The 60381-nt window shown below is 42.4% G+C and overlaps 2 protein-coding genes across 2 annotated transcripts; one reads left to right on the top strand and one right to left on the bottom strand.

Annotated features, from left to right (window-relative positions):
- Positions 1 to 32387: 32387 nt before the first annotated feature.
- nmi (N-myc (and STAT) interactor) lies at positions 32388 to 38383 on the bottom strand. Its single transcript, XM_080785075.1, has 10 exons — positions 38248 to 38383; positions 38061 to 38122; positions 37909 to 37971; positions 37655 to 37813; positions 37189 to 37305; positions 36671 to 36836; positions 35497 to 35603; positions 35182 to 35368; positions 34669 to 34772; positions 32388 to 33124 (listed from the first exon to the last, which is right to left on the bottom strand). The coding sequence occupies exons 2-10, from the start codon at positions 38094 to 38096 to the stop codon at positions 32921 to 32923; spliced, it is 1143 nt and encodes a 380-aa protein (XP_080641201.1). The 5' UTR covers positions 38097 to 38122; positions 38248 to 38383; the 3' UTR covers positions 32388 to 32920.
- On the top strand, positions 38384 to 59389 carry parp14rs3 (poly(ADP-ribose) polymerase family member 14-related sequence 3). The gene is made up of 24 exons (XM_080785074.1): positions 38384 to 38693; positions 39922 to 40112; positions 40205 to 40223; positions 41063 to 41215; positions 41699 to 41932; positions 43108 to 44712; positions 46079 to 46180; positions 46550 to 46612; positions 46740 to 46916; positions 47722 to 47906; positions 48039 to 48087; positions 48200 to 48304; positions 48419 to 48481; positions 49041 to 49217; positions 50930 to 51102; positions 51917 to 52205; positions 52475 to 52537; positions 52923 to 53099; positions 54023 to 54205; positions 55007 to 55305; positions 56043 to 56409; positions 56808 to 56971; positions 57838 to 58012; positions 58526 to 59389. The coding sequence occupies exons 1-24, from the start codon at positions 38516 to 38518 to the stop codon at positions 58819 to 58821; spliced, it is 5487 nt and encodes a 1828-aa protein (XP_080641200.1). The 5' UTR covers positions 38384 to 38515; the 3' UTR covers positions 58822 to 59389.
- The last annotated feature ends 992 nt before the right edge of the window (positions 59390 to 60381 follow it).

Raw genomic sequence — 60381 nt, forward strand, 5'->3', positions numbered from 1 at the left:
ACGAATCAAACATATGAACAAAAAACTCCTTAGATGCCTCACACCACCTACCACTAGGGGCGGCATAAGTGCCCAGTGCCAGATAAATTTACGATAATGGACAGATCTTGAGCACTTGTTGTCTGTGTCCATTTTGTGCTGTGCCACTGGTTGTGTTGTGTGGCTCTGATTGTTGTTATTGTCTGTGCGACCTTGAATTAATGTTTTATAAAGCTCCGAATCACTGAATACTCCTTTAAATAAAATTTGGCTAAACGTCTGTGGTGTCCAACCTGAATAAATAATAACAACTTTGGATCCTGCAGTGGAAAGCGGGTTCTTTTTTTCCAATTTCCTGAAAAGGTTTTGGACATACATCAAGAACAAGTAGATGCACTGTAGCATCCTGCGGTGTTGAACGTTTGCAAAGTACCTGAGCAGCAGATGGTACAGCATGGAGACTCAGCAGTGGTTGGAGTTCATCGCTAGCGGCCTAAATGTCCTGACAACAAGACTTTAACAGATAGCAATCACCTCTGTCAGTCACTGGGTAGGATGCAAGTAATGAGAGTGTTTATCTTTAGAGTTTTGCTCTCTTTAAGCTGAGCCGGCTCGTTAAAAGGTAATTATCTGTTAGCGTCGCTGCATAATTTACAACAATTACACATGCATGTGTGTCAGAAATGGTTGACCACAGTGTACACGCTTCCCACTCTGTGGTGATTCTCCACAAACCGAGTCGCTGTTACTGTAAACTACAAAGACCTTTCTGGTGTGTGGTGTCAAGTCATCTTTATATATAGCACATTTAAAAACAACAGGAAAGTGCTTTCCCAACCGAGGATGATAAAAAAAAAAAAAAACACATAACCATAATAAATCATAATCCACAAAGGAACATAAGTGTAAAATACACTAAACGCAATAAAACGATATACTTTTCTGTTTAAGACCTGAAGCCGATTCTACAAATGTTTTCTACATCAGTAGTTCTCTACCTTTTTTGTGCCAAGGACCCCCCCCCCCCCCCTAATTCGCCCGCCGACCCCCATTTGAAGAGATATGCCAGGACCCCCATAAGAGAAGATTTTTACGGCTCTAGCAGTGATTCTCAACTATTTAAATTTCAAGGGCCGCCAGTATGACATGCATTAGGCTACGGATCCCCAAAAAATCAATGTTAAGTTAACTCTGTATGTATACACGCTCAGAGTTACAGACCAATAAGGATGCATTTGGTTCCTAAGTATCATTTAGTTGGGGACCACCCTGGAACTCCCTCAAGGACCCCTGGGGGTCCCCGGACCCCACTTTGGGAACCACTGCTCTAATGGGTTCAAATTGAACATTCTCATACCTACCACTGTACATAATCTTTGGGATCATGTGGCTAATGAGCAACACAGCTCACAACATCGTGTTGATTGTGTGAAATTCACATCCAGCTGAAAAAGCGAGCCTGGGAGACGTTGGCGTTGATATGCATATTCAATCACACGCGGTTTGACAGGCATCAAGGCCGACTGGTCGAGGGGAGGCCGACACATTAACATGTCCGCTGGAACACTCACCGTCACCCATGGCAACGGGAAGTCAAACATAAATCAAGCTGTCAAGTCATAATTAAGGCATGCATGCGGCCGTCAACTGGGACCTCACGCACATGGAATAACATATGACCTCAACTCTGCCAACGTCCACCACCCTCGCGACTCCAGCCCCCCTGCGTGCGTATGATTGATAGCTCCCCCTCCACTCAGTGTATCCATACAGGGGCCACGGAGTGAAGAATCATGTTTGTCCTCTGACCTGGTGTGGAAAGCAGGGTATGTTTGGTTGAGGTTGGCGGAGACAGGAAGAGATGAAGATGTAAATCAGGGGCAGGGAACCATATAGCACGGTGCCTATATGGTGTTTTTTTTTATCTTCATATTTTCACCTACAATCATGCCAAACGTAAAGTGCTCAATCGCCATTGTATACCTTTATTCAAATGTTGTCTAATGGAGTTGAAGTGATGTCAACGGGTCAAATATGCCTAGGCTTGAATTGCCAGAGGAGACCAGCAGCAAATCTCATTCTCAACTTAGGCTAATTCAACAAGGCAATTTATTTTAAATGTATCCCTCCGGGGATGGCCTTCAATGTCCACTAACACTCAACCGGATTACCATAGAAGATCGTTACCCAATCTCTTGCATTCAGAGATAAGACAGCAGCAGTAGCCTCAAGGCAAAAAAGGCAAGTGATCGCCTTTTGATAAGAGAAACCCAGAATGTGGCTGTTGTTCAAAGCTCACAACTCATCAGGCGCAGAATGTGACCTGTGAGCTTCCACACACTGACAGCGACCCAGCAAGTCCCTTAAGACAGAACCACCCACGAATGAATCTATTTTTAACCCAAAATCTCAATTTAACGATGGCACATCAGCAATGAGACAACAAGGTTTCGGCAGGTACTGTATAATGTCCTCAGCTGAAGCTTGAATCCCTCGTGCCCTGCTGAAACCACCTCGTGACGAGTGATGTGAATCTTAAATAGCGCGCAAAACATCAACCCGCTTTAAAGATTGATGAAGCCGATATCATAGTTATAGGTTGTGACACATGCATGTTGACCATGCCGCTACGGGGTGGATTTGAAGTTGAGTAATGAGTATGATATGGTATGTGCGTAGTGTTCTCGTCCATATCATAAATCATAGAACAAAGGTATGCTTGTTAGATGTCTATATGGCCAGTAACAGGGGCTGTAATGAGAACCAACTGTGTTATTTATGTAAGACCCTTTTGCTTCAGTCACACATGCAGACTATAACAGAAACATGGAACTTAAGCTCACCTGACCCTTGTTATTCTAGTGCAGGACAGCTGATTCAACAGCAAGTCAAGAAACACATATCATCCACAATTTTCTTGGGCTGAAGGCAAAGCCATTTATTAATACTTTTGACAAAGAAAACAAAAGAAAAACTAAACAAGCCACAAACGAGTCACAGTTAAATATCGTCTCTGACTGTCAGGTGGAAAGGAAACCTCATTATGTCCAAAACTGTTACTTTTCAGGATTCAAAGTAGAAGATCTACAAGGTCAAAACTTGTAGATGTGCTACTTGTGATGCTTTTGTGTGAAGCTGCATGTACTATGATCAAGTAGGGGCCAGGGCGTTCATTTACGGGGCGAAAAACCCACAAAAAGTTATAATATGGAGATGAGAGGTTTCTGCTCGCTCCACACTAAATGTCTTGAAGAAAATAGTATGGTAAACAGTGTGGACTAGCCACAATGAATGCATCTGACGGATTCTCCGGACAGACACTTCCGGCTTATATTTTGACCAGGCTTTTCTCTTCGATGAGTAAAGCTGGGACCAAGGCTACCACAGTGCCAACCCCCACACCTTGAGTTCTGCAGCAGCAGCGCTGTTAGCACCGCAAACACAAAATCTAAAAAGGCATTCATTAACGGAGAAGAATTGTTTATGTACGAGTACGACATAGTCAAAGCTATAACAATGACATGTGACATATGTGACCCCCTTTATAGTCCTGGCAATTGTTTTCCACTATATCGTACGAGAAGTGATGTAGGGCTTAAGCGGTTAAATCAGCCCAGTGTGTTGCTTTGTAACTCCAAAGTGCATCGGGGTGTGACGAAATGAAGCTCCTCTCCAAAAAACAGGATATTGCTTCATGCAGTTTGAGCTCTTTTCCAGAAAACCCTGGCTTTGGCATCGATTCCCTCAAAGCTACTACAATCAACAAGACAACGTTCTGGCTGCAGCCCAGATGTCCTCTGCTCTGCTTTACCCATGCAGGGAAGAGTGCTGACGTGTTTGCTCAAGGTCACCCTTTCAGATTACTAATTTGTTTGCACCTAGAACAGCTAGAAATGTAGTTTTTAGAGAGAGTAAATTATCGAATCATTTTGGAGATAACGGTCATTGAATTAATCGTTATGTCTGTGCCAATAAACAGTTACCATCGCTATAAATGATGATGTGTAGTGAGGAAAAACTGTGAGTGTGAGAAATGTACTGTTTTTCGTCTTTCGAGTCTTGGGAAATTCCACTTGCTGGCAGTGCATACGCTGTATGTATTCCAAGTAACAGTAACTAACTGCTACCAGATGATCAGCTTGTTCCAAGCTACACAGGTCCTGTCTGACTTGAGTCTGTGGTATGCGTGCGTGCGTACGTACTCGTGCATGTGCGTTTGTCTGCGTGTGTGTATGTGTGAGATACTATTGTGTATAATGTACTGTATCCGTATAAAGTATACGTATATGCATGCACCTATGCCTGTTTTCCTACAATTTGCCTCTGTATACTGTGTGTGTGTGTGTGTGTGTGTGTGTGTGTGTGTGTGTGTGTGTGTGCGTGTGCGTAGAAGTCCTTATTGTCCTTGTTCTAACCAGTGGAGCAGATGATAACATCAATGCACCAGATGTGGTCATTGTACAGCAAACAAGCTGAATGGGTGAACGGAGGAACTAACCCAGCACATGGCCTATAGGAGACAAAGTCATGGCTGTTCATTTCTGAGGGGAATACAATGGCATGCCGGTGGCAAGGTTTTACTGTGGCCTGGATGAGTTAGTTCTTTCTTATTTTTTTCGTGCTTATTTACCCAGGGTATGTACATATGCTGAGCAGTACACTTGCTCTTTTTGGTACAGTGCTCTTTTTCAGCAACGGCCCCTGCTTCGCACGCACGCGCGTGCACACGCACACACACACACACACACACACACACACACACACACACACACACACACACACACACACACACACACACACACACACACACACACACACACACACACACACACACACAGGTACACATAGTAGGAAAACAGACACACATGCACATAATAAAGGCATAGGCGCATGCGACCAGGACACAGTCATGTACCGTTAATGTTGGCCACTGAGCAGCTCCACTGTAGTATGGGGTTCAGTGCCTTGCACAAGGGCACTTCAGTGTTTATATAGCGCCTTTATCAAAGGCACTTTACAGAGATTGTGCATTACATTCACCCATTCACACACGCATTCACACACCGATTCCGGAGGAAACCATGCAAGGCACCAAACTGCACATCGTGAGCAATTAGGGGTTCAGAGTCTTGCTCAAGGACACTTCGACACTAACTCTGGGGGAGCCCGGGTTTGAACTGGGAACCTTGCGGTTCCCATCCGGTCACTTTACCCCTGCCAATAAACCCCACCCTTAAAGGTATATTCAGTGATTTCACTTAATTCAAATATCACTTATTTTTTGTTTTGTTGTGATAATTCTCCCTACTATAGAGTGTGCTGACCATATAAGGAGTTCCTCCCTGTACCCAGTTAACCCCTGGGGGTCAAAAAATCGTAGGTTTCGTTTTTGTCTAGGTGGCCCAGCCTTCATCCAATCACGATAGAGAGGGGCCTTCCACCAATCATGATAGAGCGGGGGTGGGCCTTGTGTGCTGTTGGCCTGCCGACTGTCCTGTGTCCATGTCAGGGGGGCAGTCAGACGGATATTTTGTGAAGCCACTAAGGAAATGAAAGTTCATATAATGGCCTGTTGTGGCGCTCTCATTGGGCTCAAAAAAACCCATAGCCCCATAGAAGTCCATGTATTTGGGCCCAACTTCACCTAGACTGTATTACCTTAATAAACATGGTCATGAATACTTTTTGCTTCCAGTCACTAGTTTAAAGTCTCATTTCTAATGTCATAATATTCTTTTTGGAAAATTATGGTCCCATTTATTAGAAAAATGACCATAAAGTCGCGCATGTTCTGAGGGGCGTGGCTACCGTTACAGTCTATGAACGGGATCCCCCACCCACTCGAGTCAAAATAAAAACCAACGAAGAAGAAGGGGGAAGTCCCGCCTCGTTGTCTGGGCCAGCCAATGGGCCAGCTGGCCTGAACTGGGCCAAAACGGATCTAGAAAGATGGCGACTTCCATTGCAAGGACTGACAGGCTTCATTTTACGTTCACGTTAGACCCGCGGGACGCTTTGTCCATATTTTTTACAGTCTATGGTCCATGTGCACATCTTGTTACCGGGCGGATCGGGGGTTTTTCCCAATCACCCAAATCACTGAATGCTCCTTTAATTAGAAACAAGGAGCACCTGGCTGATACTGCCTTATAGTTCACCTCGTTATTTAAAGGGAAATTCCACTCATTTTCAACATTTTACTATGTTATTAATATAACTTAGAGCTGTTGTGTGGAAATAATAAAAAAAGTCCCCCCATTCCGTGTTTCCTAGAACTGGAGGTCATTAACATTTGTGAAGTACATCTTGATGATGTCATCAAGATGGTAAGGTATTCCCCTTTGAGAAGAAAAGGGTCCCGCACACTGTCTTTCACTTATAGAGCAGTAGTTTTATTAGATGACAATGTTTTGGTCTAAACGACCTTCATCAGGTATCTGATGAAGGTCGTTTATACCCTATTATGGGGGCAAACGTTGGTGAAAAGGTTTGGTGTATAGGGGGAAAGGAGTTGGCCAAGTGTTGAGCCCTGTGGGACCCGGTCAACTAAATTGAAGTGGTTTTAAGATGGTCGAGGCCAGGGTACGAATATTACTGTTCTTGGCGTATATAGGTTTGTTTTTGTAGTCTCACCAGCTATGCAGAGCTTACAGGGTGTTTCGGTCAGGGTGGAGGGTGGAAGGAGGTGGGGTACGGGGGTGGGGGGGTGGAGCGTGTTGGTTTAGAAGGGACGTATGAGAGAGCAAAAGCATCTCCACTCCTGTCCTCTCTCAGCTCTCTCTGCACACACGGCCTCCCATAAAGAGGAGCTGTGATGGCTGTGGTGCAGATGCTGACGTGCTACTGTAATAACCTAGGGAATGTCTTTGATCCCACACTTGTTAACGGAAAGGTACAGACGAAGTGGGACTTTAGTGCTGACGTTTTACCAAAGCCACACAAACAATGTGAGAGCCGACAGCTGCGGGCTGCTGGGCCTCATACAATAGGTGTCACAGTCCACCTCTGGTGTCTACAGTATAAACTTAACGGTAAGGTAAGTGATTTTCTTTGGTTACAATAACTTGTGATAGTACTCATACTCGTTGCGATAGAGTGTTTGTTCAGTAACGACAATGAAGTTATCCCACAATATCTTATCAAAATAATCAGCAAAGTAGCTGATCTGTATTTGGAGGTTTAAAACCAATCATCAGTATCAGTGTTAATAAGTTTGTAATGAAGAGTAAAATGGTAAAACTGTTTGTAGAAGAAGGGATACAGACCTGCCACAAAAGTGCTGTGCTTTATACTAGGGTGTGGTGATGATTGCTGATTCCACTCACTGAGTGAGTGAGTGAGTGATCGGTGTGATGAGCTGTGAACTGGTACCGTGACCATACAAATGCATGCGTACTGATGCAGATGGTACCGTGACCATACAAATACAGATATACAATTACAGATATACAATTATAAACCTGGGTTACAGAGGGGTGCTCTTATAATCATACATCATCATACATCACATTCCGTGCTCAACCAATCAAATTATTACATTCCGTGCTATAGGGCTAGCACCCCTCAAAAACACAACAAGTTTAAATATGGAGATAAGAGGTTTCTGCCTAACATCAACGATATAAGATTACAGGGGTTTATCGTCATGACCCTCAGACACAGGTACCTTAAAACCTTTTTAAAAAATCACATATTGCATCGCTTCCGAAAGCCCCTACTTTTCCATAATTTGTGCCTGACAGGAGGGATAAAGGCCATAATAGCTCCTGCTGCGTCATGCGGCTGAACCTGCCTATCCGTTGTACTTTCCCTTCTTACAACTATATCTGTGAGAGATTAATGTCAGCAGATACGTCCTGGAACCCAGTGGTAATAACCTGCCTGTCAGCCACGATGACTCAGCACATGTTCACAACACACGGTCAGTCAAGGTTAGACTAGCACCACGTTGGGGTGTGTGGGGGGGGTCAGGACCACTAAAAAGCACACACAGGAATCCAGGCACAGCTGGAGATCATTCCCACTTCAGTATAGGATGACTCATAAACAAAGGCACGTGTGTGTGTGTGTGTGTGTGTGTGTGTGTGTGTGTAGAGGGGGTAGAGTCAGTGGTAGAGTCACCTTCCGGGTTGAACCCGGGCTCCCCCAGAGTTATAGTGTTGAAGTGTCCTTGAGCAAGACACTGAACTGAACCCCTAATTACTCGATTTTACATGGTTTCCTCTGGTATTGGTGTGTGAATGGGTGAATGTTATGCATAATCTCTGTAAAGCTCCTTGGATACAGGTGCTATATAAATGCACCATTTACCATTTTACAATAGTGTGATATCTGCTACAAGGACAAAGCTGAATCATAACCATAACAGACCATAGATATAATAACTGCTACAGTTTGTACAATTTGTAGAATGGGCCTCAGGTCTTGCTGGGTCAAGCCTCAGCATTGTGCTGTGGTGCATCATCATTCCTGACAGCCACCGAGACAACCTTGGAGGTTACAATGGGGAGCCAGACATCGTGCTGTTGTTCCAATGCACTTATCTAAAGCTTCTTGACTTTTAGCCAACTGTGCATTGACCGAGCGTGTGTGTGTGTGTGTGTGTGCGCCATATTGAGCAATTAGAAGAGGGGGAGGGGCTAAGTTCACCAATGAATGACCATGACTAGTCTGGACCAAGTCCAATGACACAAGTCTGTATGACAATCTGTAGGAAAGTTATAGCAAAAGATAGAAACTATGACACCACCCACAAGCCTGTACGACACACCGTTCAATACTTCAAGCACAAACTATTGTAGGGTGGGCCCGGTGGGCGCTATTGAGCCATTAGTCCACACCCTTTTTTGAGATGATTGAAATACGTAATCTTTCGCCACTTGTGATGTGTGTGCAAAGTTTCACAACTTTTCAAGCATGGTTAGGGTCTGAAAAAATCGGGGGAATAATCATCATTGCTATTTCAATAGGGCTTAGTTCGCACTACAGTCAGTGCTCGGGCAGTCAGAGCTCGGGCCCTAATTAACCGCTTAATACCTACCGTATACATATTTCGTCCATTTGAAAATAGCAGATCTACAAGCTCACAATGTTTTGAACTTGTGAAATGGGATATTGCCCAAAGTACCTCTGGCCTGGATCTTATCAGACGTAGACGAGGCGATCAAGCTTTGCTCAAATGGACGAGACCTGGCTGTGCTGCACGTTCTCTGCTCTGCTAGGAGGGAAACACGGCTCGTTTAATCAGTCAGGAGGCATTCATTACACCATGCAGAGCTGGAAAATGTCCTGTGTTCACCAAAGCAACCATCAACGCAGCAGCCATCTCTGTGTGAATGGCATGCCTCTGCATTTGCCTGAGTGTGTGTGTGTGTGTGTGTGTGTGTGTGTGCATTCATGCGTGTGTGTGTGTGTGTGTGTGTGCGTGCATGCGTGCACGTGCATGCCTGTGTGTGTGTGTGTGTGTGCGTGCATGTGCGTGCGTGCGCGTCTCTGTCTTGTGTATATGGAGAGTATCCATAGCAATAACGGCTTTCTGAGGGATTTTAGACCTGATGAGTGACTTTTTACCGGCAGGCTTTGCTCGGTTTGCCCTGGCAGAGCGCAGCTCCGCAGCCAGAGAAGCCAGACTTGACGTGAGTGCTTATTATTAAGGCCGATCACTAGCACGCTGCGCCTGCTCTAATGTGGCGCAGAGAGAGTCCCTCTTCTTTCCACAATAAATCCCTGAGAAGGAACTTAACCACTAGCATGGGCCAGCGGGCCCCAGGCTCAGGCAGACACTCCACAGGCCAGGCGGTGTCCCGGGGGAAATATGCCGGAATGTGGAAGAGACAGGTTTGTAGTTAAGGGGGGAACCTCCAACCACCACCCCCCGCCCTGGCTGTGTTGTTTCTGTTGGCTGGGAGCTCAGCTGAAGTACAATATTGCGTCAAGGGGATTTCTGCTAAACCTTCGGCCCGTTGGAATCTCCAACGGCATGCTTGTTTTTCCAAGTCTCCCTTTACAGCTCATTTTTAGGGATTAGTCACTTAACTTTGTGGAGCCGTGCTGTAAAATGCTGGGGCGTTAATTTAACTCAGAGAGGGCACAAAATGGAACCAAAACGGACCCTGTAAAAACTGTATACAATCATGCAGAACTAGCATAGAGGCAGATCATTTGCTGTATTAAAGTGAGAAACTGTACAAATGGAGCCTCATACCATATAAAACATTAACATATTATATATTTGTCAGGTTATTAAGATATATTCACCAGACCTCCCTCGCTCACAGCACGCACACACACACACACACACACACACACACACACACCTTGCTGTGTGTGCCTGTACAGGGGCAGAGCAGAAGGCGCCTTCATGCACATGGCCCCCCTCATCACCCTGTCCGTCATGGGCCATTTTCCTCAGCCCAACTGTTTACAGCTCAGGCGCAACTATTTTAGCACGCTGCCATTCATCAAACTGGAATTCATCTCCAGAGACTGTCAGTTACTATTTATAGCTGTTCTGCCACGATCCCCAAGATATTCAGCCGTGCTCCCTAAATTTCACGCCCAGATGAGGGACGGGGTTCTGGAGGTGTTGTTTTCTTTAGTCAGGCACCTTATGTCCACAGACTTATTGCACACTTCTAACTTTGTGTTGTCTCTCATGAAATGTTTCTATTTAAATTGCATTACATTTACCTCGTTTTTGCGTTCCCCTCCTTCTAAGTTCTAACAGGTGTCGTTCAATGCAAGTCACATAAGTGATTGAAATTTAGAAGAAGAAAAGGTAACAATTATGTTATCACAATATTACAATATCCAAAATATCCCAGACGATATTCAGACTCGTATCACAGTATCGATATAATATTGATATATTGCCCAGCCCTACATTGTGTTGAACGGGTGTGAATGTTTGACAAGTCGCATAACATCCTGATTGGACAATAAAGCAACACAAGTTATTAATTCACAGCAGATGTTTCACTTGTTGTTCATTTTGTTTCTAGTATTAGAATGTGTCAAAGTTAATTACACAGTTATCTCATGGCACAAATATTTTTTTGTGTGTACAGATTTAACTCTCGAGGATGGGAGGTCTCACTTGACTTGTCAAATGGTGCACTATAGCCGACTCGGATCCCTCCAAAAAGTGCTGCAATAGCATTCGGTGTGGAAATGAAACTATGGTTAAACTGTGCGGTTATGTAAAATACATTTTAGAGGGAGGCAGTGGGAGAGCTGTCCGATTTTATGGTTGTAAAGGCCATGGAAATGGATGTGAAGAATTCCTGTTCCTTCAGAACATCCAGTACAAATATGACGGAGGAACCACACCAAACTACATCAAGTATAGAAACACTGAGAAAATACTGTCCACTGGCATTACTATGTTGTATCTCTGTCTGGTAAACTCGTCTTTAGCAGAGTCCTTCTCTGAAGTATTGTTGTGCAGACAAACAAGGCCTCTGTCAATATGGAAATCATTACAAGACAACAATGAGGTTATTAGGAAGGAATGTGGAGCTCAAGTTGCAAGGAAAAGAAAAAAAAAAGTCATTTTTGTGAGCCTGGCAGCACAACTCGCTGCAGTGGATGAGTGATAACTATCTGCACATCCTGGGGACCAACAGGAGGATGACGGCATTGATTAGACGCACACACACCCCAGACAACCGAGGTTGATGACCTTACCTGGAGCCTCATCTGCAACCAATCTGAACACCTCGCCCGTTTAAAAAATAAATAAAAGGTCACTCCCTTAGTTAGACCTAAATGGGTTCTGAAGAAATCACAAGCCCCCCACCCCCCCACTCCTGCCATTGCTATTTCAGATATGAGGAGGGGATGTCAGGGCCTTGCTGATAACATCAGAGACATTTCTCTGCACATACATATCATATTGGCCCAATACTCTCCAGTGACCATATCATGGCAGGTTTGGGGAATTTGTCCCTGTACTATCTAGCTCACAACAAACACAAACAAAGCAGATATAATACATACACAGTTCAGTGTAATACGTTTCTATAAAAGCATGTCAGACAGTGATAATACATCCTGTCTATTCTGAGATAGAGAATCTTGTCGGAAAACTGCAGTGCTAAGCTGGCTAGCATGCACCGGCTCCAAAACCCCCAACCTCAGCCTCAGAGATCTTACAGGGAATGCAGCCTGATATTTCTGCTGCTTGTAAAGTCCAGGGTTTTTGGATTTACAGTGCAGAGGTCCTGCTTAAATGGACCCTGAATTATATCTCCCTCTGCTCCGCCACTGAAGGAAAGTCTAAACAGATGCTTGAACTCTGCCCAGTATTCTTCCTTCTCTCTCTCTCTCTCTCTCTCTCCCTCTCTCTCTGTATCTAACCCCGTCCGCCCGTCCGTCCGTCTAGGCTGAGTTTAAAAATGGAACGTGAAAGATTAGGTCTGCCAAAGAGCAATAGACATCAGTTACTCAGTGACAGTATACAGTGACCATAAGCCTTGCCTCCTCAAGGAAGTATCCATTTCACTTGACAAGCTGTATTCGCTAGATGTCAGACAGCCATAGCTGGACAGCTATAAGCAGGCTTATTGGAATGACAGCTTGTTGCATCTGTTCCCATATGAACGAGGCATATATAGTAATTGGTTTTGAACTTGGCCTGACTTTAGAAATGAGAAACCTATGGAGCTTTATTCCGCTTGTACAATTCCTCTGAGTGAATGCAAACAGATGGAGGGCTAAAGGTGCACATTATGCTGAAATTAAAGCTCTAGATTGGGTTTGATGAGTGAGATACAGTGTACTGTATACATTTCCCCCTCCTCCACCCGCCCACAAAGTCATGCTCTCTCCATGAGTGTTTAACATGCAAACTGCTGCATAATATTCAAGGTACTTATGTACTTGATGCTAGAGCAAGCTAGGAGCTGCATGCCGTAATTCATTGCAGTAAAGGAGAATAGCTGGCTAATGAGACAGTTCAATTCATGCAGTTTTATACAGCTTTCCATGTATTAGATTAGTGTTTGTTTTTGGTTTGATCATAATGTGAATCATGGCCTTGTGTCAAATAAAGAACATTTTATTTTATTAGGAATCTGGTAAAGGCAGACGCAGGGTTAACAAGTTTCTTTACATCCAAGAAAGCTGAACGCTTATTAAGCTAGCTAAATACATGACCCACTTTCTGGACAGGCCAATGGCAAAGTAGGTTAACCACTTAAACTCCATTTCATTGAACAGGGTCCCCCAAGGGCCTATATTTGGTCACCTGCTTCTTGCTTCCCTCTAGTCTACAGCAAATATATTCCTCACCTCACCTATATGCAACATGTAGTAATGTTTTTGATGAATGTTGCCAATGATGACATGCCCAAGATAGTGACACCTGGTTCATGTGGCTGATAAAGAGCAAGCTATAGCTTATCAGCGGTGTGGACGTCTTTCTTATCCACATTTCCACTGGTTGGCACAACATTCAGTATAATTTACATTAAATACACCACTGTTCTATAGGGGCATGAATGAGTTAGTTTAATAATTAAAGAAGATATAATCGATGAGATGAGAAACAAGAGATGATTGTCTGTTTAATTTCTGCTCAGAACCCCTTTCAAGATGAAAGAAGTTTGCCTCTTTCTTATATTTTTGACAATTTAGCCAGATTACTTCTAATGCAGTAATGGTCTCATTTATGTTCTTTGTTTTTTGAGGTTTGAGGTCTTACAAGTCCTTAAATGATCACTTCACTGTCATCTGGGAGGGACCCCCTCAATAATCATTTGGGGATGCGCCTGAGGTCTCCACCCACAGGTTGAGAACCACTGACATTGTTAATGCTTGAGCCCCAGTCAAAAGATTCAGGACACACCACACGATGTAGAGACGCACAGCAACAGTGTGACTTCATCACAGAATCATGAATAGATCTGGATGAGAACACAATTGACACGTGCAACTCTAGGCCTGAGGCATGCGTGCGTGCAGACATTTCCACAGAATTGGCTGAATTCAGGAATGCTGCATAATGGACGTTTGGTGACTTGTTGTCCTTTTTAAAATCCTGGCGTTGGATGTCTGAGGTGCAGCTGGCCACGGTCCGAGAGTGAAGTTATGCTTCCTGACGGCCAGCATAGTTTATCCTCAGAATACACATCTCCATGGTGCTGTCCTTTGTATTCATGTAAACATGGATGTTGCTGAATGAAAGCTAGAAAACACTGCAAAACAGTCAGGTGTACTGCCCAACAAAGCCAGCAACACTAACTACAAAAGAAAAACATCACTGATAAACGGGTTTAAAAGTGATTTAACTGGTCAGCCAAATGAGATAGTCATATAAGTGACATTATACTAATTGCATAGGCAATCTGTGCTTGAGGTAATTGTTTACCCCCCAAAATCACAAAGGCTAATTAAAAGAAAAAGAAAACACAAATGTTATGATATGACTGTGCTGTTGTGTGCTATTGTATGATAATATGTGTCTTATCATAAAATGCGTCACATTTTTCAAGATTCAAATTATGGGATAGCACAAATTACTTTACAATGTGCGTACTGGACTATCTGACTTTCAGCAAGAATAGACCATCAACAAGGTCAGTGTTTATTTGTCTCATTGCAAAGACAAATGTACATTGAGAGTTCACCAACATAACACTGGTCTACACTAGATGAAACACTTTAATAACACTTTCTATGAAACCCTAATACCTGCTATGGCCTTCGCCAGCACTACAACTCAACCCAATTGAACACCTATACTATACAGTATGGGAGCTTTTGGACGGGGTCTCACCTCCACCTCGAGCACCAAATGAGGAAATATCTTTTGTTAGAAATGTGTTCTATTCCTCCAGTAGTGTTCAAGAAACCTGTACAATGTATAATAAGGTGCATCATAGGCAGCTAGCTGTTCTGGTGGCACACCACCCAATCTGAGAATCCCATCGTCAAATATTCGGGAAAACAGCGCCTCCGCTGTTGTTCCTCGAAATTAGACTCTGGGGGCAAGCTCTGTTTAGAATTTCGATCAACCGGAAAAGGCCCTTGCTTTTCCGCCGAGTTCCACTACTACCGCTGTGCCGCACTGTTTTCATTCCTACTTTCAACCATTCCTTTGCGGAACAAAACATGGATGTAACGGAGGAGGACATTTTTGCTAGTGTGCTAAGGAGAGTTGCTGTTCTACACAATGTTGAACATATCAAACCGCTTCAGCACATTTGTTTGAAATATTTAATCGATCGACGAGATGTTTTATTATGTTTACCTACTGGTTTTGGAAAAAGCCTCGTATATCAAGTAGGGATGTCAGTAACGGATAGTTTCCCAACCGGTTAGCCGAAAGGATTAACCGGGTCATTAACGGATAGTGGTTGATTTTTTTCTTTTTTTTAATAGGCTACCCCAAATGTAATATGCATGTATAGGCTACATAATTAAAGTTGGTAGACGAATGGTATACATTTATTTATGCTCCTTTTTTAAAAGACAAACAAAAAAGCAACATTTAACAATATAAATAAATTGTTGTAGGCTTAATCATCAATAAACATCGCATCTGCGCGTCTACAGTAGTCCTACAGAGGTCCGCCGGTTCTAGTCCAAAACATAAATAAATCCAGTCCAGATCTGAGCAACTTATACCTATAAAGCCACTGGACGCATGGGCTAAGCCTTTTTTATTATTAAGGAAGATCAGCAAGCATGTCACCGTGTTCCGTTTGTTGACTTTTCGCTGACGAGAAAACCCTCAAACATCGATAGCACATGGCTAACTTGATAGCCGTAAGCCGTGCCAGTGTGGGGAGACGGATAAGAGGAGGAAGCGGCAGCGGCTGTAAACGTTCTCCCTCCAGGCCAAATGGCCAATAATGGAATTAATAATGCCAAGTAGGTCTCTGCATTTATACGGTTGACATGTGTTCATCTCGTCTCGCTGTCACTCGCTTACATTTCGACTACCGCAAGTCCGCAAAGCTACCCTTGTAGCCAACTAGCCAGAAGTACAACAGAGAACTTTGGGACATTGAGGGGGCAGAAAACCGAGCCAGAGCGCTGTTCATGCAGCCTGGAGTGTGACAAGCTGGGCGGCGCAAATAAGAACAATTTTAGGCATGTGTGCAACATGACAACTGTTTTAAAGTATTGTACAGTGACAAGTACAGTCTCTGTAATGTTTATGTTGTACTATTACTAAAAACGATCTAAAATAAAGGGATTTAAGATCAGAACACGTATTTATTATTATGCAAATTAATCGTTAAAGCTGATAAAAATATCCGGATGTTTTTTAACGGTCGGCTAACCGGTTAGCCGGTTGTTTGGTGTTGTTTGTTGACCAGAGGAAGCCATGTTCAATAATAAGAAGCGTGTATAGGTTTGCTTCCAGTGGGACGAAATGTCCTAGCCGCACACACATGTAAATCCCGCCCACTAAATGTGATTGGGTGATTGCGCGGCTGACTTCCTGAACTACAGCGTCCATACTTGTAGGCCAGTGATACGTTTCTTTCTACTGCTTGCCGACAGACTACACACCACCATACTAAGATACTTCGGGTGCTTTATATCCGAAGTTCTGAACGCAGCCTTTATGCTGTTTTTTCCTTTAATTTGACACCTGTCTGTTCATCTACTACGGTAAGCAGCTAATTCTGCTTAACGCATCTTTTTTCCCCTGTTATCACCCATTGTCTGCTGTGCTACCACCCATCAAGCATTCCATGGCTCTGCAGTCCTCGATCTGCCCTCTCACCTCAGCCCCCCCCCCCCCCTATACCCCCCTGGCCCAGGCAAACACTGCCAGCCACCCAGGAGTTTGTTTACACTCAGTGAGTGCCCAGACAGCCAAGGCTGCTGGGAGCTCTGGCCACAGGCAGACCACACGACTGAGTGAATTAACAGAGACGAAAGAGAGAGAGAGAGAGAGAGAGTGTTTGTTGTGTGTGTGTGTGTGTGTGTGTGTGTGTGTGTGTGTGTGTGTGTGTGTGTGTGTGTGTCTGCGTGCGCGCATGCCAATGCCGCACCAGTGACAAACCCTCAACTGGGCTAATTCCGCCGTCTTTCCCACTGTCTGAACACAGCTGGCTAGCCACCAGCACCACTTATTTAGCCGTTGTGGGCACAGTAATTTATTCAAACTGCATTCTTAAACAGACAGATCAGAGTGGAGGAAAGTCGGTGGTCTGTTACTTACCACAAACGCAGAGCTGAGGACCACTGTGTGATTTAACCACTTAAACCTTCTACACTTTTAGTAAACTTTTTTCTTTCTTTTTTTAAAGATTAGTTTATTGACAATGTACACATTATCACATCACTTTCTCAATCTCTCTTTTGACATGCTAAAAAAAAAGAAAAAACAAGCAAAAAGAAAAACAAACTAGAAAAGGTTAGAGATACTGTGTATTAGTGTGTAACGATGTGCGGGAATTTTGGACAGAATCTGGAGGAGTAATATCAAACAATGTGTTTTTTTCCCCTGGTGGCGCTATAAAAGTAATGCAGGTCAAAGGTTTTTCCTTGGCCTCTAGGGAGTGGGCACTGTGCATGCAACGTTTCACACAGATCGGTGCAGCTTATGGGTAAAATCGTGAAAATCTGCCTCATGGTGGCGCTATCAGGTCATTCTGGAGAATTTGGGGCAGAGGTTTGTGGTTGGCATCTAGGGAGTGTGCAAAGTTTGGCATCGACCGGGTTAAAGGTGCCAGAGACGGACGGACGGAGTGCAAAACATGCAAAACGTCTCCCCATGCCGGCTGGTGGAGAAAAAAAACAGGAAAAAATACATCAGCACAATGTGAATTGGGTGCTTGATATTAAACTACTGTGTGCTGACTTGCATCCGTTAGCTCATTTTTCAACCTGACAAATGAGGGGAAAACAGTTCTCTGACATCCTCAGACTTCATTATGGAGCTGCAATGGTGGACAATTTGGACAAAGTACTCAACCCCAGGACTTGAGTCAAAGTACACATAGGTCATATATTACTCAACTACACTTGCTTAAAATGCTCAGGGGTAGTTGTTGTGCTAAAAGGAAAGCACAAAAATGTCCAAGGGGACTCGTTTCCATTGTGGCCTTTGTATTCAATATGGCAAAAAATAACACAAAATATTTCGTCAGAAATATGAAACATTATGTACAACGTAGAAAAAGGAAAATGTTGGCAGAGAATGATACCACCTTTCTATGGGTGTGCCAGTCACGTACAGTCTAACTCTATACAGTGACCAGTCAGTCTCTTCCTTCTCTCCCTGACCTTATCCGTGACCTGCGGGAACCCCCCGTAGAGAGGTCCATGTTTCAGTGTACATCTTTGTGCAGTAGATGCCATAGGGATTGTCAGAGTACAATATTTGTATTTTACATGATAATCAATGATATACTTCGTTACTGTCAAGTGTGTGTGGCTAACACTGTTTGTGACGACAGCATCCTAAAGGAAAGCTACTAGGTAATGCACCGTTCATTTACATATAAATCTGCACATTAAATATTCATGCAAAGATGATAGGAGCATTGGCAAGACAAGAGGAGACAATTGTGCAGCCGCGGCACAGGCAGATTAATGAATGCAGCCCTGCCCTTTACCTCCCTACAGCAAGATGAAATATTCATTAGATATCTCGTCATTAAACTGTCCTCCTCTAGTGTACTGCTGACTTCATTGGAGGGCTCCACACCACATGGGTTCTCAGCGGCGTTGCCATGTCTACTTATAAGAAGCAACTTTGGGCTTGTCATAAAGTCACTTCATCGCTTGTAAATATTGGTAGTTGCGGGTTGTGGTTTTCTGGGCTTGTTTCTAAAGTGCAGTTGCTCACTGAACCCCCAGCCCCCTATGTGACAATATGTTCTGCCAGGGACCCCTGTAGCCCGTACCAGAATTGTGTTGTTAAAATGTTTCAAACAATGATCAAAAAATGTCCAGATCTACAGTACAAGCATATCTTCAAGCTCACAGGGAATCATGAAGATGGAACGCGTTGTGAGCTTGTAGATCGGTGCATATACGTTAGGTTAAAAGTGCTCATGTCTCTTTTCTTTTCTGCATCTGTGTGTCACGTCACAGAGAGAGAGCAGCATTTAACACAAACACTTGTCCTCCCCCGAATAAAACTCATTGTTTTGGTCTGAGAGTTGAAATGATAGGCTCTCCAATGAAAATCACAGTAATTCAAAGATGTGTCTGACTCGCCACAAGAATGTGATGGAATTCATTCCATGCAGTCGTGATGTGGTTTAGGATAACTCAGATACAGTATGTATTCTTAGCCCTTGTGATGGTCATACAGTAGGGAGCATGTGTCCTCACTAAATGGTGTGTTTGTGTGTGTGTGTGTGTGTGTGTGTGTGTGTGTGTGTGTGTGTGTGTGTGTGTGTGTGTGTGTGTACACACACACACACACACAATATACTAGGCATTACATGGCGTGATCGGGTGCCTCATTCTGACATACTCGCAAAGTCCAATTGGAGGAGTATTGAGGCCACGATCACCCAGCACCAGCTACGATGGCTGGGCCATGTAATAAGGATGCCCTATGGTCAACTACACCATGGTCGGTGCTCTGCTGGAGGACCCAAGAAGCGGTACAAAGACCAGATGAAGACTGCATTAAGGAAGTGCAAGATCAGACCTGAGGCCCTGGAGGATGTGGCTACTGATCGTAACACCTGGCGTCAGCTGTGCCGAGATGACACCAACATGCTGGAAGAGGTAGGCTCACAACACATCCAAATACCTATAAATAAATACTCCAAAAAAGGAAAATAAATAAAAGTAAGCCTACTACTTATAGTTACTTCAACTACTGAGTCTAGCTAGGCCTCCATCTCAGCCTCACAAATCAAACAGAGCTCAAAATAATTCAATACAACATAATATTAACTCCATATCACATCACACAAAACAGCAACGCTTCATCCTGACTATAACTTGTGTTTCAGCCTTCTTTAAAGCATAGTGAAATCAGTGAAATCACACTTAGTTTAATCAATTCCTGTCATGCAAAGCAGCTAATTAGCTAAGCTAACACCTCACCTGAGTTTGATGGTCGGATGGAAGGAAGGATGGATGCCTCGATCTGTTTGCACACAAACTTTGTTTAGAAGGATGGAAGCTTCTTTTCACCGTCCTAGTATGTCCAAGACGTGTTGACTCTTTTTACTATAACAAAACAGCTGAGCTTGTAACAAAAACAAACACACACAGTTTGTAACAAACAAACACACACCGCTTGTAACGGTGCTCCATGTCTGTTTGGGGTGTGTCAGTGTAAATAAAGGGGGCGGGGCAACAAATCAAGTACTTAAATAGAGAGAGAGAGAGAGAGAGAGAGAGAGAGAGAGAGAGCGAGAGAGAGAGAGAGAGAGAGAGAGAGAGAACTTTTCTGTTTTACACATCATTATATTTTATAATGAACTTGTTTGATCATAAGACCCAACAAGTCTGTAGGTTTTCTTCAGTTATGAATTACACTGATTTACTAGCCTACCTATATATATATATATATATATATATATATATATATATATATATATATACATATATATATATATAGGCTATGTGTGTGTGTTTACCATTATAATAAAAGTATCAATACTGCAACTGTAAAAGTCAAAAATTCTAAATGCACTTGAGTAAAAGTACAAAAGGTATTGATTGGCATCAAAATGTATTTAAACTAGCCATATACTTTAGCCGTATACCAGCCGTATAGCCGTATACCAAAAGTACTCATTGAGCAGAATGTTCTATTTCAAGGTTTCAAGTGTATGAAAATGTATGCAAATTACTTGAAAATAGCAGATCTACAAGCTCACAATGCAGCTATGAAATGGCTGAAATGCATATAGGGCTGAAGAGGTCAGTGTATGTTTTGTAATAATAAAATCTACAAAGTAATCATAGTGACTATAACTAAAAAGTAACACAAACCAGAGTAACCAAAAAAAGTGAAGGATGGCAAATGGGCTGGTGTTCATCACAGGTTTTTAATAATTACTGACTGATTAGGAGATGAGGCCCAGAACTATTACTCTTTGAATCACTCATTGTTTCCTTGATTTGTAATTCTTCATGATTGGTTATTGCAGATTCCCGGGTGCAGATGGAGGGTCTCTCTCTCTCTCTCTCTCTCTCTCTCTCTCTCCCCCCCCCCCCCCCCCCCCCCCCCCCCCCTGCAGCACAGCACTATGTCAGAGCCTGCATGCTGTTCAAAGTTTCTTCCCATCAAAGCAGAGTTTATCTTGACACTGTCACTAAATGTTTGCTCATGGGGGAAATGTCAGGTCCCTGCTCTATATATGACTTGAGATTGTGTTGTGTTTTTCTTGAGTGAGTAGGCCTAAGTGTAATGAAAAGTTTTTGCCTCACGTACTTTGTTTCACAACAACCTTGGACATTTTTATGAGCAGCAGTTGAAAGGCTGTATTATCTTACTGTGGCTTTAGGATATAACCCCCAACATTTTATATACTGATGCAAATGATTTATGGAAATGTTTACTTTGGGTACAGGAAGGCAAAACTCAACCTCAATGAAGGCTAACATTAATTCCTTCATTAATTAATTTATCTGATTCTTCTAATCAGTACAATTCTAAATTGTAGATGAGTCCATATTCCACCGTGGGCTAATCATCTCTTAGTGAGAGACAAAACACTGTCTGGAATAGAACAGAAATTCAAGCTTGTTATCATGTGCTGTATCATCGGGCCTGATTCATACTACAGATCCGTTAACAACGCATTGCAGTGTGACACATTGTGAGCTTATAGATCGGCTATTTTCACAGCGTGGCACGCACGCACGCACGCACGCACGCACGCACGCACACACACACACACACACACACACACACACACAACCAAGTATAACTTTACTCTGTGTGGTCCTCAGCCTGTGTTTGTTGTTGCTGGTGATTGGCCTCACCCAGAGCGGACAGGAAACACGTAACATCAGGTGACACCGCCCCTCTTGCTGTGACACCCAACAAATGTGTCAGTCAATAACAGTGACGCCTCACACACTCTGACAGCGATGTGAGTGACTAGTCTGAATGTATATACGTCCAGACCACAGGACTGGTTAGACAAGACTCAGTAGAGGAAACTATAGGAGACACTAAACTACAAAATAAAAAGCTGTAGCAGAGGGCTGCTGTAGCAGCGGGGCAAATTGTGTCCAAGCCTTTAGGTAGGATACTGTACCTGTAACAGCATTTCTCTATAGCACCAATCCCAGCCACATAGGCTGACACATTAACGAGGAGCAGTGGAGACATTATCCCCCCACAACTCCTGACGTCTACCATCTCAGGGTAACACGAGCTGCGCTCATGTTCGTGATAAAGCATCTTGTCACAAGTCGGCCGGCGCTGGCTTGGACTGACGCTGGCCGGTCTCCCCCCCCCCCCCACACAACCCCACCTGTCCTGTTCCTGCTCTGCGTCCTGCTTTCCGGCAGGCTGGGCGGGCGGGGGGGCTCATCCATCAAGAGCAGTCTGCTCCGAGCTGCAGGCAAACGAGACCCCCAGGACCCCCCTGGCCTGGCCTGCGTCTCCCAACCCCTCCTCTGCAGGGACCATGGATGGACCAGGCCGGTGCATGAGGTCCTGTCTGGCTTGTTGCAGCGGATATACGGCTGCAGTGGTGGAAGAAGTACCATATAGGCCTCACATTTTGTCACTGAAGTGAATATCAATACCACAATGTAGAAATACTCCTGTGTTCAAGTTTTACTTGAGTAAAATAACAAAAACATTGGCAATCAAAATGTACCAAAAGTAAAAGTACTCGATATGCAGGTTGTTCCATTTCGAAAGTTTAAAAAATCTATTAAAATCTTTTGAAAATAGCAGATCTACAAGCTCATAACGCGTCGCATTGTGAGCTTGTAGATCGGATATTGTTAAATAGCACAAAGTAGGGCCATAGTGGTTAATGCATGTTTTGTAATCTAAAACGAATAATTCATATTTCCAAATTATTGGAGTGTCGTAAAACGTACAGTATTTGCCTCTGAGATTGGAATTAGAAGTACAATAGTAAAGTAAAAAATTGTACACTGCCCTTACTACAAAGCCAAAGTACAGTAACTACGTTTTTGTACACCTCATTTGTGCATCCCATAAGTCAAATTAGCCTTCGTGATTTTTGGGATAAATAATTACCTCAAGAACAGATATGAAATTAGTTAATTAGTTTAATTTCAGTAAATGTTTTGTTTGTAATTTTACTGCACGTTGGCTTCGTAGGGCAGTACAGTACTTGAGTAAATGTAGCCTACTTAGTGAGTTTCCACCACTGCAGGCCAGGTCACCTATAAAGCCAGCGGGTGGAACAGCGAGCAGGCCATCTGTCATTCAGAAAGCAGACAGCCTGAGCCGGGGGAAGGCCCACGGCCTCCATCCTGCTGCAGAGGCAGCGCTGCCAAGGTCACGCCGCCGTGACCTCTGACTTCCTTTCAGCTATGTTCACGGATGACCTGCAATTTCCTCGCGGCAAATTAAGCGTTGCTGATTACAGGCCTGCAAATGCTGCATTAATTTCCCCTCGGAACGTGCACGTGCCTAAAGCGCCTCTGATTGCGGCGAACACCATGGAGCATCTGCAAACAATGTGGGTGTCCAGCTGTACTCACAGCTCCATGTTGTTTGCTTGTGGTCACTGTTTCTTATAGTTGGTGTTTTACATTTCAGTTGTGTTCCATACTTCCTTTATTATTGAAGTAATATACCCTCCTTGTTTCTTAGTTTTATTAACTAAAAAAAGAAAAAAACAGAGATGATTTTGAATAGAATATTTAGGAAAAGTCATGGAAGGGGAGAGCTTCATGGGCAACAATTTCTAGAACCTATTGCTCCTTGTTCCCTCTTGTGGGTTTTATAATTAAAACATTGCATTGTACTGCTCTGCGTCCGCTTGTCTGTCCTGCATTTGGGTCCTACACCTTCCTGTCTCAAACCGTGACACTGCATGACTGCTTTGCGTTGTTAGCTTGTCGATCGGCTATTTTCAGCTTGTATGTGCATGCATAAAGTGAGTGGCAAATCGAGTGGAAAAGTGAGTTTAACATTGTTTAATGCAATCAGATAAGACTTGTCTGTTTGGATGTATGGGCTGTCATGTCAAGGCCATACAGTATAGCTACTCAGTAGGCCTTCCGGGTATGATGATGATGTCACACGCATACCCTCTATAACAGAAAACAGAAGATACATTAGAGTCCTGAGCGAGGGACTCCTGCTCAACCATATGGGGAAGTGGTTAACCCCTTAATACATGTATTCCCTATACACCAAATCCTTTTCCATGAGCTGTACCTATTTTGGCAGAATGTTGCCTGACAAGCCCAGAATATAGACTCTAGTGTTCACATGCATGGTTAACTGCTGAAAGGCCCTATTGCAAATCCAAACACAGAATTATCTAAATGCCTACAAAGTCACACTCTCATGGGTTCATCTATATTTATGTTCTCAGAGTTAAATTAATGATTTTTGACTGTTTATGCTCCTTTCCATGCCTGTCATTTAAGCCAAAAAAATATGAATGGCTGATGGCTTGGCATGCTATGAAAGTTTAAGCTATGGCCAACTAGCCAGTTTTCCAGCATGCAGAGAAAGACCCCTGGCATAATCAGTCATCTCTCAGGGGCACCATTTGGTAGCCATTATGCTAGTGGGGAGGAAAAATATGGAGAGGGGAGGAAAGCATTGTGGGGATGGTTGGACTATGCTGCCAGCTTTTGCAAGGGCAATAAGCTACCAGGTCTAAGAAAACAACCCCAAATGGAACGACTAACACGTGAGCACTTAAAAGCCGATCTACGAGGGAGAATGTAGATCTTCTATTTAAACCATTGGTTTAAGCAACATTAGGAAACAATCCCAAATAAGCAACTACACTTTAGAAACAAGCACAGAAAATGCAACCTAGCAATATTTACAAGCAACTTCACAGAAGAACAAGCCTAACGTCACTTATAATAAGCAGACATGGCAACCCTGGTTGTACCGATGCAGCAGCATGACAGGAAACAATACAGGAGACGACATCCATATGCTAGACATTAAATGACCCTGCCTCTTATCAGGCCGGTCCCAGCATCATAACCCAGGAGTGAAATACTGCCATTTATGCTGGCTTCTGAGAGTTCACTTTTGAAGCCCTGTTGCTTTTTAACTGGACAAGTATAAGCACTCGGGATGGACAGGTATTTATTCATCAACTTGGGTGCTGTACTTGACCCTCATGGCTGAGTGCAGGCCAGGGGGTTACATGGGCAGACAGATCTGCAGTGCAAGCATCATTAGGCCAACAGCTGTATGTGCCAGGTGGTCGTCTCTACAGTTTGAAATGGTGTCAGGTGTTGGAGAACTAGAGTGTATGTATAATATATAGGCCTATATGGATGTTATGTAGAGATACTGGAACAGTATATATTATGCTAAGCTCACCATTCCTAAGATATCTGATATCATGGTTTAAAATCCATAGTACACGGGTACTGGATGATGCTTGTATGTTATTTTCGTGTGAATAATTCATGGATGTTTCATGGATGTAAACAGTATATAATGGTATTCTGTCTGTGAGAATGCAGCACATTTGCGAAAAGTCGTGACTCGTGGCCGTGTTGAGTTTCATAATCTCCAGTGTCTCTGCATGGTGTACCGTATGTAACCACCAACACTGAGCTCTTCGAGGGACTTTGAAATGCCCAATTAGCACAGGAGGCACCGGTAGACAGTGGCGGAAAAAGTACTCACATGTTTTACTTAAGTAAAAGTATGAATACTGCAATATAGAAATACTCTCTATTACAAAGTATACAAGTCCGGAATTCACTTGAGTAGGATTAGGCCTCACTCACACCTTTCGATCTAGCATACAACATTGATGCGTGCTAGATGTAAGCAAGATGTAAGTGTCATGGCCGCCTCAATGCATTTCCAATGGAAGTCACATGGTTTGATACAACATTTTGGACTACAAGCTGTTGTATGGCTTTTCGGCTGTGTTTCGACTGCCCCCCGCCCCCCCTCATACAACACAAATGTTGTGTCAAACCATGTGACTCCCATTGGAAATGCATTGGGGCAAGATGTATCACACCCTTTGTATACAACAAGCATACATCAGTCTTTTGCGAAGGTGTGAGTGAGGCCCTACAAGTATACCAAAGTATTCAAAATGTACTTAAAGTGCCAGAAGTAAAAGTAGGTCATTATGCAGAAAGTTTTCAAATGTATAAAAATCTTTTGAACATGCGTCACGTCGCAATGCATTGTGAGCTTGTAGATCTGCTATTTTCAAATGACCAAAATATAGGGTTGAAGTGGTTAATGTATGTTTTGTAATAATAACCAAAATCTACAAAGTAACTATAGTAACTAAAGTTTTCAAATAAATGTATTGGAGTAAAAGTAGCCTACAATATTTGGATCAAAGATGTAGTGGAGTAGAAATAACAGTATTGGAAATTGGAAATACTCAAGTAAAGTACAGATACCTAAACATTGTACTTAAGTAAATGTACTTAAGTTACTTTCCACCACTGCCAGTAGACAAGACAGCGGACTGAGCAGAGGAGAGGAATATAGGTTAAGATAACAAGAACTAATGCTGATGATACACAGGCAGGCTGTATGTGTACCTAGTACTACACCCTAACACATAATCCTGGCTCACTTCCCCATAATGATCAAGCCACACATAACAATTAACTTTGCAACAAAGAGAAACAAAGTATAGCGGGAGCTGTGGCATCCTGGCCACATCCTCGCATTTCGGGGGGACGGGGAGGACGGGACAAAATGTGATTGCGTTTGAAAGAGCTGCCTGCCTCTGCCTAAAAATGAGTTGCTGCTGCATCAGCCAGCTATACATGTATACGGCCCACGCAGTGAAGTCACTGTTATTGCAGAATCAGTTGAGGAGCCCAGAGAGGCACTCAGGCCTTGGGCTAATGAGACGGAGCAGTCACATGCAATGAGCGTCTATACAGCCAACCAGCGTTGCCACGTCCACTTATTATAAGCAACTTATTTTTCTTTGAAGTTGCTTATACATTAACCAAAGTTCCTTGTTTATAAAGTCTAGAACTTATTTGGGCTTTATTATTATGTGATATGTCCCCCCATCTGAAAATATTTTGTGTCAGGGAGTTCCGTACCAGATTTGAGAACAAAAATCTTCCAAATATATTCCATACAAGCTCACAACATGATGCATCACGACGCGTTGTGAGATTGTAGATCGGCTATTTTCAAATAGCCGATTATGTGTCCTATAGTCACTTGTTTGAGCTCGTTTTCCTATACCCATCCAGCAACTCTGCAGCCGACTGACGCCACACTCCCAGGGCCTATACATGTTGGATGGAGCAGTGGAGTTTGTAGACGCAGCAGAAACATAAGCTACTCCTATTTCACTAGAATGAGAAAAGGGTAATTCTTCGTTTATAACTAGGCTACAGAGCTGCAAAAACTCACATAACACCAATGAGGCAATGGGTTCCGACACGTCTCTCCTCAACTATTTTTTATTGTAATCTGCTGCTTGGTCATTTGTCTGCCTTATTCTTTCTTTGTGAAGTTTTCAAAAAAATACACTTTATACTTGTATACTGAAACTCATGTTTCACTCTATAATATAACTTGTACACAATATACAGCATACACAGCATACATGCTGTGGATCTATTGAACATCAAATTACACTAATATGCACAGACCACTGTACACACCAGGCCCCCTTTTACTCAAGTACATTTTGAAAGCCGGACTTTGTCAGTACTGACAGACAGTACACTGCTGTGTGAATGCAAACATGCGAATGGATCTATCATAGTTGACTGCAGTGGCCAACTTCACTTTTGTGTGTGCGCGTGCACACATGTGCTGGATAGCGAGAAAGGGGGTGGTAGAAGCACACGGAGGATGCATTATTCCTCATCTGTTTTATTGCCTCCCCAATGTGTTGAGGAGTAAAGTAGTTATGTCTCTGCAGAGCGCTCACCTCGCAGTAATTGTATCTCGTTTCTATGGAAACTCAAGCCTACAGTGTTTCCACACAGACTAATGTGAGATACGACTAGAAGATTCATAGCTGTGTTCATTTCATTCCATTTAACCCGACAGCCAACCCATCATATGAAGTTGAACGAATCCTTCATAGGCTTCCTGCAGAACACTGCAAATTGTGTAAATTAAATAATGAAGAAGAGCATGCATGCACACAAAATCAACATCAATGTTGATCGCAATGTCACTGATCCTATTTGTGATTCTCATGGACAGGATATCGAGGCGAAGTTGTGGCGGAGAGGGTATACGGCTCGGTGAGCTAAGGGTTGCTTCACTGCTTTTTGCAGATGATGTGTTCCTGATGGCACCATCGGTCCAAGACCCTCATCTCTCACTGGAGTGTACGGTTCTCTGGGATGAGGATCAGCATCATCTGAGGCCATGGTTCTCAGCAGGAAACCGATGGATTGTGCAGTCCAAGTAGGGAATGAGCCATTACCCCAGGTGAAGGAGTTTAAGTATCTCTGGGTCTTGTTCACGAGTGAGGGGAGGAAAGAGAAGGAGATCAGCTGGGGAATCGGAGCGGCGGTTGAAGATGGATGGATTGATGGATGGATAGAATATCATCAATGTCGAGTAAATCAATGTTCTTTGTTTATTTCAGACCTTTAACCACTTGAACACTATAATCTTGAATACATTTCCAACCACTGTTGCAATCCATGCAGACACCACTTCACCACCACTTTGCAATTTCTCCAAAATGTCTAGTTGAAAATCTGTTCTTTTCTTTTTTAGGCTTCAGTTCCAATTAGTCAGGAGGGGTGTCGAGGTGCTTGCTCCTCACACCAGAGTGAGGACTGAGGAGGTCTTATTAGAGGTGTTGAGGAGACCGCTCCTCACACCCAGGGTGAAGGAGCAGCATAATACTGACCAGACAGTGATGTGTCATCAGCCAATGAATGTAAATGACATGTCTGTTATGGCAGAAGGTGCTGCAACAGCCAGAACAATAAAGGGGACAGAGCACAGCCTTTGGGAAAACTGGTGATGGCAGCCGTTCAACCTGCTCTGACCTGGTTTAGGAAGTCGAGCAGTGTCAGTACAAGCTGAATGTCACTGCTATGTAGGAAAGGGCTTTTTAGGCTAGCAAAGATCCTGCAAAGGAGTGTGTGACAAAGGGATTATGCTACATACGGGTAACAAATTAACAATGGATTGGCTGATGATGATGATGAGGATGATGATGACAGCAATAATTATACCACGACCACAGTTTGTGGGTTCGAATCCGTGGTAGATCGATCTGGCTTTGTCCATGTGCAGGGGAGAGAAGCCGGATGATATTGGTCATTGTAATCTTATGGGCTGGGCTGGCACCAGTCAGCAGGGAGTGTTTGGTGGGAGGAGTAGGACGAAGGCTCTATGACGTCTATGTCCTCCTGGTGGGAGCTCCTCACTGGCCGTCCGTAAAATACGACAGCAGTGAATGTTGTACACAGAAATGTGTGTGTGGAGGAATCAATTGGCATAGTGACTAAATTGGGGAGAAAAAGGGTGTACAAATATAGGGCTTAAGACTTAAGTGGTTAAGAACATATCTATCATAATCTGTTTTGTTTGTCTGTTTGTTTCAATAACAAATCGCACCCTACAAGTTTTCTGTCATTATGTATCAGAACCAGCTGTTTTGGAGAGTGGACATGTTCATCTCATGTATTATTCACGTAGGGGGATTGCATTAATGTTACTGGAAACGATTCAAAGAGAGAGGGGCTGAATAATTAATTCCAGGAAAATTGTTTCACTTTATTTCGGTCGCGTTCGTACAGGATGCCAGCGGCTTTGGTGTCTTGGCGGATGAGTTCACAAGAGCAGCTCGAGTCGTGCCAACAGGATTTTAACGAGCAATATGCATCACGTCAAATTACAGGAGAATAGAAGGTGGGGATGCATGTGTCATTTCGGAGCCAGCAGGCCTAAATGTTTTCTCGCTTGACGCTTTATCTTTCCCGTTGGCTTCACTCACTTGATGTTAGTGTCGGAATCATTCTGTCCATTCTATACCCCTTCACTCTCTTTCCACTCCCTCAATGTCACTCTCCCTACATCTGTCTGTGCTGTGGCATATTCTCTCTCTATCCCTCTCCTCCTCTGACAGTTCTGGCATAGGTTTGCCTCAGCAGTAACTGGTAGCATTAAACACCACTACACAAATGTAATTTCTTTGAAAGGCAAAAAAGGTGATACCTCAGCAGTCTCATTGGGAAATGGAAAGCTTCCATTTCATTCCATTAAAAGGCATGGGCACACATTGTCTGACAGCGGTGTCAACCGCCGGTTCCCATGGCCTTGGCAGAGTGGATGCAGCTGCCACCGTGCACGCGCCGGCAGCCAATTAAAGTGTCTGCCTGGCAGAGACAGGAGGAGAACATGCCTTTCATTTCCGTGGGACACCTGCAACGGTGACACTCCGGGTTTCAATCATTAAGGGACATTTCCTCCCCATTTCACATTCCAATTATGGTACAAGCCAGCGGCTGCAGGGTGTGACCGCTTCCTTCACTGTGTCTGACTGCAGGAAGCATGTTTTTACTTACTTTATCACTGCCATGGACGATGGACCGGTTCAGTCCTTGAATATTTTAGTCCAACGGGACCTGAAGCTGAGGTTCAAACCTAAGATTGAAGAACCTTAAATTAAACTTAACTCAAGCATACCAATCATATCTGTGTGTAATCATGAAGATTTGTGGAGAGATGCTTAATGGTTTCAGGCACCCTGCTGGTGCATGCAACAGTGTCCAATGTACATCCTCAAACATGCTCTTTAAAAGAAGAACTTAATAATGTTATTATGTCAATTCAATTTCAGTCCAACCGAAATGTCTCCCCCCTCCCCCAGGCAATTCATTTAGCAGAGTAAAGGCTATACCACTCCTGATGCGAGGTAAAAATGTAATATCCCCACAGATGCTTATGGTCAAAGTCAAAAGAAGTGCAATATAATTTCATCAGCCATCAACAAGAGGGACAGAGTAAGGGCTCTTTAATTATAATCCTCTGCTTCAATGCATTTATATTTATGTCTCCAATTGATTTACCACCGAGGTTAAGTCAGGGCAAGTCAATAAATATTACGAGTGGGCACAGACAGATATTGCATTGCCGTGATTGGAGTTAAATGGTGCACTTTTAAAGCTTTTCAATTATGAAACGAGTCTGTGAAGGTCATTCTATGAGTTATTTGTGCATCTCGGTTCAGAAAGAAATATGACTGTACAGACTGGTGGTAAGGAGTAAGGACTAAGGACATACCGGTATACTACAAATTAAAGCTTTGGTGCCTTGTTTAGAGGACCCCTTGTTAAATACGCAAATATGTTGATTACAAAGGGGCAAATGAAGGTCAACTTTAGGTACACTGTACACACAGAACTGCAGGTGACTTGCTACCTTATGTGTAGTTAACCTTGGCTTTGCACTGCCACCTAGAGGCCTTAATGGAGTAGTTCACCCAAAATATGACTTTCAATTAGGCCAGTGGTTCCCAAACTTTTTCATTGTAGGGACCCCAAATTGACACTAATTGGCCTGCGGACCCCCATTTGAAAACATATGCCAGGGACCAGGGAATTTCAAGGACCCCCAGTTTGACATGAATTAGGCTACGTACCCACTTTTAATGGCATTTCTATCTCTGAGACCCCAATTTATATTGTAAAATCAGTGTTAATTTGTCTAAAATGTCTTTATTAGGAACAATCCCTTGAGATGAACGATCTCGTTTTCAAGGGGGTCCGCAATTCCGCGTGTGTGTACAAATGGAACCAAATGGACCCGTTATGGTCCATTAGCACACTCAGAGTTACAGGCCCAATTTGGTTCCAAACTATCATTTAGCTGGGGACCCCCTGGAACTTCCTCAAGGACTCCTGGGGGTCCCCGGACCCCACTTTGAGAACCACTGAATTAGGCTACACGCCTCATCATGAAGCCTTGAATTCATGAATATTTTGTTACATTCCTGAACCAATAATTTGATGATCGGGTGGCTACTCAGTAGGATACTCAATTGAGTTTCCTATATGTAGTTAAATTGTGTCACATGAGCATGTCACTCAACAGTTAAATTATTGTTGAACATCTGCATTACTTAATTTATTTAAGTCTAAACAATTAGAGAATGTTGATCGTTTGCCTTATGTCTTCACGTTATCTCTCCTATGCTACCAACATGGAATTGTGGACAAAATGTTATCCAAGACACAACATATTCTAGTTTTGGGTCTGAGAGGCTAAATCTCGTCAAATGGTGGTTAAACGCCAAATAAATAATGGACCTTGATATGAACAGGCTTGAAAACCACAAGTACACAATTAATACTATTCTATATGTTTTATTTGGGTAGTATAAATCACATGAGTAAAATATACCTACAAACGTTCACATTCTAAGGCAGAATGCTGATTACATACCCGTACCCCAGTACTGTTCCAGACATGAATGTATTGTAAGCACATCAACAAAACATTAAACTGTGGTGTCAAGTGGGAGTACACAAAAAGTGGACCGCACAATGGAAACATTGTCCTTTTAGCATAGTACTGTTAACAATCTTAACAGTATTCAATCAATCCTTTACTAGTTCCACACTTCATGTTTTTCTTCTGTCACATACGTAATAAGTGCATTCATTCATTCACGTATGACATTTGAGCCCACTATTTCAAAAGTCCTATGTTACTTTTTCATTGTGTGATGTGCATAACACTTTTTTCACCAGTTATTAATTATATTATATTATTAACCTAATTATATTTAGGTTGCATTATTGTTATTAAATTATTGACTTGAGTGTATGCTTGCATTATTGTAATTAGCAGCCACATGAAACAACATGAAAAAGACGTAAACTAGGCCTCCATTTCAGTCTTGTCCTCGGTGAAGAAGGCATGGAGGGTCTTGCCAGCGGAGACGTACTTGATGCACTCCACCTCTCCACCGTAGTTGCTGGGCTTCTGGAAGTGGATCTCCAGGTGGTCCTGTAGGTCCTCATCATCGCCCAGGTCCTGGATGTCGTCCAGGAGGATGGTACGCTTTGGTATGCCGCAGAACGTCTGAGATCAAACACGACAACAGGTGTTTATGGAAAGGAAGGTTCAATGATGCATTGGATTATCTCTGATTTGCTATTGTTCCCATTTTGCGTTGGATCATTTTATAATCTAAAAAAAAATAGTCTTTGCAGCTAATTGTCATGTATTCCTTGAATATGTCTAAGCATATTGTGTAATACAACGATAGACACTGATATGTCAGGGACCCACAGAAGAGAGGATTTATGAAATTAGCTTGTATCGGCCAAGCTATTAAATATGGATAAAGTGGTTAAAATGATTGTGTTAACTAATTTAGCTGGGGACCCCCTGGAACCTCCCCAAAGACCCCTGGGGGTCCTAACCCTTTGAGAACCACTGCTGCATGCAACAAGTGGTAAAGCATTAGGATGAGTTGAGTTTGGATATCTCCTCAAAGGCAACACTGCCATCTACTGAACATGTAGATTATGACACATTTCATTTCATTTCAAACAGGTACAGTACAATCAGTATGTTAATAAATACAATATAATTAGCACATGTGCAGTAGTCGGAGGTGGTCTGCCTACCGTAACTTTAACTATTCCTTCATGTACCATATGGCTCTTTGTGTCTGAGCCTTGAATTAGTGTCATTCTTCTCCAAAAGGCTTGAATGCATAATATGATGTACTATACTGCCACATCTCGGTGGCGGCGGTGGCTCAGGGGTAGAGTGACCGGATGGGAACCGCAAGGTTCCCAGTTCCAACCCAGAGTTAGTGTCGAAGTGTCCTTGAGCAAGACACTGAACTCCTAATTGCTCCCGCCTTGCATAGTTTCCTCCGGCATGTGTGTGTGAATGGGTGAATATAATGCACAATCTCTGTAAAGCACCTTGGATAAAGGTGCTATATAAATGCATCATTTACCATCTCTAAGGTGAAGGTGGAGGAGGAAAATATTACATCGGAACTATGCTGTGAGATGTCTCAGTCACTTTCATTTTCACTTTACAGTGGCTTGGTGAGAATAAACCTGCTAGTCCACTTTTATTTGACCTCATTTTGTACAGCATATATAGCCTACACAGTCAGCATATATGACCTGGAATATGTCTTGTGGAGTCTGTGTATTCTTGTCTGCTTTTAAATTGATCACAATGAGGTCAAAGGCATACAGTATCTCCACTATCCTAGCTCAGTCCAGCCCTCGTTAGCCACGCCCATTAAAAAATAAAAATAAATCGGAATAATGAAGTGAAACGAAATGAGTGTCAGGCTATATCTCCACTGTATACAATACATTTTCTAATGCATTCTACTCTACTCTAACACTGGCTCATGATACAAAAGTACAAATGCTTGAAGGCTCATCATCAGAGCAGGTTCACTAGTAGACAAATCCACAGAGGAGTGCCCTGTGGATCATAGCTGCGGACTGCGGTGTCACATTAGACAACGCAGGATTGATTGCCTACAGCCTACAGGGCACCACTCTGCGGATTCGGCTATTCTAGAACAGTGGAGGGCAAGCGAATGGTAGATGAACCAAGTTATTGAACCACACTTTTTACTATCTTACCTGAAACTTCCGTAGCCGATAGCTATAAACCGGTCCAACCTTCACGTTGACTTCAGAGTCCAGGTTGACGCAATACTTCCCTCGCAGGGCCAGGTTCTCAGCCACTATAGGGGAAACAACATAAGAGCTTTCTCAGTGAAATCTATAGGACCATTTACAGTACACTGTGTCACATGAGCATGTCACTCGACGACACTTACATATTCCCAGATGAAAAACATTTTGTCAAAAGACACTTTGTGGTGTGACTAAGTATAAATTAAACCTAGTATGAATTTTGTTGTTTTTTATTATAAAATATATAATCCAGCACAATAAAAAGGTGTGAACAATAACACAATCTGACAGACTCACACACACAACACTTAAGTCCAATGTATGCTCTGTCACACGACAATGTTGCATGTCAAAAATAGCAGACATGCATGCTCAAGGTGTGTAGCGCAAGCCCCATGCCCATGAGCTTGTGGTTCTGCTATTTTCGATGTGCGATGTTGGAAGGCTTTGTTGTACCTCCAGATTGCAGGAAGGTGACTTGACCAGAGCCACTATGTTTGTCATAGTCAACTCTCTCCACTTCGCCTCCACCTCTGCTGGGTCTGGAGAAGCTCATTTCCAGCCGGTCCCTCATTCGCTCCTCCAGCATGGAGGGCGGGGCGTTGGAGAACTTCAGTTGCTTCTTGGAAACGTCAATGTGAACCTGCAAGTGTTGCGCATACGCAATGACACACATTGTTCAAGAATCATTTTTAGCTTTCTTTTCATCCAAACCATGAATTCACATTAAACGTGCACCACATGTTATGTGCTCCCTGAATTATAACTTGCCTCAAACTTTACAGAGGGCTCCAGGGTGAGACTTTTTGGTTTCACATCCAGCTTTGTTTTCTCACAAGAAACAGAGCACTTGGCCATCTTCAGAATCTGAGACGTCACTAGGAATTAAAAAAATATATAAAAACATTGAATTCTAATCACAAGATAGACAGCCGTCAGAATATTATATAACTAACATTAAAAACTACAGAACCTAGCATGAAACATGTTTTGATTGCTGGAAACATGCAAACAAACACAAAGGTCATAATGTATCTATAGTTCATAAAGTCGTATCAAGCCATAAAATAAGTTTGTGAGATTGGAGTACTTTTGACTGTGAACACTTCCTAGTTCATTGGTAATTATCCACTATGTTAACAACAGCAATGTAAGAACAGGAAACACTGTAGACTGGAATTCTGATGATCTCTTTTCTACTGTGTTCACAGCACATTCAAACATGTTTGGGTGGGGTCATTTCAACGAAATTACACCTTGTAGTTTACTCTTGGCTATGTTATGACCCGCAAATATTGGAGGGGGCAGTTAATGACAATTGGAATGATTATGAGAAATCTGACTGAAATATCTTGATCACATGACATTGGAGATAATGTGTACAGATTTGTGTAAAGTTTGAACAAAAAAGTTGTAGGAGTTGTAGCAAAAAGTGAGTTTTGAAGGCAACACAAAATGGTGGAAAATCTAGTTGGAACAAAATGGTTGGGTCATATATGAGGAGTTGCGTCATGATCCATGGAATACAGGGAAATATATACATTTTTGATTGACCCATGATTCAACAGTTACACCTTTAATCATGTGTCTGCATGTTGTCTCTTTGAAACATTGAACTAACTTTGTAACATGTATAACGATGCAATGTGACATAGCTCTGTTTACTTAGTGTCCAAATCAGTGGCGGAAGGTTCCTATAACGACAGTGGGTGCCCACCTTAGAGTAGCCTATATATTTTAAGGTGCCCAACCGCCCCGCAACTTATTATTGGCTTATTATTTTGCCAGTGGGTGCTTCTGCTCCTGAGCACCCACGGAGTTGACGCCACTGGTCCAAATGTATATTCTTTCCCCATTTTCAATTTGAATTTAACTAATTTTCTCACTTTATTTAATAATAACACTGTATCAGATCATCCAACTAATGTATGCAAAGCACATGCACCTTTCTCTTCTTCAAACGTGATGAGAGCCTGCCCCCCCACAAGCACCACAGTGGGTCGCTGTGTGATGGTGAACACGCCGTTGATTTGATCAGCTCCTTCCTCCTGCTCCTCCGCCTCCATCTTCTTGACAAACTTCACCTTAGTCTTTGGGATTTGGGCACAGATCTGTACAGCAATGAAGACACAATGGGGTTCTGAAATCAGCCAAATTTGTTTTCTTTTACTCTGATCATATACTCAAAGGTCCTCACGGTCCACCAGTGGTCCATACCAGGGCTGCCAACATTGGACTGTGAGAATCAAGGAGATTTATTTTTTTGGTGTGGGGGGAACAGGGTCCCATACCATTTCAGATTCACACACACACACACACACACACACACACACACACACACACACACACACACACACACACACACACACACACACACACACACACACACACACACAAAATAGGCCTAGGAATAGAATAGGTTTATTGGGTTAAAAGTACACATGCATTTACGTATATGTTTACCTTGAATCTCTGTTGAAGTTTAATGGCCTCAGCCCTTTTAGATTCAAGTTCAGCATGGCATTTCTTCAGTTTGTATATCAGATTCTGGTTACCTCTCTCAAGTTTGAGGATTTCATCCTATGCAAAATTAAACATGAAATGATTTATGTACATGCATTATTGTAAAACAATAGAATATTCACTTGCAATCATAGAATGTAAGTCTACATTTGTGTAGAATTGTATAACGTTTTTGTTTTGTTTCAGATATACAACTACTTTGGTTCTCTTGCAAAACTATCCAATAGATTCACACAAAATAATAAATATTCAGCAGAAATACATAAATATTAATATAGCCTTTTATATTTACTGATTTCCCCCTGCTGGATAATAATTAAATGTATAGGCCTACCTATATATTTGCATCAGTATCACCAATCATTGTGATTATAGGCCTGTATGTTAATTTGAAAAGTAGTGATACCTTTAAGCCATCCATAGATTCAGTGAATTGTGTTTCACTTTTCTTTATCTTTTCCAAAAGAATGTTCATTTCTTTTTTGGCTTCAGACTTGGTGTCGTCCATCTCCAGTTTCTCTAGAATCAGTTTGCCTTTGGTATCATCTGCCTTTTCAACTTTGACCTGGGAAATAAACAAATTTTTAAAAAATGATATTATAATACGGACCGCAGTTACGATATCAAGTCCAAAGAGAATATAAAGGGATAGTGGGATACCTTCCACGACTCCAGCACTTTCTTGGCTTTAGCTAGTTCGTCTTCTTCAATACCATTGTCCATCTGGAAAGCAAATGTTAATACAATTATTGCTGCATTAGATTTGCACTAAAGTTATTTTAAATAATTAAACATAAATACTCAAGTCTTACCGTGCCGTTCAGCATAACGTTGTTGAGATCTGCCATGGCTTCAGGCTTGAGGGTACGTGTTTCTACGAAAACGAAACTTTAGCCTATAGCCTTATATTTATAGGCTATTATTTATTAAATTACCCCAGATATTTTATTTTATTTTAACATTAACAACTTGCTATTATAACTTAAGTGTAAATCTTACCTGTGTTTTCCCAAACAAAATCAGCACGAATAGCATTCAAATAAAGTTAAAGGAAGGCTGGAAGCTGAAAATCAAAAGTGAAAGTAAAGTGAAGGCGTAGGTGTTTTTCCAGAGCGGTCTTCGCAGATGAGTGAGGAACTGGTGAGTTTGGTGACTATACTGAGCAGTGAGCACACGGTCAGACAGACACGACAGGTCCAGTCCTGTTTACAGACTGACACTTGCGGTGTACCGTGTACTGTTAATAAGAACCGTCAGTCTCTCCACGATGTTCAGGCTGCACAACACTCTTCTATTGGAGGGCTTGCCTGACGAACTGGACAACATCAGACCCAAACTAGAACTCTACTTCAGAAACAAAAGGCGATCTGGTGGCGAGGTATTAAAAATACATGCCGATCCGAACGACAAACACAGGGCATTTCTGGTCTATGCCGACGAGGCAGGTAAGGGTACTTTACCTTAGTTTTTCAAAATTTGAGTCCAACATTTTCAATTCATCAGTCATTTAAAAGACATACACAACATTGATGATTGGGTGAATCATGAATTCACCCACGTTGAGGATTAGTAGCTAATGATATTAGGCCAACTACAGTGGTGCAAAGTAACTAAGTACATTTACTTGAGTACTGTACCATTCTGAGATAGCCTATGTTTTACTTTTCTAGAGAATTTCAAAGTGTGTGCGTGTGCATGTGGTGTGCATGCGTGTGCACGCGCAGCAGTTGTATCTGGTCATTCTGGTTTGTCTGTATGTAACCTTCTGGCTTCTGATCAGTGTTTGGATCTTCTAAATTCGACTTGGGGACGATTCTACAACATTTTCTTAGTACATTTCAATCACAAACTCAATACAAAGACTGTTAACTGTGAGTGCACAACCCAATTAAGCATTACACTTGTTTACAAGAGGGTCCACCTTGTTGATGAAGTAAACATTGAAGATGCTTTGCTACAAGCAGAATCTGCTAGAGCTACTTACAGGTGTTGCAATTAATTGCTCCTCTTTGGTAATCCTCGGTGGATGGATGGTCTGAGCGTTGAGAGTACCAGCTGTCAGGGTCATCAACTGGGAGCCATCCTTCCTTGATGTTTCGCCCCTTTCATCCCAGAACATCTCCGGATGGTGGGGCCCGCGGTCAGGGACGTCTCCCTGCCGCTGGAAATTGTTCAATTCAAAGAGACATACAAATACACTTCTATATAGTAAAAAAACAGAACAGGAATTCATCATAATTGAGTCACAGTTGAGAAGCAGGAGTTAAACTATTAATCTGATGTCAGCAAGGTCAGATGTAGAGTTGCTGGCCAGCTCCATATTATATGCAGATCTAGTATGTCAAACCTTTATTGCTATCCAGGGTGTTGAGGTCAGTGTCCGAGTGTCGTGATCTTCATAATTATATGGAGATCCAGGTGATGATAGTCAGCTCCACATATGGAGATGTTGTACCAACTTGGTTCATTTACAAGTCTCAGTTGTGTCGCGGCAACCACACTGCTTATCATGAGACTGTCACAATAATGGTCATACATTGACATTCGCATATATGGGCTTAATATTGATGACATCAAGGGATCTCCACTGACAAACATTATGGAGATCTAAGGGTGATGGTCACGAGGTCAGATCCATATATAAAAATGGCTAACTTCCTCTTTCTTCCTTAGCCTTCGATAAAGTGATGTCAAAAAGAAAGCACCACATTGACTTCAGAGAGCCGTATGGACTGGTCGAGCTGCAGGTGAAAGTGCCGGCTGACGACCAAGAACAAGGCCCAGTGGCGAATAAATTAAGACCACCTCTTCCTCCTCGTCCTGACCAAGATAAAGTGAACCTGAACAGACCTGCTAATGAGAAGGTTCCTTCAGTTTTACTCTAGATATCACATGAATTTATGGTTTATTACTTCCCTATAAGTTCCATTAATCAAAATTATGATTTATGTTACAGCTTGAGGTCTGCCAAGCAGGTAAGATATTTTCCTTTTATTAATCCGTGACAGACGGATAAATACATTTTCTAATCACAGCCCCTTCTTTTGTTTTATCAAGCCATGGGTGAGGAAGGGGGTGTAGGTTCATACAGTCTTCTTGTCATCAGTGATCAAAATAAATACTTCTTACAGTTGTATTTTGAGCAGTTTGCAGCATAACTCACTCTTACTAAACATGGACAATGTACCTGGATCCTCCAACTGTCTAATAAAACTACACATTAGCCCTATGTCAGCATTAGCCCTATTTCAGCATTAACCTGTGAATGAAATATTTCATAATTTTGAAGCAATTGCCAACAAGATATGCTACTGGTAATAATAATAATGCATCAATATTGTGGCAACATTTTCTTTTACATGTAGTCAGCAAACAGCAGTGTTTAACCTGCAGCCTGCTGCAGGTAAAGTTTTCAGACTATCAAACTTTGACCATTCATTACATAGCTTTTACCCTCCACATATATCACCTTCTGCCATCTTTGAACTGAGCAGCATATTTCCCATCATTCTTTTATGATATCACTTGTGCTCACCCTCACACCCATGCTTCATTATTATTATTGATTTGATAACAACAACAAACTAGAATGACTATCTGGATGTTACTTGTTTAGCATCCAACAGTACAAACGCTTGGTGTAATTTGATAATTAGATGTGTTTATTAATTTGTCATCGTTTCATTTTGTCTCACCCATGCTTAATTGAGCATTAATTTGATTTCATGCTTGTCTGTCCATTATGACCAGGCCAGCCACTCATTCCCAATCTTTTCCACTGTGCATGCAACAAACTTCTGGTCTCATAACACAGATTGCAGACACTTTGTCCTGAGTGGGTTCGATGACGGTTGCATCTGCACCCATGTTTCCGGGTACGTTGGGAGCTGTAGCCAAGGGGCTGAACATGTCTGGGAGACACTTGATGATGGAGACAGAATTGTGGTCACCTTCAAACAAGACATTGGTATGTAATATTTCCATAAAAATAGGGTGTCTTATTTATTGCACTGGTCCTCAAATTCAGGCTGCGACCCCGCAAAATAATCATATTTGATCTGGGGATCCGCCTGGCAATCCTACTGGAATGTAGGAGTTTAGTTTATTTCGGTTCCACGGATAAAAAATAGCCGATCTACAAGTTCACACCTTGTAGATCTGAGATTGTAGATCAGCTATTTTCACAATGTTTGCCTCTTCCTTACATTATTGATCCTATATACAGGGTTAATGTTTGTTTTTAGTTCAATGTTTGTTTTAAAAACACCCTAACACAAACATTAAATGCCATTAACAATAAAAAGCATTTAATGTTTGTTTTGTCACCCAATCGTCAACTCAACATGAGTTAGATTTTAATATATTAGTTAAGTGACCCTCACTTCACATGGGTGTGATTTTAGACGATTTGACCAATTCTTAATTATAGTAGCTCTTTCCATTTCTACAGATATAAATGAGTTCATGAAGAAGTGTACCTCAAAGAAGTTCCAGGACAAAGAGATAGGGGCCCATCGTTTGGAGTTGACAGACTCTGTCCTGGTCCAAGGGGACATGAGCACAATGTCAAAGGAGGCCCTCAACCTCTTCTTCTCCAGCAAGAGAAGTACAGGTGGTGATATCAAGTCCATTTGCTGGGTCAGCAAAAACAAGAGTGCCATTATAACATTCCAGGACTGTGATGGTAAGCTGATAAAAAGACAATGCCTTATGCCATTATTGATATTGTATGCTGTACAATTCTTGAATCATGGAAATCAAGTAGAGCCTGACCGATGACAGATTGTTGTGTCCGTTGCTCATCTACATTTCACAGTCCTATACCACTGACTACTGATGTTTTCACCTACATTTTGTTAACCAAATTAGACTTGAGGTCGATGTGATCAAAATAACTGATGTCCAAAAGTGTCCGTTGAGTAGGAATTAAACTATATTTATTAGACTTTATCATACAAAATAAACATAACATAAATCTTCAAACGCACAGGATACAGATCACCAGCCCTCATGAACACAGTCAAAAACTGGTTTACCTCTGCCACTGGCAACACCTGAGACTAATTAGGGCCAGGGTTAAATACCCTCCCTCCCTGTAACCATGGCAATGTAGATTGGCAAATTGACAATGAAACTTAGAAACAATAAGTGCTCAAATGGCTCTTACACTGCCGTTTTCTCCTTCTTTCTAATTATTTGTTCAGCCCGAAAAATTGTGTTTGTTGTCATGATTTGTCACGACAAGAGTTGGCTTTGTCCGCAGCGTAAACGTCTTTAAATAGATACTTTCTGAAAAGTCTGAGGAAAATGAACAGGGATTTATTTTCTGGGTCTCTCGAGGGGGCGGGACTGCGTCGCTCTAGCCAACAGCAACATTTTCTTATCAATTTTAGAACCGTACTTACAAATAAATTAACAAAACAAAAATAGACGACCTTTTGAGCTTGTAGATCTGCTATTTTTGCTGGTTTTGAATTTGTGTTTTTAAAATCGTCCTCAGGTCTAATTGGGTTAACCTATTAAGCCCACAATGTGAGCTTGTAGAACTATTTTCTTAATAAGAAAGAAAAAAAGGCAATACATTTTGAATATTTTTCTGGCACAAAATGTTATTAGATATTATAATAATACATTATTATGTATTATAATACATAATATATGGGCCCTTGATATATAAATAACATTAGGAAACAAGCCCAAATAAGCAATTGCACTTTACAAACGAGCCCAAGCAACTTTACACAAAAACAAGCCCAAAGTCACTTATAATAAGCAGACATGGCAACAGGTATTCTGTTGCCCACATGATGATCCATAGTTTAAATATACATTTTGTGTACCTTTTGTCATTCTTTGCAGTTGCTTACAAGGTGGCAGAGCGGAAGCAGCACTCCTTTTCTTCCAAGGAGCTCAAAGCTCAGCTATACTACTGTAGCCTGCAGAGGGCTTTGACGGGAGAAATGTCCCTCCAAACAAATATCACGACGAACACGGTCGTCCCTGTCAGCGCAGAACTCCTCAGCTTCATCAGTCGCAACGAGTCCCAAAAACTGGCCTTCACATCTGCTCTTGAGAAGGTCCATTCCAGCGTCTCCATCAGCATGGACACGGAGATGCTTCAGATGCAACTCTGCATGACCCTGCAGGCGGACACTTTGGGCATGCTGCGACAGGGCCCTGGGTGGGAAATGAAAGCTCAGAGTGAGGCTCAGGACCAGTTGAATAGATACGCGGAGGAACGTCTACCTGCTGAGGTTGAGGTCTGGCAAGAAATAGAAAACGGTTGCTTTGAGCTCACCACGACTAAATCCAGCGTCTCTTTTAAGACGAGCACCTCTGAGGTGGTGGTCGTGGGCACGCGAGAAGAGGTGAAGGCGGTGGTGGAGAAGGTTAGAAACATGGTGAAGAAGACCAGCGATGAGCTCCAAATCAGAAGAGACACTGTAGAAAGAGAAATCCACTTGGGCACAAAGGAAAAACTTGACCTGATCTGGGACCTCGCCTCTGGCAAAATGGAAACCGACGTGGCGCTGTCCAAAAATGATGAGAGTCTTTCCATTCACCTTAAGGGACAGAGGAACGCTGTGAACGCTGCGGAAGGGATCTTGAACAAAGCCCTGGAGGGTGTTGATTCCATAACCCTGAACATGTCCCCTCACCTGATAAACTTCATTAAGTCACTCGACTTGAAGAAGTTCCAAAGGGATCACTTTGCCCAGAGCAACATAACGGCCGTATTGATCCCCGGCGAGGAGTCCTTTCAAATCCTTGGCGATCGTGCCGACATCCGTAAAGCTGAAGACAAATTGCACGAAGTCATACAAAACAAAGACATTGAAATCACTGGTGAACAAGTTAAGATTGTCAGGGGTAAGCACTGGGACCAGTTTTTAGAAGATCTTAAATCCAGTCAGGACGTTCACAATATTAGCATCAAAATGACAGGGAAGAAGATTGAGGTGTGTGGATTCTCTGGTGTGGTGACAGATGTTCTGAGCAAGATAAAGGCCTACCTGGAGGACAAGAAGCCAGTGACAGCAGATGTCCCGTTGAAATCACTGCAGGAGTTGGAGTTTGTCCAGTCTCTCAAGATGTTCTCTGATGACACTGAAATCAAGGCTTTGGGAGCGACTGTATTGGCCTCTAAAAGCCAGGCACCACCTTGCCTGGAAGTCAAAGCTGCAAGTGATACAATCAAACAAGCCACAGATGCAGTGACTCGTTTAATCGGTACGATACTAACGGAGAAGCGTATGTACTCCAAAGCAGGCGAGGCCAAGATCCTGGAGAAGAATAAGCTGCTGTTGATGGCTCGGGCGAAACTTTTGCAGTGTGAACTCCATCTGTCGCAAGGATTCCATCAAACAATTATCCCCAAAACACCATCAGCAATTCTGCCTCCACAAAGTGCTTCGTCTCCATCGCAAGATTCGCAACCACTTATAAAAGACCCAAACACCAAAGGTAATTTAATTTCTATAAAGTTATTAATATATTAATACTATGGATCCTGCTGCTTCTAGATTTAACCTATGCGTTTGACACTCTTTGCCACAAGACTCTAATTTCTCGACTAGAGCACTGTGTTGGTGTCAGGGATTCTGCCCTAGATTGGTTCTCATGCTACCTTTCTGATAGACATTTCTCAGTAAAAATTTGAGATTTTGAATCCTCCTCCTCCCCCCTGTCTTCCGGAGTCCCACAGGGCATGATCCTGGCATGATCCTGGGGACAATACTGTTCTCCCTTTATCTTCTCACTCTGGAACTAATTTTCAAGAAACATGGTATCGCCTATCATTTCTACGCAGATGATTCCCAAATCTATAGACTAATTCAGAAACGGGTATATGCCAGAAACGGGTATATGCCTCTAAAAAAGGGAAGCCCTGACACCCCTTCTTAGCTGTCTCAATGACATTCAGGCCTGGATGGCTCTCAACTTCCTGAGTGTAAATTAAAGAAAAACGGAATAGTGTTTGGGCCTAGTGGGGTCAAATTGGATAATGCAGTCAAACTGGACAAACAGGTAAATGCTGTGGTTAGTTCCAGCTTTTATCACCTGAGGCTGCTTGCCAAAATCAAGTCTGTGCTTTCTTTCAACGATTTTGAACGTGTCATTCACGCTTTTATCTCCACTCGTTTAGACTACTGCAATGCACTGTATGTTGGTTTGTATGGCACGTCTACAACTGGTCCAAAATTCTGCTGCGTGTCTCCTAACTGGAACCCGTAGGTGTGACCATATTACACCTGTTCTGGCCTCCCTTCACTGGCTCCCCATCCATTTTAGAGTTGATTTCAAGATTTTATTGTTTGTCTTTAAATCACTGAACGGTCTTGTGCCACAGTATCTCTGTGACCTTATAGAGGTTTACTCTCCCTCAAGGTCATTGCGTTCTGCTGGCCAGTTGAATCTCCAGGTCACAAAAAAGGCACATTTAAACTAAAGACCAGAGGTGACCAAGCCTTTTCTGTCATAGCCCCCAAACTGTGGAATGAGCTCCCTTCCCATGTGAAACTGGCCCCCACCATCGAGACTTTTAAATCTCGCCTTAAGACCCACCTGTACACCTTGGCTTTTAATTCCGTTTGAGAGTTCTGTGTTTTTCTGTGGCTTTGTTGTAATGTGTCCTTTTTCTACTGTGTGGTTTGTTGGTGTCTTTTGTTTTAGCATTATAGTGTATTTAGCTTTTAACTTTCTGTACAGCACTTTGTAAACCTTGTTGTGAAATGTGCTATATAAATAAAGTGGATTGGATTGGATTGGAAGGCCTGCTGTTGAGTACACTAACAAAGAGGGAATCTGATTGTTGTCTTGTGCAAACTAGTGATAGGTGGAGTCTCTGTGACTCTGAAGAAAGGAGACATCACCCAGGAGGCCGTGGACATCATAGTGAACTCTACCAACCAGGATCTCAATCTGAACACTGGTGATCATATTGTTAATGACCTCTGTTCAAATGTGGGCTGAAAGTGTTCTTACATTTGCTCTTGTGGTCACTGGTTCCCAAACAGTGAGTCAGGACCCATTTGTGGGTCAAGTATAAATACCCCTTAATGTTTTGTTCCTAAACAAATCTTTGTGAATTAAAAACAAACTCAGATTTTTCAAAATAATGTAACAAGCAACACGTGAGATGGTAGATCTGCCATTTTCACTAGTTTGGGTCGCAAACGTTTAATTTATCTTTTGGGTCTTGAGCTAAAAAGTTTGGGAACCACTGAATTCTACATTCTTTGTTGTCCATCTCTAAAGTAGAAGTCTGTGTTGATGTATTGTTTCACATTGTGTTGAACAGGTGTGTCCGGAGCCATCCTGAAAGCAGCAGGGAAATCTGTTGTGGACGAATGCAACAAACATGGTAGAGAAACTGTTTCAAAGTTCGGCTTAGTAATATTATCACTATAATAAAATGACACTTTATTTTACATACATAGAAATATAGCCATCGCAATCTCCATCTCTGATGACATTGTGTTTGCTCTCAGGTGGCCAGAAAGCTGATGGTGTGGTGCTAACCAGCAGTGGCAGCCTGAGTTGTAAACACATAGCTCAGATGGTTGGACCCAGCCAGGCCATCGCTATCACCGTCTCCATAGAGAAGGTCCTTCAGCTTTGTGAGAGCAAAATGGCTGCCACCGTTGCTATTCCTACTATCGGCACAGGTAATATATACTGTCATCAGTTTTTCCCCCCTGAAATGCTGTCTCTGATGGGAAGACATCATCATTCATATAAAACATATACTGTACATATAACACTGGGAACGGTCCATGGCCACCTCATGGTCGATGCCGAGTGCTTTCATGTCAGCCAGCACAGTCGTCTGCCAGGTCTTCTTAGGCCGGCCACTGGGTCTTGTCCCCTCCAAGTTAATCGACATTACTTTCTTCACCCAATCGTTCTCTTCCTTCCTTATTACGTGTCCGTACCATCGCAGTGTCCTTCTTCTCACCACATCCTGAGATGGCCTCCACTCCACTCCACTCCACACTTGCCCTTTCATCTTCAGGGATGGGGCCTTGGATGTTAGAAATGGCATGGGTTCCCTCAACTTCTTCCATCCACTTCTCACCCTTGTGGTCACAGCTAGGTCCACCCCTCCATTAGCCACCACCTCATACATCTCCCCGTCCACTACAAGAGCCTTGTATTGCTCGTCTGCATCTGCTTGTGGGACTTCTCCCCTGCACCACTTGCACTGGAATGTCCCACTTGCCGCTTGCCTTTTACTCCACTGCATCTCTAATGGAACCATTCAATTTGAATAAATTGTTACTACTTCAAATTATAGATATTTGTGAACATTATGATCAAACTATGAAACTGTGGTTTAGATATTTAGGCAATATTATAGTCCCACTCAGTTATACATAATTGACTGCTGAATACGAATATTCAAGAGACACAGCATTAATATTTATTCATCATGTATTTTCTCTTTGGTGTTTGTTTGTTTTATTGCCACAGGAAAGGGTAGCATTAGCCCCAAGGACTGCATCGAGGCTATTCTAAAAGCAGTGGAAAACCACACATCACAGACGGCGTCCTCCAGCCTCAAGAGAATCTCTGTCGTGGCCTTTGAAGACAAGATTTATAACGCAATGAGGGATGTTTTTTGCAAAAACAAACAACCAAAAAAGAGTGTCAGTCAGGTACAGTAGAATCACATCTACAGTATAAATGTATTAGTTTTTTACTATTACAACCATTTATTTACAAAAGAATTTGTTACTTTCCTCGTTTCTCTATTTTATGTATTTTCTGCAATCTGTACAAATTAATAGGCAATAGGTGCATCAACAAATGCCAAGTCTGGTCTACCTCCAAATCAAGGTTTGAATTATCTTTGATTGTATCACATAAAAATAAAAAAAGCAGACATACAGTAGACAGCTGAAGTCGTTCATCATCATTTATGTATTGGTCTATTTTCCTTCCACTGTAGTTAAGATCCACGGTGTCCAGGTTGAAGTGAGAAAAGGTGACATCACTCAGGACTCTGTCAGAGGCATTGTGAATACCACCAATGCTGACATCAATTCCAAAGGAGGTTGGTGCGCTAGTACGCTACCTCTTGTGTACAGACATGACATGTAGCTTGAGCTGCGGATCTAACGGTGAGACACGACTGAAATGAATTAAGACCCCACTTTTTCATTTTTAGGTGTCTCTGGAGCCATTTTCAAAGCGGCTGGATCTGCAATTGAACAAGAATGTCAAAATATCCGTGAGTGTTCATTTTAAATGTACAATTAGAAACCTCAGACAGATGAGAATGGTGCTAGCAGTATGCAATCCTATGCAAAACTCACTACCAAAATGCTGTGCCTACAGTACACATATTTAACAACATTGTTCCACTCATAGTATGCGAATATCTAGTGAAAATGTCAGATCTACAAGCCATTTATAACCAATAACTGACTTAATCTTCTCATGTTGGGTGTTTTGTTTGATACATTTTATTTTATTATTTATTATCAATGAATCAACACAACAACAATTCTCCTGTGTTATACGTTTCTGAAATTATTGTTCATTAATCATAATTGAGGAATACGTTTGAAATAATCGAGATATTCGCAGCCCTAATAGCCATAGTACTATGTTGTGTATGAATGAAGAGGTTATGATTTACTGTTGCATGTCTCATTGTGCTGCTTGTATTCTAGTATAATATATGGCATGCTTCTAATGGCGGCATGAAGTGGGTTTGATTCCTCCTGTGTAAAATACACCATAGTGGCATCTGATTTGGTTTGTTGCCCTTCTGGTTATGTTTAAAGGGCCACTGAAAGGTGACCAGGTTGGAGTGACGAGTGGCGGAGCCTTGCAGTGTGACTACATCCTGCACATGGTGGGACCACACAACGCAGCGGACGCCACTGCACGCGTCCGCAAGGTGCTGGAATGCTGCGAAGAGAGAGCCATCGCCACGTTGTCCCTCCCTGCTGTGGGAACTGGTAGGAAGTGTTATTTAAGCCAGTTGTTCCCAAAGTGGGGTCCGGAGACCCCTAGGGGTCCTTGACAGTGTTCCAGGGGGCCCCTTAAAATGATAATTATTACATTTGTACATTTGTAAATCAACTTTGATTTTACAATATACGTTGGGGTCCCAGAGATAGAAATGGCATTAAATGGGGGTCCGTAGCCTAATTCAGGTTAAACCTATGGTATTTGAAATGAAAATGGTTGAAAATCACTGCTAGAGCCGTACAAATATTCTCTTCTGGATGGATCCCGTGAACGGGTGTCCACGTGCTAACGAGTCAATTTGGGGGTCCTTGACATGAAAAAGTCTGAGTGAGAACCACTGATTTAAGCAATAACTCGCTCCTCAGGCCATGGTATATTGTTATTATATACCACAGCCCAGGACACATGGGGGTCTTTGTCTCCCCATATTCCCCGTGGGAAGACAACTGGTCTTAATCCCAAACCGTACAAATGAAACTAGTCGCATATAGGGTTTAAGTGGTAAACCCCACACTAAATCAGGTGATTTGAGTAATAACCCCACACCCTGCATTTGAAGGTATTGCCACCTCATAGCTGTCAATGTTATTTTGCATGGCTGTGTTGTTGAACATATACACGACTTAACGTCGAGAAAGTTACACAACTGACCCACCCAGGTGATGGCAATAATACTAATGACCGTGCAACATGAAAACTCCTGTCGGGTGGTCGTTAAAAGTTGATTTCTCCCTCTGTCATTTCCTTGGATTTCTAGTTTATTTAAATAATGTCATGCAAAATTCCCCAGTGCATGGCCTACTGCAGGCCTGGTAGAAGACATGTTGATGCTCTTGCTACTGAAATGATCGATTACTTATTAATTAATTATTATTAATTATTATTATTTATTTATGGAGAAATCCCGTCATTTCACATGCATCTCTATGGGGACAGCTTGCCTCCTCGCTGCTAACGTGCCTATTGGACAAGGACGGGTCGGGGGGGGGGGGGGACTTAGTGAAGGGCTAATTGTCACACACGATCTGTTTACTGATTAAATGTCTTCTGTAAAAATAACTGTCTTGTAGCCAGCAGGTGGCAGTGTAACTTCACTTCACTCATAATAGGACACAAGGACATTTGTGTGGTTTTTGAAAAAAATGCCAAACAACTTCATCATCATTCGAGTGCCCTCGAGATCTGCGACACAAGCTGCTTCCACTGGTCTCTGTTGAGACCAAACAACTTACATTCACAATATATAGTCATTTTGAATAAGTGAATTACCAAAATAATTCCCACAAGAAAATAATTTCTTTATAGTTTTCCTGGAGATAATCTGAAATTCTCAGATTGCATGATTTTAGCTATATAATTTATAACAAACTATAATATGATTCCGTAAAAGTAATTACATCATAACTTAAACCCAGAATAAACAAGTGTAATGAAACATTTGTTTCCAGTGTGGCCCTCAAAGCCAGCATGTGACAAATGGAGTTTAAATATAATTCAAATGAGCTTTGATTCTTTGAGCAAAAGCTGCACGTGGAAATCAAATGGTAAACTAAAACGTGTAGAAGCGCATTGGTTTTGAAGTATGAATCCAATTTTCAGTGGGTACAGACTTTGCCAATGTCATCAATTGAACACCAAGCTTTCCCAAAACAAAAGAGACATTCTTCCCGCCTTCTTCCCTCTTCCTTGTTCACTGCAGGCGGCGGAGGCCTGTCGGGCTTGGACTGTGTAGAGGCCGTCCTGCAGGGCATCATGGACCATCTGTCCTCCACTGCCTCCAGCGTCCTGAAGCTCCTCTTCGTGGTCATCCAACAGGACGCCATCCTCCAGGACTTCCTGAAAGGCCTCATCCAGTGGAAGTCAAACCAGAGGGTGAGTTCAGTTCACACACCGTCCTGTCCGGAACAGGAGTGTACCTGAATGTACATAAACAGTCCAAAGGGGCTTACAACAAATGCAGAAAATAGGATATGTTTATTTTTTATTATTTTCTCTCTAAAAAAAATTATCCCACGATTTTGTAACCCAGTTTTCTTTTCACCCAGTGCCAATTATCTAATGTAATCCTGGGCGCTACACTTCCTCTGCCAACCTGGGGGGGCAGCGGACTGACCTCATGCCTCCTTCTATGCATGAGGAGTCCAAGCTGCTTCTTTTCACCTGACAGAGGGGAACTTCTTTTCACCTGACAGAGGGGAATTTCGACGTAGCGCGTTATTTTTTATTATTTACTAAATAGTAACTGTATTATTGTTATGATAGCACTACTACTTATAATAATAATAATAATAATAATAATTATATAGTTTGAGTCACCTGCAATCAAGGAGGAACACATTGAAAGAAATGGGAGATTTGTGCTAGGGATATGAAGTATAGTGTAGGCATAGTGTCTTGACGAGACTTGATTGATGATCATGATGGTGATTATCATTTTCAAATCTCTTTTCACTTAACCACCTGAACCATTCCACCCCTATTATCTGGGGTGGATCTCCAAGCTCACACCGTGTTGCAACATGACCCGCAGTGAGCTTGTAAGTCGTCTGTTTTCAGCCAAGAGATAGATGGACAAAAAAAAGCAAGCACAGAGTCAACCCAGTATTAGTTTACCAAGTAACAGGGTGTAAGTGGTTTAGAAACTGAGTAGTAGTGACATGTGACTTTTCCACATGACCCACGACAGACGATGGTTGATGAGGATGATGATGGCGGTGACACCAGCAGCCAGTGGACTACGTCAACAGACGAGGAAGATGACACCAGCAGCCAGTGCACTACGTCAGCAGATGAGGAAGATGATACCAGCAGCCAGTGCACTACGTCAGAAGAAGAGGAAGGTGACCTCAACGTACAAGGCAGCATGGAAGCCATGGTGGGGCCAGTGAAGGTCAAGGTGTTTAGTGATGACATCACTCGGGAGAAGACGGACGCTATCGTCAGCAGCACCAGCACCTCCCTCGATCTCAGTTCAGGTGCATTATTTGATTATTTGGTTGATTTGATTTAAGTTTTGGTTTGAAAAGGTCAAGGAAAATCAACTGTTCAAAATCACATAATCACTCATCTGACGGAGGTGGAAAATCTTGACAACTGTATAATGTTGCATCAGGATTGTAGGGGGATTTCCACTGCAATCTTCTAATGTTCTGCAACATTAGAAGTAAAGTAACTAGTGCAAAGTAACTAGTAACTAAGATTTGTGAAGATGCAAGACTTTGTAACATTCTATGTTTCTGTGTAGGTGTGTCGGGAGCAATTCTGAAAGCTGCTGGGCAGAGCGTGGTTGATGAATGCAATACTCTAGGTAAGATGTGCGACTGTGTGTTTTGTATGCTCTCTGAAATATATCTGTTTTTAGTCCTGGTTACGGCAAGGCTCTAAGAAAGTCATCGTCATTCCATCTGTCCACCATCTTTGCCCAAACAACGTACCGTATGTCAACATACTGTATCTTAAATATCTTATAATCCAAGAGACAGCGCCTCCTTCAGTCATTATATAATATAGACTCTCAACACCCCTCCCATGATAGGGGTCATATTGTCATAATCAATTCTTCATATGGACAAGTCATTTTGAAATACAATTATTTCACCTGCAGGCTCCAAATGCACTGCAAATCATCTTAAAGGAATGATGATATCAAGGAGTTCATTAATGCATGAGTATTTCTGCTCTGATCCCAATAGGAACCCAACCCAGCGATGGTGTTGTCATCACCAAACCTGGAAAACTCCTCACCAAGCACATCATTCACATGGTGGGACAAACCAAGAACACAGAAATCACCAGCTCCATGCGTAAAGTCTTACAGATGTGTGAAGACCATAAGCTTCATTCTGTCTCCTTTCCAGCACTTGGTACAGGTATAGGCTATAAATGTACATCCTATATGATTTCTTCTTAAAGCTGCAATCTGTGCCCCGGGTGGTTAGCTCAACCTTCTGGGCACCTAGGCAGCTGAACCAGCCTGACGGCCCGCCGCGGGTTCGACTCCCGACGGCCTTTACCGCTTGTCTTCCCCCCCATCTCTCTCCCCATTTCCTGTCAGTCTACTATCAACCTATCAATAAAAGGCAGAAAAATGTATATATATATATATATATATATATATATATAAAAGATATATATATATATATTATTTTTTTAACTCCAGCGCAAGTAGCAAATCTTCTACTCCTGAGATAAGATGGAAAGACGTTTTGGGCAGGAGAGATATTGTGCTCTATTTGCGTCCATGCTAAACCCCTTCTCCTTAAACTACTTTGCCTTGTTTTACTATTTTGAAAATTATTTTTTAATAGTTCAACCAGCCGGTCTACATCGACACGTTGTGAGCTTGTTGATTGGCTATTTTAACTATTCAAAAATGATTTTCAAAATAGTAAAAAATGGCAAAGTAGTTTATAAATAAGGGGTTTAGCATGGACGAAAAATAGACCTACAAGCTCGTAGCGCGCGCTATGAGCTTGTAGATCTGCTATTTTTCAATAGCTAAAGCATAACATAATGCTAACACCAAAAGGGGTTCCTGCCCAGAATGGGTTAATAGTGTATATGCACTTATGCAGATCAGTGTATTGTGAAAGCAGATATATACATCATATTTAGCATCATATGCAGGTGTGTACAGGTTATATTGAATCATGAGCATCATATACAATTGATTGATTGATTGAATACTCTATTGGCAAGTTAAACAGTGCCACCATACATATTGTGTGCAAGGATGGATAAAAGGTATTTCTGAGTAAAATAAACAAAAAAACTTTTATTTTATTTTTTACAGGAGCTGGGAATCTTGGGGCCTTGCAGGTTGCAAACGCAATGATGGCAGCAGTTGAAGATCACATGAAAAGCACCAAAACCACAACTCTTAAAACCATTCACTTTGTGATATTCCAAACAAAGATGATTCAGGACTTTGAGGAGGTCATGAAGAAATTCAAGAAGGTGACTCCCAAGAAACCTGGTAAGCATGAAGCCTAAAGGTCAGTTCAGATCAAAGATTGACGATGAGACAATCCCTTTTAGAAGGAAGAAATAGAGTCCGCAATACTGGTAGAAAAAAACTCAGCTCCACTGGTTTATTGATTCAACGTTTCGATCACTGGGATCTTCTTCAGGATCTTCTTCAGATTCCTGAAGAAGATCCCAGTGATCGAAACGTTGCCATTTGTCCAGCACCTGGGCTAGCTCTATTACCTTTATTAGTTTACAATCCCTTTAGAACATTATTATTGTGGCAGTGTGGTAGGGTTTACTTTGTTAACTGGAATCAGTTGGCCATCCTTTTTACCCCAGGCTCTCCACAAAATCTCCTCGCCAATAACAGCTGTACAGCTGTAGAGGTGGATGGCAGGTAGACCAAGCAAGAGAGCAGGGTTATTCTTTACTCTTGTTCCCATCGCGAGGCGTTTCCTTTCATTTGAAGAAAATGTACAGTTATACCTAGTGGTGTAATGGGAACTACAACTAAAATATACAGAGGACACAAAAATGTCACAACAAGCTTGTAGATCTGCGCCAATAGCGCCCCTGCTATATACAGGTTTAATGTTTGTCTTTAGTTCAATGTTTGTTTTAAAAATGCCATTGAAGGGAAAATTTACGTCATCTTTACGTCATCAACAATAATGAGAATTTAAGTTTGTTTTACATCACCTAATCAACATGAGTTAGACTTTAATATATTAGCGCCCCTCACTTCACACGGGTGTGATTTTTAGTCTATCATTTGTAACACACATTTGCTTTTTAAACCTTCCCACAGTGACCAAAAAGTTACACCACCCTCCTCCCACAACGTCAACAGCGGCCACGCCGAACCCTTCCACAACACCCGCCCAGCAGAACACACTGAGCCTGTCCAGCTCCTGCAGAGCCGTGTCCTTCCCCACCATGGAGGCAGAGGTGATGGGCTGCTCTGCTGCCAGCCTGGCCCAAGTCAAACAGATCATGGACGACATGATATCTGAGGAGTGCCACAGTGAGGAGCTGTCCTCCAGCCAGCTGCCGCTGCTGCTGGAGGCAGAGAAGCAGGCCGTCGTGGATCTCAGCCAGAAGAGCCAGGTTGGTTACATTATTTATTTTTAAGTGCTGCAACCACTCCTATAGACAGCTACTGTATGTGTGTCCCTGCATCTGTCCCTGGCTGGGTCTGTCCGAGCACGAACATAGCTTTTGGTTGGTTTTCACAACCAAGTGTCACTGTTGCACAGCCTCACACACACACACACACACACACACACACACACACACACACACACACACACACACACACATTAACTGTATATATGATAATTTGGGGTGTGACAGTACAGTACAGTACAGTAGAGGGACCCCCTGGGGAACCCCACACGGTAACTCTTGTCATTTCTCAATAATTTCGGACATGGGGTGGCTCGCCGGAACCGGGCCGCCCCCTGGGCGTGTTCCTGGGGGTCTGGATGTTCCGGGGACCCCGCAGGGACCCGCCGGGGACCCCCACACAGTAACTGTCATTTCTCGACCGTTTCGGATGCGGGGTGGCTCGCCAGACCTCACAGCCTTCAGCACGAGACGGAATATTTGGCCTTACAACCAGTTCTAATCGGACACCACTGCGGCGGGTCCTAACTCGGACAACTAGCCCTAAGTAGTAGTATTTTATACCATCACTATTTTGTAGCGAAAAGGCCTTGTGCACACCTACAAAGACAGGTGTGTCGGGGCCGGCAACCAAATGCCAATCATGAGAAGAAAAGGGTCCCGCACACTGTCTTCACTTAATATCAACCACTATATTACATAATTATCATCCCTGTAAGGTGAGCGTACTCATGTCGCCGGCCAAGGACAAAGCCACCGTCTCGGGGAAGAGGGACGACGTTCTAGCCGCCGTCCTGCAGATCAGAGAGTTCCTCCACAGGGCCAAGGAGAGGGAGAGCCGGCGGGAGGAGGAGAAGAGGCTACGTGAGATAGTGTGTTGGGAGGCGGCGGTGGGCGAGTCCTGGGGAGCGCTGGACCAGAGCGTGAGCTTGGACCTGGAGCGTGCTCTGTGTGACAGGCGACCCAGCATCACCTACAGTCACTGGGGTCACACGTACACCGTGGATCTGAAGCGCATGCAGCGCACCGACGCCAGAGGAACCAGCACCAGGATCAAGAGGACCATAAAGGTTGATTCTGATAAAGGTGCAACGTGGATTTGATTCATAATGCACTTTACATTAGTGTAAATCTCAATGTGCATGAGGTACAACCAGTGTGGCTAAAATAAATGCTTTGTTAAAAAGGTAGTTCTTTACTCTTTTAGTCCTCTCTGAATGAACCGATTGTGGTGCTCTCAGGTTGGCAAGGAGGGCATTTCCTACATACAGTACATTGTATTTATAGGAATGTGTTTATTTATTATTGACAGTTAATTATCATTGTTACTAAGTTTTATTTATGTTTTTTAAACATACAGAAATTATCTATATTTAGTTAATATTTATGTAATGTTGCTTTTAATTGTAGTGTCTTTCATACAGTATTTCATAGGTATCTGATACAGAATGTTCTCATTGTACTGAAATGTCCCTCTGTCTTAGCTCTCATACAGTCTCCACCGACCTGGACCCAAATGGACAACAAGGACATGGACATAGTTGACGTTGATCCAACCTCAGGAGAGTACAAGAAAGTTGAGACAGAATTCATTAAAACATCCAAAAATCCAAAAAATGGTGTCACGCCAACCATTCAAGTTGTCAAGGTAATTAAGGGACCAAGAAGTCACGAAGTGACTTTGGTCACTTATTGTTTTTGTTTTATTTTCTTCTCCTTCTTCTTCCACCAAAAATAGCAGTTCTGGCTGAACCGTGCGGTCGGTTTTCGCGATACGCAGTAATCTGGTAGAGGGCCATGCCAAACGGTGACTATGCGATTGCGAATGACGATTGGCCAAATGGTGGCGCTATAGCACTCTTTGAACGTGCAAATCTCATGAACCGTTTTGACCGTTGGCAATGACACTTTGATACACTTATGTGTCTCCTTATGCCAAACAACTTTCGTGTTCTGACTTTTGACCTCTGATCTTTAGTTTCTTTAGCCCAGCACCCAGCCTGTCGATGTGCGTATTCTACGTCTGCTCTATACCTGATTTTCTGCCTGGTTTTGGAGCAATTTGCGTGAAACGTCCTACACACAATCTATGGACCATTACTGAAATCCCGGTTGAAGAGAAGTTTGTACGTGAAAACATGAACTTCGAACACACTGTAGAAATGGATAATGACATGCCCAAAATGAGGACGGTACACATACACACACATACTCTACAATGTAGTCACTGATTGTCTCCGTGTAGCTCAGTCAGTAGAGCTCTTGCCCTTAGACCACAAGGTTATGTGTTCAAATCCGGGTACCGACCACTCAGCCCCCATGATTCTTATTTGTGCATATTGTTCTTATTGCGTATTGTCTTTCTTGGTCCCGCCTTATCACTGCTTGCAACTATATTACTTTAGCTACGTTTGTGGTTGGTATGTGCTTTATTGTTATAAAAACTAAAATAATTCACAATGGTCTTTATGACACGAGTATAATTGAACAATATCACTCTGGCGATGTCCACAGATCCAGAGGATCCAGAATGAAGACCAGTGGCAGCGTTACGCAGTCAGGAAACAGTGGCTGGATAAGAGGTACCCCACCAACAAGAATGAGATGAACCTCTACCACGGCACAACCTCAGCCATCTGCCAAAAGATCAACGTCAGCGGCTTCAACAGGAGCTTCTGTGGTAGAAATGGTAGGTAGGGGTGTACTTTAGTGCAAATGCACATTAATATGAACTCTAGAAAAACTGAAAAGTTGGCACTGTAGTTTTGAGATTTTCTATAATTTCCTCTAGAATCAGAATCAATCTTTATTGTCACATCACATTACGTAAGGTGGGTGAAAAACTTGGTTGTGCAGGCATCATTGCAGTGAAAGATAGAGAAAGAGAGGAGCATAAAGTGCATATATGACCAATGTGAATGCATAATAAATAAAAGGTCATACTAAAGGTATGTACGAATGTAAATAAAAGTCTGCATGAATCAGTTCGGTCTTTGCGTCAAACTTAGCTCTTGTTCAGCAGTCTAATCGCTGACAAGTAGAAGCTGTTCAGAGACTTGATATTACCAGCTCACAAGAAGTCTTTCTGACACACACACACACACACACACACACACACACACACACACACACAACCACACACAAACGTCATGGGCATATTTTCATGGTATCAATGAGTTTCCTCTTGATTCTGTTTTCTCAGCCACTGCATATGGTAATGGGACCTATTTCGCCAAAGAATCGTGGTATTCTTTATACGATGCCTACTCCAACCCTGATGCCAATGGCATCAAGTACATCTATCATGCTCGAGTCCTGGTTGGGAAACCATGCAAAGGGTCCGGGGGCATGCTGGAGCCATCACCTCTCAACCCCCATAACCCGGCCGAAGGCCTGCATGACTGTGCAGTGGACAACCCACTGGATCCTTTCATCTACGTGGTGTTTTGCGATGCAGGCGTTTATCCTGACTATCTGATCACATTCAAGACATTGTGAGGAAAAGTGGGAAGAAACAATCGTAGTATAATTTGACGATTTGCGCTGAAAGAAATATGACCACACACTTTTGCTCTCTTATCAAACCCTCGTGAAAAGGATTTAAACGGTGTGTGAGCATCCTGGTGACTTACTCTTTGTCCTGAGCACAAACATGTAACATGTAACTTTTAATGATAAACAATAGAATAATATTGTTGCACTATGCCGCGGCGTAGTATGCCGCGGTATGGCTACACTGTTGGAGAAATATGGTGTTTTACAACCAAAGATACTGTGCAATATAGGCTGTATTTACACTGCGAGTCATATACAAAAATATGTTCTGATCAATTATATTGATTGACATTATCAAGATAAGTACCCTTGTTTTTTCATCTTTTCTAATTTAATTTACAAAATAGTGTAAAATATAGTAGTTGTGACTAGATAAATGTGTGATACTGTAGGCAAACGGTTATGAAAATGCATAACTCCTTTGAAGTTCATACCTTTGCTGCTGTAATTGTTTTTCCTCTCAAAATGTCATACCAATGAAACAATTTTATGTAAATAAAGTTAAACCAGTTTAAAATATACTTGTTTCGTTCCTTTAATTTCCATGGACCACTTTTTAAGTAACTCCAACATAATGCTCATACCGAATGGTAACCGGAGAACTCGCCGCGGTTTTTTAAATTGCATTGAATTGAGAGAGGAAGAGGATAGTTGTTTAGAGTTTACACTAGATGAAGTAGGAATGCTAAAGTTTAAACACCCACCAAAGTACCAAAACCATGTACCGGTAATTCATTAGTAAACAATATCCTGAAATATCATTGGTATTCACAAATACTCACCTTTTTATCATTATCTACATAGCTGACCATTGATCACTTTGGAAATGAACTGATCTGTGGATTTGACATACTATACTGATATTTGACATACTATACTGATATAAGACATACTATACTGATATAAGACAGCATGTTATGATGTTAGCATAACGGTGACATTGAAACTGGTATCTCCACTTTTTGCTGTGGTGAGTTGGTAAACCGGCGAGTTCTCCGGTATTCATACCGAATGCATGTGACTCGCCCCTTTACCAACTCACCCCCGCGGAATGTAGTTAATTTAGTATTTCCCTCCCTATCTGAAATTATCTTGTATACAGATTTATTTGATTGTATAGTAGTCGATCTCTATACTCTGTAAAATTAAGAAAGAATAACATGAGACGGTGACTGCTTAAGTTAATTTAGGAACTTCTAGCGGTTAATTTCGTTTTATTAAACACATTTCTTCCATGTAGCCCATGTTTTGTAATGGCATCATCATGCTATTATGTCCGTGGATATACTACAGAGTGAACTTAACAATGATAAATTAATATGATAATACCTAAAACATAAATAATCACCAACATGAATTATGTTTGTTATTTACAGCTAGGTAGAGTAGTGGGGCGAGATGGAAAAGGGGCGACCATACCCGTTACTGACGCATGCATGCTATAATGTGACCCTGTACACAGGAAACCTACTACCTAGTGTTCATTCCATAATTCACTAGTTA

The sequence above is a fragment of the Protomyctophum bolini genome, assembly GCF_963924005.1.
Source record: "Protomyctophum bolini genome assembly, chromosome: 16".
In the NCBI taxonomy this organism is placed as follows: Eukaryota; Metazoa; Chordata; class Actinopteri; order Myctophiformes; family Myctophidae; genus Protomyctophum; species Protomyctophum bolini.

What these genes read in the sequence shown, in the direction of transcription:
- parp14rs3 (XM_080785074.1), top strand. Translation starts at nt 38,516, where the DNA reads ATGTTCAGGCTGCACAACACTCTTCTATTGGAGGGCTTGCCTGACGAA. An exon ending in AACATTCCAGGACTGTGATG is followed by an intron (nt 41,933 to 43,107) that starts GTAAGCTGATAA and finishes CATTCTTTGCAG; the next exon opens with TTGCTTACAAGGTGGCAGAG. An exon ending in TGACATCAATTCCAAAGGAG is followed by an intron (nt 48,305 to 48,418) that starts GTTGGTGCGCTA and finishes TTTCATTTTTAG; the next exon opens with GTGTCTCTGGAGCCATTTTC.
- nmi (XM_080785075.1), bottom strand. Translation starts at nt 38,096, where the DNA reads ATGGCAGATCTCAACAACGTTATGCTGAACGGCACG. An exon ending in ACGTTATGCTGAACGGCACG is followed by an intron (nt 37,972 to 38,060) that starts GTAAGACTTGAG and finishes TTTGCTTTCCAG; the next exon opens with ATGGACAATGGTATTGAAGA. An exon ending in CACGTTTGAAGAAGAGAAAG is followed by an intron (nt 35,604 to 36,670) that starts GTGCATGTGCTT and finishes TTTAATTCCTAG; the next exon opens with TGACGTCTCAGATTCTGAAG.